At 36.5% G+C, this 72,089-nt stretch overlaps 1 protein-coding gene across 1 annotated transcript in view; it reads right to left on the bottom strand.

Annotated features, from left to right (window-relative positions):
* Positions 1-1,731, bottom strand: part of LOC121802610 (malate dehydrogenase, mitochondrial-like) — a 2,342-nt gene extending 611 nt beyond the window's left edge. The window contains exons 1-6 of the mRNA XM_042202291.1: positions 1,423-1,731; positions 954-1,127; positions 686-854; positions 530-591; positions 323-444; positions 2-119 (exon numbers count right to left, since the gene is read on the bottom strand). Coding sequence (XP_042058225.1) covers positions 2-119; positions 323-444; positions 530-591; positions 686-854; positions 954-1,127; positions 1,423-1,671 — 894 coding nt within the window. The 5' untranslated portion in view covers positions 1,672-1,731. The remainder of the gene's footprint in view (position 1; positions 120-322; positions 445-529; positions 592-685; positions 855-953; positions 1,128-1,422) is intronic.
* Between the last annotated feature and the right edge of the window lie 70,358 nt (positions 1,732-72,089).

Here is a 72,089-nt window from a genome sequence, read left to right as displayed (position 1 = left end):
CCTTTGACGCAAAGAAAGGTAGCTCTGTCACAGTTGATTGCACAAATGAACATTCCACCACATCAGGGACTCCATTAAGTCCTTTTAAGCAAGCATCGGCAAATATAGCGCCAGCATACCTGCATCATTCATTGGGTAGTGAGACCAACAGAATCCAATCAGCATAGTACCGTAAAAAGAGTATGACCAAGTTGCATTCAACAGAATACAATCAGCATATTCATGTAAAACCTCTCCATCCCAACGTAATATCATACGAATAAAATCCAGTCTTCCAATATATAAGAAGAATAATGCAAAGCAAGTAGATTCTATCACTTACGCCATTGAAAGTGTAGCTGATCCCTTTCCAGCCTTGGCTTCAACAACTTCGGTCCCACCATCTTGTGTTCTTTTAGTAAGAGCTGTAATTTCTTCAGCTGAAAGATTTGCTGATGGTGTGGCCTATACAAAAACAGTAAGTTTTAGTCTCAAATAAGCGACTACTGCAAGATTGAAATGGGAAAATAGATTCGTGTGGATGTAGTACTTGTGAAAACAAGGGGAGAATAGTAATTCCAGCATGACCACCAATAACAGGTACATTAACATCTGCAAATAAGGTGTGATTTAGGCATTGCAAAAATAGAAAAACAGATCAAATAACAATGAAGAAGCATTTTACAGGATAAAGAAACAATCATACCAGCAACATTGGCATTGGCCTTTCCAGCATAGAACGTTTTGGCTCTAACGACATCAAGAGTTGTTACACCAAAGAGTCTCCTCTCATCATATACGCCCTTCTTCTTGAAGACTTCAGCAGCAATTGGAACCGTTGAATTCACAGGGTTGCTTATCATATTCACAAGAGCCTGAATTTAAAATAAAACACCACACAGACCATTTTACAATCATAACAAGCTAAATTCAGTAGCAACGAATGATTATGAAACAAAAGTTAGGGATGTTACATGGGGGCAATATTTGGAAATTGCCTCACAAAGTGATTTGACAATGCCGGCATTGATCTTGAAGAGGTCATCACGGGTCATGCCGGGCTTTCTCGGCACACCAGCTGGAATAATGACCAGATCTGAACCTTCCAAAGCTTGCCCTAGCTGATCATCTCCAGCATATCCTCTCACCTATGCAAAAGACAAGCAAAGAAGAAAGCAACACATGTTTAATGCAGATGTAAGCAATCCTTATCATTCAATCATAGTTGAGAAATCAACAAAAAGGTAAGTAAAAAGTTGGAAGCAATGGATACACAGTTCAAGGTCATAGAGGTGATTTTCAATTTCAAATGATTTAATATCTAATTAGTAAAAAAAGATTAAATAAAAACAGCAGAAAAGATACAATCGACTACAGTCTAAACCCTACAAAACAGAATAAGCGCAAAATTGAGCAATTAAGTGAAGAGGAGAAGGTAAGAACCTCAGATCTGGTGTTAATGTGGCTAACGTCAGCGGCGACGCCAGGTGTTCCGGCGATATCGTAGAGAGAGAGGTGGGAGACCAGCGGATTCAGCTTCATCAGAAGCGATAACGGCTGTCCGATACCACCGGCAGCGCCCAAAATCGCGACCTTCCGCTGTTGGCCAGGCGATGAAGCGAAGCCACGGCTCGAGGAGTAGGACGCCGCCGCGCTCCTCCTCAGAGCAGATCTCAAAATCGCGGCCGTCATTGCTTAGAGAGAGAGAGTGAAAGAGAAACAGTAATTTACAACTTCGAAGTATACGCCCACTTTCCCAATTTCTTCTTTATATTTCGAATATTCACGATAACTTTCGTACGGATATGGATCCTCTGCTGTACAATTTTGCACAGCAGGAGCTGCTGTTTCTAATACACAAATAAAATAATATATATTTATTTTATTTTATTTATTTAATTTATTTGATTTTTTTATTCCTCTGTGAGAAACAGCAGCTCCTGCTGTGCAAAATTGCACAGCAGAGGATCCATATCCTGTACGTACTTCCTCCAGCCATCCACAGTAGCAATAGCCCATCAATAGCCTAGCCATAGCCTAGCCACAAACTCCTCCTGCCACATCATCAACACTAAAAATCCTCCTGCCACATCATAAAAAACCCAGCCATAGCTCAGCCACATCATAAATAGCTCAGCCACATCAATAGCCACATCACTCAAAATTATATAAAACAAATAATTAACAATAACACAAAATACGCAATTTAATTTACGATACATATACGAGAAAATTCAATAATATTATTAAAATTTAAAAAGTACATTAATTTAAAAAATTACATAATTAACAAAAAGAACTACTGCCGTGCAGTCCTCCGTGCCCATAACTCTTCAATTAAATCCTTTTAGAGTCGAATATGAGCTTCCGTTTGGCGCATGTCGGGCAAGTCGCGTATATATAGTGTTTCGGAAACAAAAAAAAAATTAAAAATTCGCGCTAGGCGGTGCGCTAGGCGATCCGGACGCTGCAATAGCGCCTAGCGGATCGCCTAGCGCCACGGAACCGCCGAGCGCTAGGCGGTTTTTTTTCGCGAAAATCGTTGGGCGGCTGCAATAGACCGCCTAGCGCCGGCGCTCGGCTAGGCGGTGCGCTAGGCGCTATTGTGGATGCTCTCATATCCTTTTTTTATGTATTTCGAATATTCTGAAATAATGAGAGCATTCACAATGGCAGACGTTCCGACAGACGTCCGACCGGTGAGTGGTTCGTCCGTCAGTGACGTCCACTATTGGAGCGGACGAGCGGGCGACGGACGTCTCAGACGGATGAGAGGTCGTCCGCGGTCATGCGCGACGTCCGTCGGGTTGTCCGTTCTCTCGTTCGCTATTGTGGGGAGTCGACGGACGTCCAGGTGGACGAGAACAATTTTTTATTTTTTTTTTCAAAACTCTATATATATGGCTCGTTTCACTTCATTTCATTTGCACAATTTATATTAACGAGTTTCTCTTCTTTCTCTCTACATTTCTCATTTGATTCGTGGTCCAAAAATGGCTAATGGTAGTGGTGCGGGTGGTAGTGGTGGAGATACTGACACAAGACGGCGAATTAACAAAGAGTTGCAGGCCTATTGATCCACTTTTTATTAGCACTATAAATATCTGCAAGTATACAGAGTAGGAATAGTATAGCTAAAGGTAAGTACCGGATACCGATCTCGGGGAAAACAATCACAGACTGTTTACCTTCTACTAAGCTTCGTTCACTATTTGAAAAATCGAAAGTTTTGAGAATTTTGAAAACTAAAAACAATTTGAAAGCGATAAAACAACTAATTGCAAATAATTGAAGAGGTAAAATATGAGAGATAAGAGAATTCCAAGGATGTGGATGTGCGTTCACAGTTTATACTTCGATAGAACGAGGCACATAGGTTTTGCCCATGCGGCGCAAGCTTAGATTACTAACACTAGGGTTGTCAACCTTTCTTTGCCCAATTGAGCACCTAATGATGAACTGGCCAAGATCCCTTTGCTTTATGGCCTTCTCCCTTTGAATGATTTCGCTGCAGTGATGAGGCAACTTAAGGTCGGCTTTTGTAGGCTTCTTCTTCTTCAACACGGTCTCCCTTAGTAGCTTTGCATATCTAGGTATTTCCTGCAACGCATCAATAAGAGGGATATTAGTATGAACCTTACAAAACATGTTTAAAAAGTGCTTAAACTGCTATTTAAGCTTAAACTTCCCCTTTGGCTGGAAATGGAGTATAATCTCATTGTGCCGCACGAGTCCATCTTTCGTGGGTGCTACTGACACTTCGTTAGCGGCCCGCTGCGGAGCTTGCAACGGTCCGCTGGGCGTAGGGGCAGACCCCAAAATTCGTCCCGGAGGTGCTGACTTCGCCCGTTTTCTGCTTTACAATCCACTTTTTGTTGAGGTCAGCCACTCGTGCTGCTGCGTCCTCCTCTATCTTTTGTTGGACTTGATCCATTTGATTCTTAATATTAGAAACGGCGGTGGCAATAGTGTTGATTCCGGCCTCGAGGTTGTTTAACCTTACTTCAACAACCCCAATCTTGGTGTCACTTTCAAAATCTTCATAAGTCCTTGGTTATACTTCTCCTCCTTCTTTACGGGCTCAACTACCCCACCTTTGCTCACATTAAATTCTGCAGGGGGTTGCAAGAAATTATTGTTAGAATAAGAAAGGTTGGGATAAGGATGGTTCCATTTACAATTATTGAAATTACCGCCCCCTGGCCAAGGCGATAATTGTTGTTATTGTAAGGTCTATTGGGACCGCCTCCTTGTTGCACATAGTTGACATCCTCGGCGGGAGCGGGAGAAGTGTCGGGTTTAGTGACCGCTATGATGGAGGTCGGTGGGACCGAATCCTCTCTTCTTGACGTGTGTATTTGATCAACCTGCACTCTAAGCTCAGCCAATTCCTTAGCTAAAGACTATCCTCGGCTTCGTTGATGGCTGCTACTCTTCGCGAGCTATGTCTCTCCTTTGACCACCCTCTGCTGTTGGTGGCAAACTCCTCAATCACCGTCATGGCTTCCGTTCCACTCTTCCGCAGAAATCCTCTGTTAGCCCCTGAATCCAACATAACACAGATTTGTTCATTGAAACCATTGTAAAGTATGCCTACCTGATGGTCCACGGTGAAACCGTGGTTGGGGAACTTGCGGAGGAGGCCTTTGAAACGAGCAACGGACTCGTAAAGAGGTTCGTCGGGGCCTTGAATAAACTGGAAGATCTTGCTCTTCAATTTCAGAATGGTGCCCGGCGGATAGTACTTATCGAGGAATGCTGCCACTATATCCTTCCATGTAGAGACTTGCTCTGTAGATAGACACTCAAACCACTCTTTAGCAGAATCAATTAACGAGAAGGGAAAGAGTCTTACCCTAATGGTGTCGTCGTCGACACCATTCAATTTCAGAGTGTTTGCAATCTCCACGAACTTTGAGAGGTGGCGGTTTGCATCTTCTGTAGCCTGCAAAAGGATGCTGCTCAACCCTTTGTATAATGGGTATTCGCAGCTCAAAATTATTAGCATCTACACGAGGGGCTTCGGGAAAAGTAATCATGTTCCCGTGATTAAACATATGCATAACAGGATTTATCTCCCTGTTTTTCTTTTCTTGTTCCTCTCGGGCAGTTTCATCTATCAACTGCTTTACTAAAGCCTGCAGCTTTTCCAACTCAACTCAAGTCTCGTCCTCCATTATGTTTCGATCACTTCTTATTCTACTACGTGTCCTTTCAAGTTCGAGATCGAGCGGCTCTAAGATGTTCTTCCCAGAACGCGTTCGCATACACTACCAAATTAGACAGAAACAAAATAAAAATTAAAAACAGAAAGCAATTAAAATCCATATTAGCAAACTTGTCCGTTTGAAGATATCAATCACAAAAGTGAATGTATTCCCCGACAACGGCGCCAAAAACTTGATGCACTTTTTATTAGCACTATAAATACCTGCAAGTATACAGAGTAGGAATAGTATAGCTAAAGGTCAGTACCTTCTACTAAGCTTCGTTCACTATTTCAAAAATCGAAAGTTTTGAAAATTTTGAAAACTAAAAACAATTTGAAAGCGATAAAACAACTAATTGGATGTGGATGTGTGTTCACAGTTACGGTTATAAGAGGTAATAATATAAGAGGTAAAATATGAGAGATAAGAGAATTCCAGGGATGTGGATGTGTGTTCACAGTTATGGTTATACAAATTCCAACTACAATACTCTAGCACAATTTATACTTCGATAAAACGAGTCACATAAGTTTTGCCCATGCGGCGCAAGCGTAGATTATTAACACTAAGGTTGTCAATCCTAGATCCGTAACTCCTAAAAGCTTCTAAGACCATTGGAAATTACTCACTCTCAATTAACACTCTCAATTAACAGTGCTGTTTTAAAGGAAGCTAATTGTAGTGTCTACTAAGTGGATCTATCTCGCCAACCTCCTCTCACGATTATGTAGCAAGTTATATTTAATCATCACTGAATGTGTCACTCAAACGTGAAGTATTATGGAACAACTTAGGGAATAAACGAAGTAAAAACAAAATGGATATTAAAAAGAAAACAAAATTGTATAACCAAAGTCGTTACTAACACATCCCTAGAATCCTATGAATTTAGTTACACATAATTGAATAATCTAAAAACATAGAATGAAAGGAAAACAAAAAGAACATAAGAACTAAAGCAATAAAACCCAAAGGTTGAATCCTTGTAGCCTTGATCTTCTCTTGATTCCTTCTTCAACCTCCTGCACAATGAAGAACTCTCTCAAATTTATGCTCTAAAATTATAAGGTAAAAAGAGGATCCTTAATGAAGAGGTTGAGGGGATATATATAGAGGAAATTTCGAGCAGCATGAAATAAGGTAAAAAGTGGCTATGTTTTTTAGTACTTTTTAGTTTAATTTTCTTTTTTGTGTTGATGAAAATTTTCGCAGGTTTCTAGACTCTCGCCAGCGACCGCTGCAGTGTCCGCAACGGCCCGTTGGCCACCTTCTGGAATGATTCTGACGCTTCGCAGCGACCGCTGGTGGACACCCAGCGACCGCTGCCCAAATGCAGTTTCCAGTGCGATTTTTCAAATTTTTCGAATTTTCGCCCCGTCCAGCCACTACGCGAAAAATTTTCAAGGTACTTTTTCTTTTTAGTAGTTTAATCACGTCCCTACCGACTCTACAAACTTATTCACTTTATTGTAAATAAGTTTTGGAGGATGAAGTGGTGGACCATGAGTTTAGGTTTTTGTTTTTAGGGTTTTCGTTCTAGTTTTTATTTTAAAAAAAATCCCGAAGGTGAATCCATATCATGAACTTAACATGAAGAACTTAGAAACACGCATGCTTAGGGATACATTAGACCGAGTTGCCAATGATATGAAGTTCTTTTCATCTTTGATTAAGTATGGCTTGACGTCTTGATTTGTTGGTTTGGTGAAAAGGTGCATAATTAGTGAATTGTTTGTTCGCCTTGAATCATGTTTATACCTTGTGAGATTTGAGCCTAATTTCTTTATTGTGTGATTTATCTGCATTCATGTATATATTTCTAGAACTTGCTCCTAGTCTGCCTAAGTTTACATATTGTTTAAATTGATTTAGGAGGATGTTAGGCCATCTTTTCTTAGCTACTTTTATACTACAAATTTTCGACCCTCTCAATTTTTCCCTTTGGAACCAACTTTTGAGCCTTTAAGCCTATTCTTTGGAAGCCAAATAAATGGGGACAATTCCTTAGGTTAGTATAGTTTTTATTTATCTTTTGTAAAGGAATTGGAGATATAAGGAGGAAAGTAAAAAAGTAGTGTGCTTAATATAGAAAAGTGCAAGTTATGAAATAGAAAAATTCAAAATGTGTGCTTGATCTAGAAAGGATGCTTATAAAAAAGAGAAAAGAAAAAAAAAGTTGTGAAAGGTAGTAAAAAGAAAAAAGAAAAATAAAAGGGTTGGAAGTGAGCTGAAAGAGAAAAATTAGTGTTAAAAGTGTCTTGGGTTTTATAAAAGTGGAGTCATTTTAACTCTACTTGGGATATTTTTATTTTTGAAGTCATTTTTTAGCCAAATACTCTTCACCTACCAAAGAGCCTACATTACAACAAAAAATAAAGACCTTTCGGACTTTTGATGCTTAATCACATCAAGTAGAGGAGGGAATTGACTTGGAGCAAGCATATGGCAAACTTTGCATGATGCATGATTTGAGTGCTTATACAATTTACCTTTATACACTTTGAGAGTGAGAGAAAGAATCACTTCCCATCTTTGGAAGTTTGCCACATGTGGGTGCATGAATTCAAGGTGTTCCACGAGTTAGTAATGAAAGTGCACTAATAAGTTTTGCTTGATTTGATTGCGTTAATACATGTTTGATCCTTTTATTCCGTACTTTGAGGCAATTACGACGTCTAGTCCTTGTGCATTCCGTGCGTCTAGTTTGTGTCTTTATTGTTTTGTTCGAGGACAAACAAAAATGTAAATTTGGGGAAGTTGATACGCTCGAATTTTGCACTGTTTTAAGGCCTTTATTTGGTCCGTTTTTAATGTCAAAATCACAATTCCTGTCCATATTTTGCATATTTTCTCTATTTTTGTATTTTAACGTGTTTTATGAGATTTGTGCATATTTGAGCCTAAAAAGACAGCATAAAGTCGAAGTTGGAAATCTGGAGTTTTCGAGATGCCAAGCGGTCTGCTGCAACACGCACAACAACCGCTGGGGCCCAACGACCGAAGAGCCAGTACCGGTCCACTCTGGAGAAGGATGTGCTGAAACGCAGAACACACCTAGCGACCGCTGGGGAGTGCGCAACGACCGCTCCAAGAGTTTCCGATGCTACAGGATTATTCACAGCGACCGCTGCAACACAGTGTAGCGACCGCTATCCAAGAGGCAGAGGCTATGGATCAACATGCAGCGACCACTGGCCAAGGTGCAGCGGCCCACTGTGAAAACGCGGCGCACGAATTTGACCTACTTTCTCCCCAAGATTTACCAAACTTAGCCACTATTTACCTTATTTCATGCTGCTCAAAATTTCCTCTATATATATCCCCTCAAACCTCTTCATTAGCATCTTCTTTTTGCCTTATAATTCTAGAGCATAAAATTGATAGAGTTCTTCATTGCGCAAGAGGTTGAAGAAGGAATCAAGAGAAGATCAAGGCTACAAGGATTAAACCTTTGGGTTTTATTGCTTTAGTTCTTATGTTCTTTTTGTTTTCCCTTCATTCTATGTTTTTAGATTATTCAATTATGTGTAACTAAATTCATAGGTTTATAGGGATGTGTTAGTAACGACTTTGGTTATACAATTCCGTTTTCTATTTAATATCCGTTTTGTTTTTACTTCGTTTCTTCCCTAAGTTGTTCCATAATACTTCACGTTTGAGTGACACATTCAGTGATGATTAAATAAAACTTGCTACATAATCGTGAGAGGAGGTTGGCGAGTTAGATCCACTTAGTAGACACTACAATTAGCTTCCCTTAAAACGACACTGTTAATTGAGAGTGAGGACTTTCCAAGGGTCTTAGGAGCTTTTAGGAGTTACGGATCTAGGATTGACAACCCTAGTGTTAATAATATACGCTTGCGCCGCATGGGAAAAACTTATGTGACTCGTTCTATCGAAGTATAAACTGTGCTAAAGTATTGTAGTTGAAATTTGTATAACCATAATTGTGAACGCACATCCCTGGAATTCTGTTATCTCTCATATTTTATCTCTTTAATTATTTGCAATTAGTTGTTTTATTGCTTTCAAACTGTTTTAGTTTTCAAAATCTCCAAAACTTTCGGTTTTCCAAATAATGAACGAAGCTTAGTAGAAGGTAGTTAATCTGTGATTGTTTTCCCTATGTTCGATATCAGGTACTGACCTCTAGCTATACTATATATACTCTGTATACTTGCATGTTTATTTAGTGCTAATAAAAAGTGCATCACTGGGTCGAACAACGACATCAACGTCCTCCAGTCGTCGCTCCTTTTCAACAAGCAATGTATGGGCGTTGGTCCGACCATTAGTTTCGTCGATGACGGCAACCAGCACGATATGGGCCACTATTTGGTGGATGGGATATACCTTAGGTGGCCCGTCTTTGTGAAGACGATCAGATTCCCAACAGATCCAAAGAAGATCTACTTTGCGCAACGATAGGAGGCGGCGCGCAAGGATGTGGAACGGACATTTGGTGTGCCCCAGACTCGATGGGTGGCGGTGAATGGTCCAACACGTTTGTGGTATGAGGACTGTATTGCTGATGTCATGTATGCATGTATTATCATGCACAACATGATTGTCGAAAATTGAGGTCCAGAACTGACTAATTGGGCTAATGAAGATGCTAATGCTGCCAGTCCAAGCCGCGACATGGCCACCGCCAATGTACGAATGGGGATACCTCATGGGGACGCCGATCAGGTCCGTGGATGTGCCAATCTTCGACAACAAGAAACCCATATTCGACTCCAGAAAGATATAATTGAAGGGTTATGGATGCGAAGGAGTACACGTTGATATTTATAATGTAATTTGTTTAAATTGTTGTATTTTTTTGTTAGATTGTACTAATTTAATTTTTTTTATTTAATAAAATTATTATTGCACTTTCTCCATCCGTATTCGTGTCGAAATTTTAATTCCGTAATTGAGTATTTGTGAATTTGTAAATTTTTATCATTGTGCTTGTCCGCGGGGATGTCCTAGTGTTTGTTCGCTATTGTGCAGTGGGATGTCCTAGTGACGTGGCAGGAGGTGTTTTTGGAATATCCTAGTGCTTGTCCGCCGGGATGTCCACACTATTGTGGATGCTCTAAAGGATTGTTTTATGGAATTGGTTGTTTAGAGAATTGTTCTATTCCTTTGTCCCATAGAAATATGTAATTTAAGATTAACACGATTTTAATGCATATTTGATAAAGTAAGACAGAATGAGAAAAGGTAGTTGAAATTGTGTAGTGGATAGTGGGACCCATAAATAAAAAATCAAAGAAAAATAGAAAAATTTTCATAAATGGATATGGACTATTTCTACGAGACGTACAAAAAAGAAAATATGACTTATTTCTATGGAACGGAGGAGGTATATGCAATGAAATATTCTCAAAATAAAAGACTTAAATTATGTAATACTGATAATGCTACTTATCTTTAGCCCTGTAAATTCGGTCATGTCAATAAAATAAATAACAAGATTGAAAAAGTTAGACCATCTAAATTTATTTGCTTTTTAAATCATATAGTGCTTGTGAGTTTTGTCGTAAAAGAAAAGTTACCAATAAGCCATTTGATGTGTTACAGTTGATCTACACTGATGTGTGCGAACTGTTTCCAACTTAAGCAAACAGTGGTTGTTCGTACTTCATTACTTTTACTAATGATTTAACAAAGTATAGATATATGTATATCAAACAAAAATGATATGATCATGAAAGTCGTGCATCAAAGTTTACTACAACAGCTGGTTTCAATCAGTGCTCAACTTATTGAGATGATGTCTAAACACTCTGAAAAGGGTACCAATGTCTTTGTCTTCAAATGAGTTTCGCATGGGTATCTTACACACCTCAATCGGAGTCCGAAGGGGAGAGTAATGGTCGTTCTGCTAAAGCCGCGCAAGAGAAAGAGTTGTCCAGACTTCAAACCTGGCATACTCCATATTGTACACGATGATGTGCAGACTACTCTAGGTTTGCCAAATGGTGGTTTGAGGATAGTGAGGAATGGACATCAAAAGTCCAACAAGTTCATCAATGAGATTGCAGAATCGTGGCCGAGATAGGACAAACATGGGTCCAAAGTTCCTTATTCAGAAGATGATAAGAGATATTGAAGGAGGGGAGAAGTTCAGGAAGATTTTCTTAATTTTAATGGATAGCATCTTGATCAACCGTTCTGGAGATGGATACTTACACACACAAATTGAAGAGGTCATCCATGACATTGGTCAAGTCAAAGAATACAATTGGTGTGGGTATGTCATTGACACTCTCCTTATGGCTTATAGGAAATGAGCTCAAAACAAGAACAAACCATTCACTGGGTCACTTTCAATTCTGGTGGTAAGTTAATAATTTATTTAGCCTTGAATAAATCTGTTTTAAATATGAAGTATTATGTAGAAATGATGAACTTTACTAATGCTAACTTTTATTTTGTAGCCATGCTATGTGGATAGGATTGTCCTTCAATCGCGACTTGTTACTCGAACATTCCGACCATCAAGGGATGGACGAGCACGCTGTTAAACAAACGCCAGAAGATGGAGCTTGAGCCAAGGCCGTTTGGTAGAGGCATTAAGAAGAATATCTTCAACCCACTAAGAAGCAGCTTGTTTGAAGAGAGTGCCAAGGTGAATATTGGCTGCTCATCTGGGATAAAGGACAAGGATATTTCTACAGCTGCCAAAGGTAGAAATACCTTCATCAAAGTTATGAAAAATGTTGCGGATGCACTTGGTGAATTGATGAAGAACATGGAAGAATGAGCATATGATGTGAAGAATGATGACTGCTCCAAAGTTGCAGCCAAATGCTCGTTGAAAATGATTGGGGTGCAAGAGATGGAGCCGGAAGAAGATGGCAATGAAGTCCAAGCCATGCAAGAAGATGACCTAGACAATCCAGAGTTTCTGGCTGAAGTTGAAAAAGTGATGAAGGTGGCTGAACAACGAAAAAATGGGAAACAAAAGGGCCTTCATTTGATCTTGGATTTGAGGTCGGTGGCAGAAACGTAAGTGGATGTTTGGCTGGCTTGTTGAAAACTGTGATGTTGTGTGGGGAGTTTGATGTAATTTATAAAAACAATGGCATGTAATTAACTGACATGTTTTAATTTGTATTTGGATAAGGTAAAAACACTATCTTGCCCGTAGATGATTCGGATAAGGTAAAAACACTATCTTGCCCGTAGATGATTTGGATAAGGTAAAACACTATCTTGCCTCTTATTTATTCTGGATGAAGTAATATTTAAGTATGTTGAAGTAAATATCTTACTGAATGAACTATTTTGTTATGTAATACTACTGACAGGATATTAATATACAAATGACAGATGTTATTCAACCATCAAACTTCAGTCTTGATGCTGGACTTATGGGAAACTTAAAAGTTAATTAATGGAAAAGGTAATATGACAAGATTTAGAAGTATACATCCTATATAATGAAGTAACTTGTCCTTAAAATGAATCATTTTTTGAAAAACTACTAGAATTTCAATAAGTCGTGTGTTGTTCAATATGGACCCAATATGAGATCACATAAAGATAATGAGCCAAAGAATGATGGAGCCAAGGTATAAATCTAAATAACACGATTAAAAATCTTGATCCCCCCTGCTACACACACCATACAACCATGTGAAATGATCCCTTTTCTTTTTTTTATCCATGTTTATGAATGTCAAACCTAACAAGCCGTGCATACTTATTACTTCATTATATATACAATTTAGTTCATTATGTATATATATATATATATATATATATATATATATATATATAGGGGCGCACTATGGTCAATAAGTGGAATTCTGTCAAAAATCAAAGGAAATCTCGGCCCTTGGATCCTTAGATTGGATGGTTGTGATAAACTACATTATTAGACTAAGATGTTACATTATTAGCCATGCTACGTTATTAGACAAAAATGCTACTTTATTTTACTAAAATAGTACATTATTAGCTAAGTTACATTATTAGACTGAGATTATTAATCTAATGATTACATCACAAGATCCAATGACTGAGATTTCCTTTGATTTTTGATAGAATTTCACTTATTGATCTGATTACGTCCCTATATACATACATATATATGTATAGGGGTGCATTATAATGATAACCCCAATTTCTGTAATAACCCTATAACTAAATCTGGACCACACATTTTTAAAATCACGTGGTCTAGATTCAAACTTGGCTTTCCTTCATAAAAAAGGTGCAGAGGGTAAATATGTCATTTCGCTCATTTAATTTCTGAATTTCGCTCATGATAAAATTTACGTATCCAAATTTCGCTCATTTAAATACGTAAAATCTTATTTCCCATGATATACAGATGTATGAGGTTCTGTTACACGTATGTATGTATGTATATGGTGTCCTAGTCTTTTATATTGATGTGGATTGGTTGTGGACTAGATTGAACATGGATAGAGTAAATTGAATTGAGTTTTGACAGTCTGCATAATCGTGTGGATGCATAATAAATTCTTGTCAGTTATCATTTTATCATTTTATCAGTCAAAAGTATCATTTTATCAACTCAGAGTATCATTCTATCCGACAAAACTCTCATTCTATGCAATAAACCTAACATATAACATTTTATCATTTTATCAGTCAAAAGTATCATTTTATCAGTCAAGAGTATCATTCTATCCGGCAAAACTACCATTCTATGCAATAAACCTAACATATATCATTTTATCAATCAAAAGTATCATTTTATCAACTCAGAGTATCATTCTATGCGACAAAACTATCATTCTATGCAATAAACCTAACATATATCATTTTATCAGTCAAAAGTATCATTTTATCAACTCAGAGTATCATTCTATCCGACAAAACTATCATTCTATGCAATAAGCCTAACATATATCATTTTATCATTTTATTAGTCAAAAGTATCATTTTATCAACTCAGAGTATCATTCTATCCGGCAAAACTATCATTCTATGTAATAAACCCAATATATATAATTTTATCATTTTACGTGATATTTGGTGAAATTCAGAAATTAAATGAGGGAAATGACATATTTACCCCCTCGCTTTTTTTTATGAAGATGTAACATCCCAAAATTTTGTGACTCTTCTTATATGTTATTCGAATTTTGGATTCTTGGAATTATGAAACTTTCGTTTCTATGTGATTAAGTGTTTTGCGTGAAATAAATTTTCGTGGTTAATGTGGAATGATGAGCTTGATGTTTTATATTTTCCAATGTGGGGAAATAATTAATAGGATCATGCATTTATTTTTTTCGAGCCAATTCATTGGAATTTTCGGCCCTTCCTAATTATTGAAATAATATTTCATTTCTTGGATTTAATTAATTGTCTTGGGATACTTATCCAAATTAAATCCAAACCAAATGACCCTAAATGGTACTACATGGAATTCGAACTCCATTTTTATTTTCCTTGGGAGTTTTCGAAAATCTCCTATAGGAGAAAGAATTATTTTCATTTGATTTAATTGGTGCTTTATTGACTCTCTTCCTTTGAATTTAATCCAATTAAATCATGCTATAATTTATTTCTTCACCTAAAATAAATAGAGAGTTGGGACATTCCTTGGTTAGCAATTTTCGGCCCCTCCACTAAATTTTGGAGGATATTTTATTTATTTCCTAATTTGTGGAATCCCTTTTTATTCAAATAAATTCCTATGTCTAATTAATTGGGGATGTGAATATTTTTTTCTCCTACTTTTCTCCCATATCACACGCCCCCTATGCAATATTTTCCTTGTGGGAATTTAATTAATTGTTGCCTATTTTATGGGAGCCTTTTTCCTATAAATAAATTGCCTAATTTAAATCCCATTCTTTTAATTGGGGATTTAAATAATTTCCTTGTGCAAATTCCTTATGGAAATTTTCGGCCCCCACCATTATTTTCATACTTGGAGATTTAATTTATTTTGTTCCCTTGTTTATGAAATATTCACTTTTATTTCCTAAGTTGTGAATATATTCTCTCCAAGTAAATACCAAATAAATTCCTTGCTATTCCTACATGGAATTTTCGAAAATTTCCTCCCCTTCCCACATGCTTATTTTATTCTTTTAATTGTGAGATTTATTTAATTGTATTTTTCCCCATAATTAATTAATTAATTGATTTTAAACCTAACCCTAATCCTATAAAAACACCTAAACTAAACCCTAGCCCCCATTCTCCCTCAATTTTCGTGCCTCCCTCCTCCCTCTCCACATTCTCTCCAAAAAAACTTCTTCCACCATTGTTTCTTGCATCCATTGAAGTTTATTTTCAAGAATCTCCGACGAATCACCTCGTTTCTTGGTTCTACCGATTCGTTTTGTCAAAGAAGGTATATTGGCTTCACTTTTCCTCATTCTTTTCATTTGAACCATGTTCTTGAATTCTACATGCATGTAGTGGGTGTAGGAATCGTAGATCGCAAGTTTAATCGGGGGGAAAAGTGAGTTTGCTTGAAAACTTTGATAAATATGCGTTTTCAATTGATTTGTGTGAAGTTTGATTTGAATCTTTGGTGAATGATGTAAGTTTATGTGCAAACATGTTTAAGAGAGTCTTATCAAGCATGATTGTGTGTTATAAGCATGAGAATTGGTGTTTGGATGATTGAGAAGGAAACCCTAATTTAGAAATTGTGTATCTGTTATCTGTGATGTTTGACCAGTAGCTTCTGATGAGTAATTGACCTATCAAACAGCCGAATTTTGATATGAATATTTTACTGAGTAAACTTCAAGGTGTTACCTGTGTCTCGTGTGAATTTCAGCCCTTTTTATCTAAAAATGAATTTTTAATAAAATTTTGAAGTTGACTGCGCAAATCTGCCAGAAACTCGTGTTCTCGCCAAGAATGTTTCGTTTTCTATTTGACTGACCAAATGACCTCCGATTGATGTGATTCTTGAACTAGATGAAAATTTGAAGTGTCTTCTGAGTCGTTTTAAATTTTCAGCCTTTTTGGCATTGGATGAATTTATGGTAAAATTTTCAAATGAACTGCGCAGTGCTGTCAGAGATTGTATGTTCCGACCAGAGAGTTTAATATGTAATATGACTGACTAAATGACGTGATTTCAGTGTGACAATTTTCATGGATGAACTTGAATGTGTCCTCTGTATTGTGATCCAAAATTTAGCTTCATATGAGGTCGGGTGAATTTATAGTGATTTTTACAAAACGGTCGCGCAGTTCTGCCAGTTTTCTGCCTTGTTAAAATGACACCTAGTTTCAAGTTTAAAAGTATTATATGATGCATGTATGTCCAAGGAACGTGTTTAAATGTTGAAATCACTTGTGATAAGTTGGAATGTGTTACGTGTGTCTTTACACCTTTGTGACGTATGTTGGGTTGGGGAATGTGAGAAAAACGATGAGAGAGAAAACGATAGGACATGCATAGTAAAATGTTGTTGTGGAAGGCTGACTTGTGTTGTCATTGACAAGGGTGTTGTGTACTCGTGAACTCGAGGATCGTGAGTTGCTATAAGTTGGGTTGTGATTTTGCTAAGCGATCGAGTTGCTATAAGTTGGGTTGTGATGTTGAGCTGGCTAAAGACCCTAGGATACGTTGTGTCGTCATACATAGGCGTGATCATTGACTCTCCCTGAACCTTATTTATCCGCTGCTATGTTTTAAATTATGTCTTAAGACCTTAATCTTTTCGTGTTGTGTTTGAACATGTATGGCGGTGTTAGGTTTAAACGAGTGTTTACGTTGTCTTTCTAAAATGGTGTTTTCCGAGATTTAAGTTAAATGTTCGTTTTACCTTAGTTTTTTTTATATATATATAGTTGTATTTCTTAAGTCAAATTTTTCCGGTGCCCTTTATAAAAGTATGTTTCTTTACGTCTTTAAAAAAAATGACCTTAAACTTCTTTAAACTAAGTTGTTTTTCTTCTTTAAGTCTTAAGTTGTTCTTTTAAACTGTTGTCCATGCATGTCGGTCACGATCGCCGCGTTTGTGATACCCCTGGTATGGGCGGTCGTGACAGAAGTAAATCTAAGTTTGAATCTCAACCACAAGATTAGAAAATATGTGTGGTTCAGATTTGGTTATAGGGTTATTACGATATTTAGGGGTTATCATATGATCACAACTCTCTTTCTCTATATATATATATATTATATATATATATGGATGTATTCATTTCCTTTTTGTATCTTTTGTTATATTGTTCTTTTTAATTTCAGCCTCACGATTTTGTCATCCGACGGTTAGATTGATGCCACACGTCATTTAATAATGCAGATTTTTAGTTGAATAATGCACACCGACTAATAATGCACCATTATAGTGTAATAGTGCAGATTTTTAGTTGAATAATGCACACCGACTAATAATGCACCATTATAGTGTAATAATGCAGATTTTCAGTTGAATAATGCACATCGACTAATAATACACCATTATAGTGTAATAATGCAGATCATCACAACCATCCAATTCAAGGATCCAAGGGTTGTGATTAAAAAGAAGCTTGGACTGAAAAGCTACGAAGTACCTTAACACACCCCTATATATATTTATATATAGGGATGTATTCAGATTCATAAGCTAAATAGTGTTCAAAATCAAAACACTTATAGTCCATTGGATCTTGTGATCTAACGGTTAGATTAATGTCACATGTCATCTAATAGTGTAGATTATTAGTCTATAATGTAACTTAGCTAATAATGTACTATTTTAGTAAAATAATGTATCATTTTAGTCTAATAATGTACCATCTTAGGCTAATAATGTAGTTTATCACAACCATCTGAAACTCGCTTCTTCCTAGTCTTCATTTTCATTTGTCGTTGTGGCTTGCTCAAGTTAAATCATCAAGCTGATCCAGTTGGCCTATATGTGCCTGCTACCTGCAAAATGCAAGCGAGTGGATCCAGTGGAAGATCAGACTGATCAACTTGACTTAGATTCTACTTGAGTGAGATGAACCGAAGAGCTAAGAAAATGTGCTCTCAAAACATTAACCCACAATACTATTAACTAGCATAGGGAAGGAAGGATCGATCCCACAGAGATGATGTGCTTAACATTTATTTGCTTGACACGACTTGGGGATGGCTGCTGCCACGCTTTCTAGGGGGTGGGTTAAGTTAAACTACTTGACTTGAGAAACTAAACTAACTAAACTGATCAACTCATAAAAGCTTAACTAATCTACTTGATCAACTTAACTAAACTTTCCATAAATGGACAAACAACATAAACGGGGGACTGTCAGTCCCCTGCAAAGTGTACGATAAAGTAAAAACTTTTAACAACTTCATCTTCTTCATCAAATCAACATGGAAAAGAGAACAAAGAACAGATCTGAAAATCTACGAAAGATGAAACATCATAACAACACAAATTGAATCTACTCCTAAGATCTAAGCTACGACTACGTAAACAAGAAACTAACCCATAATCATGCAGAAATGAAACATAAACTACTAGATCTAAACATCCTAAGAACTCTCAAACATAAAACACTAGATCTGGCCAAATCAAAACAAACAAGACATTTTTGAGCTAAGACATGCAACATAGAAAGGAAACCAAAAGCAAATAAGAAACGTCATGCATGAAACATAACACATCTGCTGGAAACGAAAACATAGCTTCAAATTCACTAAATCAAAAACATCAAAGCGTCAACAACACCAAAAGTAAACTGAAAATAAACTACGAAAGCAGTAAATTGTTTCATCACCCCTTCTCGGAGTGGAATAACAGAACCAAAAACTAAAGTGCAGGGAACTACCACCAAACACCAACTAAAACTAAACTAGACTAGGACCAAGTGTGTGTGTGTGCAACATGAATGAAGTAAAAGAGCTCCGATTTCAACTCTAGAAGATAGCTGAATTCCTAAAGATATTCTAATAAATCCTATGAGACCCCTCCCCCTTTCACAACTGGCTGGGACTCTCCTTTCTTCTTGTGTTGGGCTTCCTATAAATAGAGAGGCGTAGGGCTCTGATCCCTAGGTACCATCCTCTGCAAAATGTCATTCTTGCCCTTCACAATTTGTGGTGGGGTCTACAGCTCTATCTCCTATGCGGAACTCTTGCTGGTCCATCTGATTTCTGACTTGATCAACTCAACGCCGCAGTTTTTGCCTTCTTTTCTTGATCCGTTTGTCCGCCCAACTGATTTGCTCCTTTTCTGAATATGGTGATTTTTCACACACACCTGGCTCAAAATTGGATGTTAGTTGCAGAATTTGATGTAGTTTAACCACAGAACACATGCATGAAACGAGCCTCATCACCATCCAATCCAAGGATCCAAGGGTTGAGATTTGCTTTGATTTTTGACAGAATTTCACTTATTGACCATTGTGCACCCCTATATATATATATATATATATATATATATATATATATATATAAGGGCACACTATGGTGCCACCTTAATTAAAGTGACAACATAACACTATTTATAGCCATCCGATCTCCTAATTAGATGGTTGAGATTGATTTGTAGAATTAGAGCACGGATTGGTTGGTTAGTAACATATTATTGCTTATAAGGATAATTCTGTCTTTTTGCTGAAATTGAAACTGATACGGGAATGGAAAATCTCGGTAAATTTGGGCGCTAATTCATGATATTTTTCTCCCACTCCGCAATAACTCTCTCCCACTAACTTGAAAACCGAATCACCATTCTCTCTCCCCAATCGACCTTTCTCTCTTTCCCTCTTTTATTCAATTACCGATTTTCATTCCTAATTCACAATAAACCCACTCGGCATCTCGCGCCGAAGCTCTGAAGTTCGCCACATTGGGCAAGTCATCGCTAGTTGTTCGTCGTCCGACGCTTCGGCCTCTTGCTCGTGAGCTTTGGGTCCGATTTCTGATTAATTATTGCTTAGTCTGACTGTTTAGTGGTTGTTTAGATTCTATTGCTTATTGATAATTGCTCTATTGCTTATTTTTGAATTGCTTATTGCTTGTTGCTACATCACGTTGCCCTAAGCAATCCTAAATTTCCAATTCACCACCATGAGTCGAAAATTCTGATTGCTTATTGCTTCTAATTATTTGTTGTTGCTTATATTGCGTCGTTAATTGCAAATTGCCTACACGGGCTATTGTTGCTTTCCACAATAATGTAGATTTTTGATTGATTATTGCTTAGTCCGATTGCGTAGTGCTTATTTAGGTTTTATTGCTTATTGATTATTGTTCTATTGCTTATTTTCGGACTGCTTATTGCTTATTGTATATGTTGATGGGTTATTGCTTGTATTATGTTGTTAGTTGCTAATTGCCAGAACGGGTTGTTGTTGCTTTGCATATAATAATGTGTTTGTAATTGCTTATTTGTACGTAATATTTACTTTGTTTGTGGTGGCTCCATTTAGGATCTATAATTGATGACTTCCTGGAATGCGTTGTATGACTTGGTGCTTGCTTGTTATGTCTTTGAAAGTGCTTGATAAAAGGGATTGGTATTTATTATGGTTGCTACATTTAAAACTTATTCTTCTTGGCTTGGATTCCTATGCTGCGAATCTGGTTAGGTGTGGTTTGCTATCGGATATATGTCAATTTTTTAAATAAAGGATGACGTTGGGTGTCGTTCCTAGAAACCAATGACGCTTGATTGAGCCTTAGGAATTGCTTGGTTCTATTATATTGTTGGCTTGGTTGGAAACTGGTTTTATTGCTTATTGATTATTGTTCTATTGCTTATTTTCGGACTGCTTATTGCTTATTGTATATGTTGATTGGTTATTGCTTGTATTATGTTGTTAGTTGCTAATTGCCAGAATGGGTTGTTGTTGCTTTGCATATAATAATGTGTTTGTAATTGCTTATTTGTACCTATTATTTGCTTTGTTTGTGGTGGCTCCATTTAGGATCTATAATTGATGACTTCCTGGAATGCGTTGTATGACTTGGTGCTTGCTTGTTATGTCTTTGAAAGTGCTTGATAAAAGGGATTGGTATTTATTATGGTTGCTACATTTAAAACTTATTCTTCTTGGCTTGGATTCCTATGCTGCGAATCTGGTTAGGTGTGGTTTGCTATCGGATATATGTCAATTTTTTAAATACAGGATGATGTTGGGTGTCGTTCCTAGAAACCAATGACGCTTGATTGAGCCTTAGGAATTGCTTGGTTCTATTATATTGTTGGCTTGGTTGGAAACTGATTTTTTTTTGCTTACTAATGACTGGAAATTTGCTTGTTCACAAGATATTATCTGTTTAAAATAATGACGTTTGTGTGCGTAATAATGGATGGGTCATTGTTTGTTTCTGCCATATGAGTTGCTTGCTTAACAATTAGTTTTGTAAATGCTCAAAAGAAGTCTTAGTTTTATTTGTATATATTTTGGTCGTGCAACGCAGGACGTAATTATACAATGCTGAGAAAGAGGAAGACAACCGAAGAGCCTGAGATAGAAAAGGAATGCGAAAGACAATTTGCAGAAGCTCGAAGTCAGTCAGAAAATGAGGGTTGATTAGGGAAAAATTCTGATAAAGACAAATAACTTTGAATGGTGAATGATATTGTTTGAATGTTGAAAAGATGGCGGCAGAGTACCCAAACCTTGAATGGTGAATGCTATTGTTTTAGAAAAAATGACAATAACTTTGTTTTGTTTTGTTAGGAATATTGGTTTGTTTTGGTGCAGTCACTGATGGTTTTAGAATTTCTTTTGTTGTTGTACTTTTTGCATAATGACATGCATAGAAAAATACGTTAGAACATTGTAATATAGGCAAGCAAAATAAACTAATGATTTGCAAACCAAGCAAATTCTAAAACATTGACAATAAAAAATAAACTTATAAAATCAAGCAAGTTGCGATACAAATTCAATGTTGATTATGAAAGTACATCAAGGACTAGTCGAATTCAATAATTATAAACTGACATGTTATATAATATAATATTTGGAAAGAATAACCAGGAATTAAAATAAATGTTACCAAGCAAGATGATATGTAACAACTTCTTCTAATAAAAGTTATCTCACGAACAAATTTCCTTAATCACAAAGTGAGATGAAGCAAAGCCGTATTAAACCAAATTAATGGCTAGTCGATTTGTATTGACATGGTGCAAAAGAACATTAGTAAAAAGCAATACAGTATATACTGACATGCAATATGTGATCAATCATTTTGAACATTATTGACGAATCTGGAATACATGCCACTGATAAGCAATTTTAAACTAGGAATCAAGCAATAATAAACATCTAACCAAACACGCTGATATTCTACATCCGAAGTCAAATAAGAAAGCAAAAAACTAATGCAATAATCAATCTATCACAATGATATGCAACTGCGGATTCAGTGGCCAGCAATAAAAATAAAGTATAGAAGATTTGGTTCCACGTTTCCGTGTGTCGAAACCAGCTTCTCGAGCATAAGCGTCGTAGAAAGCAATTCCTTCGTCCAAGCTGTTGAATTTCTTGCCAATGAATGGTTTTACTTTGTTAGGGCAGTCGGGCATCCACGTAACTGCATATGATATAGAATAAGCAATTTCTATAAAAGAGGAAAGCAATACAAAATACTAAATCAAGCAAACATAACTGCATATGATACAAAATAAGCAATTTCTATAAAAGAGGAGAGCAATACAAGGTACTAAATCAAGCAAACATGTGATTCAAAATCAGTGTTAAATAAAAGCACAAGAAGCTCTTCCATGCAAACACAGACAATATTTAAAGCGATAGAATTGGTTGTCGATTATTAATTTGAGACATCAACCAGAGATATTTTAACAACTAACATATGCAATTTTAGCCCAATACGTAAGCAACAGAACATATTTATCCAAGCAATCTGACTTACGAATTCTGTATGGTGTAATAGAACAACTCATTTACGAATTCAACTAGGAAGATACAAATATGAACTCCGTGAGATTTAATCACAAATTCAAAAACTTCATTTATGAATTCAACTACAAAGATACAAATTCAGTAGTTCACATATCAAATTCGTGAAATTGATTTAACATATCAAAATTTACAATGCGATTACATAAAATTGAATCACATATCAAAAACCAACAAACTGTAACCACACAATTACACGATCAGAATTGCTTCTTACCGTCTACAAAATCAGTGAAATGGATGTCATCGGGAACATCATTCTCCATGGATTGACTACTGACTGTAGATTGAAGGAAAGATTACAGAGAACAAAATGAAAATAGCGTTGGAGATTAAAAGATTTGCAGAGATTGAAAATACCGATTGCAGTTTTTTGCTAAAGATTTGATAGATTAATGTCAAAAATAGAAGAAAGAGAGAAGGAGGAAAGACTGTGATTTACGTTAAGAGAGAAACGACATGAATTGAGATTTCCAGTTATACCCTTTTGCAGTTTTTTAATTCAGATTTTTTAAAAAATCAAAAACTGCAAGTGGCATGTTAAAATTGCATCTCCACCAAAATCTAACGGCTCAGATTGGTGGCACAGTGTCACCCAAAATAGCATTGTCATTTTAGCATTCCTATATATATATATATATATATATATATATATATATATATATATATATATATAGGGGAGCGTTATTCTCCTATTCATCCCTTAGATCCTTTATTCTTCTTAATATGGGTCATTAGATCTCATTCATCAACGGTCCAGATGATCTGCATTATTACACTATAATGGTGCATTATTAATCGGTGTGCATTATTAAACTGAAAATCTGCATTATTAAATGACACGTGGCACCAATCTAACCGTCGGATGACAAAATCGTGGGGCTGTGATTAAAAAGAACAAAGAAAAAATATACAAAAAGGAAATGAATACATCCCTATATATATATATATATATATATATATGGATGTATTCATTTTCTTTTCCTATATTTCCTCCTTTTTCCTTCTTAATATCAGCCATTAGATTAGAGAAATGGACGGTCAAGATCAACATTGGGTAATTAATCCCGTATTGCATTATTTGTCCTATTTTGTGCATTATGAGGGTACAATAGTAATCTAATAATGGCTGGAAATCGCTACGAATAATGCACCACATGGTCACGAGTAATGCATATAATTGCCTATATAATGCACAATATGTGAACTGCAATGCATACGAACAAGATGTGTTGTGTTATGATGTTTGACACACGTTTCTTGTTTCCCCTAAGGGTTTAATAAGCTTAGGGGCTAGGGTATAGTACGTAGGCATGTATGTAATCTTCACATGGTAACGAGTAATGGATATATTTGACTATATAATGCACAATTTGTGAACTGCAATGCATATGAACAAGATGTGTTGTGTTATGATGTTTGACACACGTTTCTTGTTTCCCCTAAGGGTTTAATAAGCTTAGGGGCTAGGGTATAGTACGTACGCATTAATAACAAATTATAAAACGATATGAATAATTCACCAAATTGTCACGAGTAATGGATGTTATTAACTATATAATGCACAATATGTGAACTGCAATGCATATGAATAAGATGTACCATGTTATGATGTTTGACACACGTTTCTTGTTTCCCCTAAGGGTTTAATAAGCTTAGGGGCTAGGGTATAGTACGTAGACATTACTAAATGCACGTATGTAATTTTCAATCCGTTGATTAACCCATATACACAATACCTATAATAATGCATAATATACTGAGATAATGACAAGTAACAGCTACATAATGCACTACCTAAACCAAATAATGCACATACGTATATTCCAATAACAACAATTTGTTAGTAATGTCTACGTACTATACCCTAGCCCCTAAGCTTATTAAACCCTTAGGGGAAACAAGAAACGTGTGTCAAACATCATAACATGGTTCATCTTATTCGTATGCATTGCAGTTCACATATTGTGCATTATATAGTTAATAACATCCATTACTCGTGACAATTTGGTGAATTATTCGTATCGTTTTATAATTTGATATTAATGCGTACGTTTTATACCCTAGCCCCTAAGCTTATTAAACCCTTAGGGGAAACAAGAAACGTGTGTCAAACATCATAACACAGCACATCTTGTTCGTATGCATTGCAGTTCACAAATTGTGCATTATATAGTCAATTATATCCATTACTCGTTACCATGTGAAGATTACATACGTGTCTACGTACTATACCCTAGCCCCTAAGCTTATTAGACCCTTAGGGGAAACAAGAAACGTGTGTCCAAACATCATAACATGGTACATCTTATTCGTATGCATTGCAGTTCACATATTGTGCATTATATAGTCAATTATATGCATTACTCATGACCATGTGGTGCATTATTCGCAGATACCAAAATGTGGCAGTTACTTTTCCGTCAAATGTCAATAATAACCCTGTAATGCATACAACCACCTTCTGTAATACAACACAGAACCAGTTTTATAGAATCAATCTGATCCGTTGATGCCTTAGATCTAACGCGTAATATTAAGAAGGAAAAAGGATCTTAGATGTGAAAATGAGAATAACGCTCCCCTATATATATATATATATATGTATGTATATATATGGATGTATTCAGATTCATGTATAAAAAACTATTAAAAAGGAAAACTAATTTCATCCATTGTTTAGGTATGATCTGATGGTTGATATGGAAGCCACTTGGAATTTAAAAATTAATAAAATAATCGAAAAGGGTAAAAATGATAAAGCACAATTGTACATAATTTCGCTACATGATGTAGTTATATTTGTACATCATGTTCTATTAGTACATGATGTTAATGTATGAAATTGTATTTTAATGTACAAGTCTCACGCATTAATGTATGATATACCCATGATGTAGGAACGTATGAATTCGTGGATGGAATCTACACCATATAGCATACAAAAATTCATACACTGACAAAGTAATGTACGAAATACACATGATAATGTACGATATACCCATAATAATGTAGCAGCGTATGAATTTGTGGATGGAAGCTATACTATATAGCATCCACAAATTCACAAATTCATACACTGACGGAAAGTAATGTACGAAATACCCATGATAATGTACGATATACCCATGATAATGTACATTCGTATGAATTGGTGGATGGAAGCTATAGCACCATGGAAGCTATACTATATAGCATCCACAAATTCACACACTGACGGAAAGTAATGTACGAAATACCCATGATAATGTAGCATCGTATTACCCATTGGGCCGAAAGTTAACATCATTCACCAAGGGTTTAGTAGTACATGAGGCTAGGGTGTAGTACCATCATATTAACATAACGTTTACTAACCGTATGAAGTTAGATCCAGTCCCCTAGGGTTAACTTATCCATAGGGCTAGGGTGTAGTATCCACAAGATTACCCTAGTGAACGTTGTGTTACTGAGTCGGTACTACACCCTTGCCTCATGGATTGCTAAACCATTGGGGAATGAATATAACTTTCGTCACTTAGTAAAAATTATAATCTACATTACGTAGACGTGGCATATACATTAAAACCCTCGGTGACGTAGAAGGGGTATATACATTCAAACCCTTGGTGAATGTGTTTTCATGTATATGCCCATTCTACGTAATGTAGATCATAATTTTTTTACTAAGTGACAAAAGTTATATCTGTTCCCCAAGGGTTTAGCAATCCATGAGGCTAGGGTGTAGTACCGACTCAGTAACACAACGTTCTCTAGGGTAATCTTGTGGATACTACACCCTAGCCCTATGGATAAGTTAACCCTAGGGGACTGGATCTAACTTCCTCCGGTTAGTGAACGTTATGTTAATATGATGGTACTAACCCTAGCCTCATGGACTACTAAACCATTGGTGAATGATGTTAACTTTCGGCCCAATAGGTAATACGATGCTACATTATCATGGGTATTTCGTAGATTACTTTCCGTCAGTGTATGAATTTTTGAATTTGTGGATGCTATATATAGTATAACTTCCATCCACAAATTCATACGATAGTACATTACCATGGGTATATTGTACATTATCATGGGTATTTTGTATATTACTTTCCGTCAGTGTATGAATTTGTGAATGCTATATAGTATAGCTTTCATTCACCAATTCATACACCGGTACATTATCATGGGTATATCGTACATTATCATGAATATATCGTACATTACTTTCTGTCAGTGTATGAATTTGTGAATTTGTGGATGCTATATAGTGTAGCTTCTATCCACGAATTCATACGTTGCTACATTATCATGGGTATATCGTATATTAATGAATGAGACTTGTACATTAAAATATAATTTTCATACATTAACATCATGTACTAATAGAACATGATGTACAAATATAACTACATCATGTAGCGAAATCATGTACAATTGTGCTTTACCATTTTCATTTATTTTATTAATTTTTAAATTCCAAGTGGCTTCCATATCAACCATACCTAATTAATGGATGAAATCAGTTTTCCTTTTTAACAATTTTTTACACATTAATCTGAATATATATATATATATATATATATATATATATATATATATATAGGGATGTATTCATTTCCTTTTCCTATATTTCCTCCTTTTTCCTTCTTAATATCAGCCATTAGATTAGAGAAATGGACGGTAATGATCAACATTGGGTAATTAATCCCGTGTTGCATTATTTGTCCTATTTTGTGCATTATGAGGGTACAATAGTAATCTAATAATGGCTGGAAACCGCTACGAATAATGCACCACATGGTCAAGAGTAATGCATATAAAACTGCAATGCATACGAACAAGATGTGTTGTGTTATGATGTTTGACACACGTTTCTTGTTTCCCCTAAGGGTTTAATAAGCTTAGGGGCTAGGGTATAGTACGTAGACATGTATGTAATCTTCACATGGTAACGAGTAATGGATATATTTGACTATATAATGCACAATTTGTGAACTGCAATGCATACGAACAAGATGTGCTGTGTTATGATGTTTAACACACGTTTCTTGTTTCCCCTAAGGGTTTAATAAGCTTAGGGGCTAGGGAAATTTGTGGATGCTATATATAGTATAACTTCCATCCACAAATTCATACGATAGTACATTACCATGGGTATATTGTACATTATCATGGGTATTTTGTATATTACTTTCCGTCAGTGTATGAATTTGTGAATGCTATATAGTATAGCTTTCATTCACCAATTCATACACCGGTACATTATCATGGGTATATCGTACATTATCATGAATATATCGTACATTACTTTCTGTCAGTGTATGAATTTGTGAATTTGTGGATGCTATATAGTGTAGCTTCTATCCACGAATTCATACGTTGCTACATTATCATGGGTATATCGTATATTAATGCATGAGACTTGTACATTAAAATATAATTTTCATACATTAACATCATGTACTAATAGAACATGATGTACAAATATAACTACATCATGTAGCGAAATCATGTACAATTGTGCTTTACCATTTTCATTTATTTTATTAATTTTTAAATTCCAAGTGGCTTCCATATCAACCATACCTAATTAATGGATGAAATCAGTTTTCCTTTTTAACAATTTTTTACACATTAATCTGAATATATATATATATATATATATATATATATAGGGATGTATTCATTTCCTTTTCCTATATTTCCTCCTTTTTCCTTCTTAATATCAGCCATTAGATTAGAGAAATGGACGATAATGATCAACATTGGGTAATTAATCCCGTGTTGCATTATTTGTCCTATTTTGTGCATTATGAGGGTACAATAGTAATCTAATAATGGCTGGAAACCGCTACGAATAATGCACCACATGGTCAAGAGTAATGCATATAAAACTGCAATGCATACGAACAAGATGTGTTGTGTTATGATGTTTGACACACGTTTCTTGTTTCCCCTAAGGGTTTAATAAGCTTAGGGGCTAGGGTATAGTACGTAGACATGTATGTAATCTTCACATGGTAACGAGTAATGGATATATTTGACTATATAATGCACAATTTGTGAACTGCAATGCATACGAACAAGATGTGCTGTGTTATGATGTTTAACACACGTTTCTTGTTTCCCCTAAGGGTTTAATAAGCTTAGGGGCTAGGGTATCGTACGTACGCATTAATAACAAATTATAAAACGATACGAATAATTCACCAAATTGTCACGAGTAATGGATGTTATTAACTATATAATGCACAATATGTGAACTGCAATGCATACGAATAAGATGTACCATGTTATGATGTTTGACACACGTTTCTTGTTTCCCCTAAGGGTTTAATAAGCTTAGGGGTTAGGGTTTAATAAGATGTACCATGTTATGATGTACCATGTCTACGTACTATACCCTAGCCCCTAAGCTTATTAAACCCTTAGGGGAAACAAGAAACGTGTGTCAAACATCATAACATGGTACATCTTATTCATATGCATTGCAGTTCACATATTGTGCATTATATAGTTAATAACATCCATTACTCGTGACAATTTGGTGAATTATTCGTATCGTTTTATAATTTGTTATTAATGCGTACGTACTATACCCTAGCCCCTAAGCTTATTAAACCCTTAGGGAAAACAAGAAACGTGTGTCAAACATCATAACACAGCACATCTTGTTCGTATGCATTGCAGTTCACAAATTGTGCATTATATAGTCAATTATATCCATTACTCGTTACCATGTGAAGATTACATACGTGTCTACGTACTATACCCTAGACCCTAAGCTTATTAAACCCTTAGGGGAAACAAGAAACGTGTGTCCAAACATCATAACATGGTACATCTTATTCGTATGCATTGCAGTTCACATATTATGCATTATATAGTCAATTATATGCATTACTCGTGACAATGTGGTGCATTATTCGCAGATACCAAAATGTGGGAGTTACTTTTCCGTCAAATGTCAATAATAACCCTGTAATGCATACAACCACCTTCTATAATGCAACACGGAACCAGTTTTATAGAATCAATCTGATCCGTTGATGCCTTAGATCTAACGCGTAATATTAAGAAGGAAAAAGGATCTAAGATGTGAAAAGGAGAATAACGCTCCCCTATATATATATATATATGATTGTATTCAAATCCTTTTCTCCCCTTAGATTTAAGTTCCTTCTTAAATTGGACCGTTAGATTTGGAGGATGGACGATCCGGATTACATTCCTAGCTAATCATCCCGTAGTTCATTATTTAGTGTATTTCGTGCATTATGAGGGTGAATTAGTAATTTCGTGCATTATGAGGGCGAATTAGTTCATTATTTGGCATAATCTATTCATTATTAGCCGATGTGCTTACATTATTTGTCTATGTGCATGCATTATGTTCATCTCTTTTTTTAATTGTCGAATAACAAATGGAATAATTGTTTATTCAGAAGTAAACATAATTCATGGAGGTAGGAAAATAATGCAATAACATATGAACGTAATGCAGAGATTATATGAGGTAATGAATAAACAATTATTCCATTTGTTATTCGATAATTAAAAACAGAGATGAACATAATGCATGCACGTAGGCAAATAATGTAAGCACATCGGCTAATAATGAATAGATTATACCAAATAATGAACTAATTTACCCTCATAATGCACGAAATTACTAATTCACCCTCGTAATGCACGAAATACACTAAATAATGAACTACGAGATGATTATTTGGAATGTGATCCGGATCGTCCATCCTCCAAATCCAACGGTCCAATTTAAGAAGGAACTTAAATCTAAGGGGAGAAAAGGAGTTTAACACTACCATATATATATATATATATATATATATATATATATATATATATATATATATATAGGAAAATGATCAATACAAAACTTGATCTCAATACAAAATCCAGACCAAATCCTGACCATGAGATTTGACAATCCAATGGTCAATAATTAAACAAAAACACGGAGGGTCATTGTAAAGCAGTTTTAGGTCATATTATAAACTTTGGGTTTGAGGTCATGTTAAGATCATTTCATGTCATCCTTACTATAATGACGTAAAAATAAGCTTACAATGACCTAAAAATGACTTTTGTATGCTTGGTTCTGCATTTTTGTATTAAGAATGGTTTTACATGGATCAAAACCCTATATATATATATATATATATATATATATATATATATATAAATGCAAACTCTAAAGATTGTACAAACTCCAAACTATGATCTGGACCGTTAAAAAATGTCAACAAATGACAAAATAGTAGCAACAGAAAATATCAACACAATATCAACGGTTGATGTTGTGTTGATATTGTGATGACACTGTGTTGACATTTTCTGTTGCTACTATTTTGTCATCTGTTGACATTTTTTAACGGTTCAGATCATAGTTTGGAGTTTGTACTATGTAGGAGTTTGTATTTTATCACTACCTTATATATATAATATATATATATATACATCCCTATATATATATATATATATAGCATTATTACACTATAATGGTGCATTATTAGTCGGTGTGCATTATTCAACTGAAAATCTGCATTATTACACAATAATAGTGCATTATTAGTCGGTGTGCATTATTCAACTGAAAATCTGCATTATTAAATGACACGTGGCACCAATCTAACCGTCGGATGACAAAATCGTGGGGCTGAGATTGAAAAGAACAAAGAACAAAATATACAAAAAGAAAATGAATACATCTCTCTCTATATATATAGTAGTGATATAGGGCAAGTACTCATTAAGTATATAACTAGAGATTAAATTTTAACCACAAGATTGGGAAATCAAGGGTTGAAAAAAATCAGCTTAGGATTTCAAAACTGATCCAGAAAATTACTACACAATATAAGTAGGCGGGGGTAAAATAGTCATTTAACAAACAAAGCTGGGTAAAACATGAATCTCTCTCATTTAGAGAATTTTTCTTCAGCCCTCCTCTTCACCGCCGCCTCTGAGTGGATCGGGGCTTCGCTGCCTCCACCAGAGCCGCTCGCGGCAGACGTCGTCGGCCTGTCCTCTGGCCCCAACTGGACGGACCCATGACAGAGATTGCGGCGGTACTCATCGGATTTGGACTCTGATCAATTTGGTCCAAAATAAATGCTAGTAATTAAACAAACAAGCATGAATTCTGATTTTTTGTGGGTGTGACGTGTTTGCATCAACAACCCAACTTCACATTGCATATCTATTCTAATGGGTCCTGCCACTGAATTAAAACTAGCCTCTAATCGCCAGAATTCGTAGAATTTGTGCCTTTGTTGCTTTTGGATTGCGGCGGAAACGGGCGATTGAGATTTGAGCAGGATCTGGACGGAAAGATTTTTGACAAACTAATGGAAACTAATGGAAACGGGTGATGTTTCTGTGATATTTTGTTATAGTGATCTATTTTGTTAACATCAGTGAAGTAAAAACATGGCTAGAGTAATGTGTTCCAAGGTTAGAGTGAGGTTTCATTGATTTTTTGTTATAGTGATCTATTTTATTAACATCAGTGAAGTAAAAACATGGTTATAGTGAGTGTTCCAGGGTTATAGTGATGTTTCTTTGATTTTTTGTTATAGTGATCTATTTTGTTAAAATCAGTGAAGTAAAAACATGGTTATAGTGATGTGTTCCACGGTTAGAGTGAGGTTTCTTATAGTGATCTACTTTGTTAACATGAGTGAAGTAAAAACATGGTGATAGTGATGTGTTCCAGGGTTAGAGTGATGTTTCTTTGATTTTTTTCTATAGTGATCTATTTTGTTAACATCAGTGAAGTAAAAACATGGTTATAGTGATGCGTTCCACAGTTAGAGTGATGTATCTTTGATTTTTTATTATAGTGATATATTTTATTAACATCAGATTTTGGCGGGAGTTGTTGTTCGTCGACCCTAACCACCCACTTCAATGGCTTCACCTGATCGGCGACGCTTCTCAACGGAGCTAAGGCTAAGCTATTGGATTTGTGCTTCCCAGTTGCGCGGCAGAAGGTCGGTGGCGGAGGAAAATTGGTTGCGCACCCCAACCGCTGCGTTGAGATGCCCATTTCCGACAGTTTTTGGTCGTTGATTCATTGTTATTGCTTTTGTTTATTGAATTCTGCGGCTGTGGTTCTATCAAGTTGCAACTTATCTTATGTTGAAATAATTCATCTTCAAAACTTAGTTAACTTAATTACAACATATTTTCCTCCTCACCGAAAATGACTGTACCTTAATTATTTGGGAAACAAGTAGATATTCCACTATTTTTTCTCTCTTATTTTCTTTTTATATTTTAAAATAATTCAAAATTTAATCCTCTTGATTACACAGTAACTACGAATTTTAGAATTAGTCAAAAACACAAATTTGATCAAAGTTTATAATTTTAGAAATGAATATCCATTATTCTATTTAGAGACGAATATCCATAACAAATATATATAATAAATAACATATTAAAATCACTATAAGGCATGCAGAATATAATTCACTATATGAACAATATACTTCTCTAAAATGAAAAACAATTCACTGTAATGCACAATATACATCACTATATGCTCAATATAGTCCATGTCAAGGCATGCTCAATATAGTCCATGTCAAGGAATGCTCAATACACCTCACTGTAAGCATGTTTTAGTTCACTAATTGCTCAATATACTTCCCTAAAATGAAAAATAATTCACTATTAGCATGCAGAAATATACATCAGTGTAATGCACAATATACATCAATATATACTCAATATAGTCCATGTCAAGGCATGCTCAATACATTTCACTGTAAGCATATTGTAGTTCACTAATTACTCAATATACTTCTCTAAAATGAAGAACAATTCACTATAAGCATGCAGAAATATACATCACTATAATGCACAATATACATCACTATATGCTCAATATACTCCATTTCAAGGCATGCTCAATACACTTCACCGTAAGCATATTGTATTTCACTAATTACTCAATATACTTCCCTAAAATGAAAAACAATACACTATAAGCATGCAGAAATATACATCACTGTAATGCACAATATACATCACTGTAATGCACAATATACTCCATGTCAAGGCATGTTCAATACACTTCACTGTAAGCATATTGTAGTTCACTAATTGCTCAATATACTTCCCTAAAATGAAAAACAATTCACTATAAACATGCAGAAATATACATCACTGTAATGCTTAATATACATCACTATGCTCAATATACTTCATATCAAGGCATGCTCAATACACTTCACTGTAAGCAGATTTTAGTTCACTAATTGCTCAATATACTTCCCTAGAATGAAAAAATAATTCACTATAAGCATGCAAAAATATACATCACTTTAATGCACAATATACATCACTATATGCTCAATATACTCCATGTCAAGGCATGCTTGATACACTTCACCGTAAGCATATTGTAGTTCACTAATTGCTCAATATACTTCCCTAAAATGAAAAATAATACACTATAAGCATGCAGAAATATACATCACTGTAATGCACAATATACATCATTGTAATGCACAATATACTTCACTGAAACCTGTGGGCTGCTTAACATTCCCATTGACCCGAAACACCTGCGGGCTGCACTCGGGCTCTCCATCGAACAAGAAGACAAATCTGGGGTGGGTGCAACAACATCATTGATTAGAATTTCATAATTATCCCATAAATCTCGTCCCCACCGCCATTTCCGACTGAATTTCTGATCTTGTTTTCGCCGCCAGAAACGCCGCTCTCGCAGTCGGAGGGGCAAGAATTGCCGTTGAATACATCACTATTTGAATTTACAGCGTCTGAATCCTGAAGAAGATCTTCAAAGAGAGTCAATTTTTGGCCCTTCTTTTCAGCTGAAACGTGATTCGATCCAGAAATCAAATTGCCGTCATTTTTTTCGCTGCACATCGCGACAAGAGTTTGTTTGCTTGATCGACACTCATAGAAAATTCGAAGAAGGTAGGAAAACTAGAATTTGCTAATCGATTTGAAAAAGTCCAATCTTCAAAAAAAGTCAGCAAATTAATAAATTAAAATTAGCTGGAATAAGGCCATAGCACAACTCTGAAAACGACACCTAAAAAATCGTTACGAAGAAGAAACGAAGCAAACAATTGACGAGGAAAGGAGGTGCAAGCTGCTCCGCCACCTCCTTCGTGGGAGAAGGAGAGAGTGTGTGTTTGTGTGTGAGCGTGAATGGTGTGTGTATGTGAAAATATGAGAACAAGGTTGATTTCCTAAAATACCCCTTTGCAATTTTTATTAACTAAAAATGTTTACTTATTTTAGTCATTGGATTAAGATAATGAGTGGTTGAAATTTGTTCTCTAGTTATACACTTAAAATTAGTTATACCTTGATCACTAACATATATGTTAGTGATCAAGGTATAACTAATTTTAAGTGTATAACTAGAGAACAAATCTCAGCCACTCATTATCTTAATCCTATGTTAGTGATCAAGGTATAACTAATTTTAAGTGTATAACTAGAGAACAAATCTCAACCACTCATTATCTTAATCCAATGACTAAATTAAGTATTCATTTTCTATTAATAAAAATAGCATGGAGGTATTTTTGGGGAAAAAAACTCACGTCTTGTGTTTGAGATTCTAGCCAACCGACTAACAAAATTGCTACCAAATCTGGGTGGGGAATCACAATCGCCATTCGTCAAGAACCGAGAGATTTTAGATGGTGTTCTCGTAGTCAACGAAGCATTTTGGTGGCTTAAGAAGACTAGACAAAAGGCGAATATTCTTAAGATTGATTTACAGAAAGCATATAAAACAATCCAATGGAATTTCATGCAAGAGATTGTCATTGCATGAGGTTTGGAGATAAATAGACGAATTGGATTATAGAGGGTGTCAACATGGCCTCCATGTCAATTCTTCTCAATGGATCACCCGCATCTTTTTTTCAGCTTCAGAGGGGACTAAGGCAAGGGTTGAAATCTTCAACCAACTTGGGGTTAGAGTAGTTGATTTGAGAATTGTGGAAGGAATTAAGATTGGAAAGGATGAGGTCTCAATTATACATCGCCAGCTTGCAGATGACATGATTATCTTCGCCACAACTGATAAGAATATATTGGATAATTACAAAACACATCACTATTAGCATGATCTTACTTCACTGTTGTTAACAAAACACATCACTATTAGAATGATTTTACTTCACTGTTGTTTACAAAACACATCACTCTCATGATTATATTACTTCATTGTTGTTTACAAAACACATCACTCTTAGCATTATCTTACTTCACTGTTGTTTACAAAGCACATCACTCTTAGCATTATCTTACTTCACCGTTGTTTACAAAACACATCACTCGTGGCATGATTTTACTTCACTGTTTACAAAACACATCACTCTAAGCATGATCTTACTTCACTATTGTTTACAAATCACATCACTTTTAGCATGATCTTACTTCACTGTTGTTTACAAAACACATAACTCTTACAAAACACCTCACTCTTAGCATGATTTTACTTCACTGTGGTTTACAAAACACATCACTATTAGCGTGATCTTACTTCACTGTTTTTAACAAAACATATCACTATTAGCATGATTTTATTTAACTGTTGTTAACAAAACACATCACTATTAACATGATTTTACTTCACATCATTTAAGTTATCTAAGTTTCCTCTTAGTTTCTTGGTGACTATGAAATTAAATTTGAATTATGTCAGAGAAATTCATTATCTTCATTTTGTATATATATTTATGTTGAGTTCATGCACGTCCCAGTCCGGTTATTATTGTTTAAAGGTCGACAGCTGCTGATGTATCCATCTATTTCGTTGTGTAGTTTTGGTCTGTGTTACATTTGTTAAAGGTCGACAGCTGCATTGGCTATCGTGATGCTGTTATGGCCTACAATCACAGAGCAGCTTCACCACACAAACAATGTTCATCACAATTTGGAAACCGCGTGCCCTACGGCCAAGACCGGACTTCTCGGCGGAGGTGCTTTTCTATCTCTTGATGCGTGCCTCTTCTGGCTGAATTCACCAGTTTTGGAACTAGAGCTGGAGGTTTTGATGGAGTAGATTTGAGTAGAAGCTTTTGGAATTTTGGATTGGGTGAAATCAGAGTGCGACGAATAGGAAGAAGAGGAAGAAGAATTGTTGATTCTAGTTTGGTAGGGCTGTGGACTTCTGTTCGCCTGCAATGATAATTATACCCCCTCCTTGTTATCGTGGAGTAAATTTGTGGTTGAGGGAACTAATTTCTCCTTAAATTTGAAAATTACATGTATTAATACTAGCACTTGATGTTCTTGATCTTGTGGCTGTAATTTGTTCTTTAGTTATTTAGTTAATGGCCATTTTCCCTAGATTACTACTATATATATATATTATATAAGTCTCATTATATGTAAATCCACTCCTTATTGCAGAACCGCTGAACTATATCAAATTAAGGTTTTTAGATTTAGTTTTTTTATGGATGAGATGCACAAATTTATAAATTATTTTTGCCTTCATCACGAGCCTATTTTACTTCAGCCCAGGGCAAATAAGTCATACTAACATATTCGGAGCATTTAACTTCATTCCAGAATATACTACTTCATTCCAATAATATTATTACTTCATTCCAGTACATAAAAGCAATTTTTCTGTCGTGTACCATTCTTTCTCTCTACAATGTCTATCACTGTCACCACGACACTGACAACAAAATGGAATGATAGCCTAATTGAATGCTATAATAAGCACATGGAATGTAATAAACTATTTAAATTATGTATAGAAGCATTTGATGTCCTACTGGAATGAAGTAAAAACATTGTCCAATGAGGTAATAACGTTTTTGAATGAAGTAATAAACCAATTGGAATAATAACATTTTTTAAAGTGAATAAAAAAACATAAAAGTAATTGATCTAAAACTTATTCGATACCTCTAGGCAAGATAAATCCTCAAGGGACTTCAACTGTAGATCATCAAACTCACCACCAACCCTATGTCCTCATTGAATGATAGAAGATTGCTGAATAAAAATGATATCATCTTTTATCCTAAACAAAACAACAAAATTTTTTAATAATTAATTAAAAAAAGTCCAATAAAGAACAAATCACTGGCTACCTCATCCTAAAATCTTTAACTTCATCAACATTAGCATTGATCACAAGTTTGGAAGCTTGAAATTGTGTAGAATTCTAATTTCACCTAATACATAAAAAACTAAAAAATTAACATAGACAATGACAATTAGAAAATTTAAACATGAATAGAACATTAAAGATAAATAACCTCTATAGAGACTCAACTTGCAAAACTAAAGAGTCACAATTGGAATTATTCCTTCACTTTTTTCAATTCATCCAGATATAAGTCAACATTTATATCCCATATTGTACAAAATAGTTTATTATGGTTGTTAGGAAAGATAAACAGTTAGTTTAACATGAGATTGAAATCTCCAATGAAAAGTAAGTTCATTAATATCATTTGAATCACATTTATATATTACCCAACAACCATAATAAATTATTTTGTACAATATGGAATACAAATGTTGACTTACACCTGGATGAATTGAAAAAGAGTGAAAGAACAATTCCAATTGTGATTCTTCAGTTTTGCAAGTTTAGTTTCTTTAGGGGTTATTTATCTTTAATGTTCTATTCCTATATAAATTTTAATTGTCATTATCTATGTTAATTTTTTAGTTTTTATGTATTAGGTGAAATTTGAATTTCTACACATTTTCAAGCTTCCAAGATTTTTGTGTTGATTAAGTTAAAGATTTAACGATGGGATAGCCATTTCTGATTACTGATTTGTTCTTTATTAGACTTTTTTATTATATATTAAAATTTTTTGTTGTTTTGTTTAGGATAAAAGATGATGACATTTTTGTTCGGCAATCTTCTTCTGTAATTTAAAGAGGACATAGGGTTGGCGGTGAGTTTGATAATCTACAGAAGTTCCTTGAGGAGTTGTCTTGCTTAGAGGTATTGAATAAGTTTTAGATCGGCTTCTTTTATGTTTTTTATCATGAATTTTTAGGTGTAATATTTTAATAGTTTATTTCTTTTTGTGATTCACCGGATGTTTCATGTTGGTGTTTGGAAAATTGAGTCAATTGAGTGCCATTTTGGTGAATGGTATTACTTGGCTTATAAGACTGTGTGAAGGAAGTCAGAGAAGTTGATAATAAGTGTAACTGTACAAGATGTTGTAAAACCTAATCTAATGCAAATAAAAGGTTTGACACTTTATCTATGAATTTATATATATAGGGGTGTTTTATATTGCTAATTTTTTAAGTTGCTAACTCTGCTAACTCATCAACGCAGTGTATTAAAAATGTCAACACGGTAACATTAAAATGTCAACACATAATGTCAACACAGTATATTGAAATGCCATCAAAATCATGTGTTGACATTTTTAATACAAACAAAAATGCATCTAAATCCAGAAATGAAGTTCAAATCTTGGTTTGATGTCATTTTTAATTTTAGGTCATTTTATAAAATTAAGGTCTGATGTCATTTTTAGATCAAATCTAACAATTACCTAAAAATTACTTTCGTATGCTTGGTTCTGCATTATTGATTAAGAATGGTTTTTACATAGGTATATATATTTATATTAAACCAGTAAAATAAAAGGTTTGACACTCTATTAATTTGTCTTATTCAGTTCAGATTTGTGGTCAATGTTGTTGATCACACCAACAATGCTTCTTTGTTATTGTAGAATAGGGAAGGTAGCCAATTGTGGGCAGAAATGTGACTGATTTATTAGGAAATAGTGGTTAGGTTTGTAGTTTTAAATACTGAAATTCAACTATTTTTTTCATGCTGAGCTCTAATTTCATTTTTGTTTTAGCAGGTTTATCCTATGAATTCCATTCCTAAACTAATTGAAGACTGTCTTGTGGATCAGAATGTGTTGTTTAAACTTCAGCCGAAAAATCATATTGAGCATTACAGAAGTTACCCATTTACTGTTAACAAAGCGTGCAATCTCCCTGAAATAGTTGACAAGTATATTCATAAAGACTTGTGTGAAGAGATATTTAAATCTGATGTGAGGTTATTTGATCTACTTTTTGGAGCTGATATAGTTGAGGTAGTTTTATTTTCTTATTAAATTTTAGCACATGTTTCTTATTTTATAACTTCTGTAGTAGTTTTTTTATCTTGTTTATTTTTAACTATAGGTTTCTCATAAAGCCTATGTTACGCCTGATTTGTCCATTGTTTCTAATGAAAAATTTAATCAATGGATTGCTGAAGGATCTGAACTAATTTTTAGAGCTGATGTCACTGAGGTATTTTTATTTTGTAGTTATATTTTAGCTATATTTATTATTTAGTAATTGTTCTAACTATTTTATAACTGATTTTCATTATAATTATAGGTTTCTCATAAAGTATTTGTCACACCTGATTTGTCCATTGTTACTAATGAGAAAATTCATGAATTGAGTGTTGAAGGCTCCGTGAAGTGATGCTTAGATTTAGAATTTGAAGGATATGATGATGTTGTTGGAGTTGAGCTGAAGAATAAAGAGAAAATTGCTATGCTTAGTTAGAAGGAAAATCAAAGTTGGTGTTTATCTGTTTTGCAGTTTTAGTTTTTTTTTTTCTTTCTGGATCTTAAGAGAACTCTAATCTTGTGTTTTTTTCTCATCTTATGTTTTTTTGAGTTGGTTTTTTATTTTGTCAGTGAACTTGGCACTTTTTTTATGCTTTTCTGGCATGTCCATATTTTTCATGTAGTCAAGTTAGTAAGATGAGAAGAATGCAAGAATTTGTAATGTTCAGATATCCCTTCATTTTTTAATGAAGTTTTTAAGTTATTGTTCAATGGTTTACCCTTATATTATATATTTTAATGTTTGACACTATTTAAAATTTAAATTATATGATGAAGGTCAGTAGAGGAGTATTAAACATTAAATCCTAAACATAGAAGCAATTCAAAAGGTTTTTTAGTAATGTAACTTATAAGCATTCATATTCATAAGTATCTATAAATTACTCCCTTCGTCCCAAGATAAGCGAAGCACTTCTTTTGGGCACGAGATTTAAGGAATTGATATTTAAAGAGTTAAAATAGAGAGAGTAAAGTATGAGAGAAAAGTAGAGAAGCAAAGAGATAATAAAGTAGGTGGAGAATAAAGTAGAGAGATGATTGTTTGCTAAAAAGGAAATAACTCACTTATAGTGGGACATCCCAAAGAAGAATATGACTCGCTTATCTTGGGACGGAGGGAGTGTGATTTAAGCAGATTAATCATGCAAAATACACTAACGGCATTCAGAATCTTAAGTATAGCACTCCATGTAACAGAATAGTAAAGAGTAATTTGGGTCATCAGTTTAATGAATACCTTAGTTTAAGTTTTTTCTGCTTTGTCTGTAGTTGTGTGTGAGATCTTTTTGCAGCGTTCTGTTTGCTCCGGTTGACCGTTAACTAAGCAGAACCTACAACATTCACAAAACTACTCTAATATATCAGAAAAAACACAGTGATGATTAATGTGATAAAATCATGCAAATATTATGTCGATAAAAGTTTAGGAATCATTATATCCTTGCAATATGCAAGGCTTGAACATGGCATAGGTGGAGTCATATTTTTTACAAGTTATTGGAGAATATCAAATCTTCTCTTTTAAACTGTTTGTTGGCAAATAATCTATTTATTTCTTTGCTTAGTTATTGTTTATAATTATTTGAGGCATTGTAGTCAACATTATGTCTATAAAACTTAAAAGATTATTCTTGATATGTGTCCGATCACAGTCTGGATTCAATGGAAGCAACATACACTTGGAACAAGTTGAGTCCTAATTATTGGCATTTTATAGAGAATTTGTCATTAAAAGTTGTCTATTAAAGTCTTAGTTTGGACCTAATCTTCTACTAGATGTTTTTTTCTTGAAGTCCTAATATTTAGCATGTTCGAGAAATTAATAGGAAATTTTTTTCTATTATGCTAAGTTCAGTATTAAACTCAACCTGAGAATCATGTTAGTGAAAATTCTTTGGGGTATTCATTCTTTTAATTTTTGATAGTTTCTGAAAGGTCTTCTTGGTATTTGAGAAGTTCTAAAGCTTTAAATATGCAGTTCTGCTGAGATTGGTATGTCATATCACTATATTATGAAGTTTTTTTTCTTTTTAAGGCACAGATAAGTTGTTTTTACTCAAGTTGTGATTCTTAATCAATGAAGAAGTTAAAAAGACTTGCCATACTTAAGAGTTCTGCTCATCAACAGTTAACACATACAACATCAGGTAAAGTATCTACCTAGATTTAGTTATACAATCTATTTCACTTATCTTTTTAGCTCATGAACTTTATTCCTTGGTTTCTCCTCTTCATTTTTTAAAGAAGATGTATGCTGCAAATCACAATCTCATAGATTAGTACAGACTTCATTCCTATTATTGTAAAGTGATGATGTGGCGAATTTTTGATGGGAGTAAATGCAAGTAATAAATGATCACAACACTGAAAATTACGTGGTTCGATTTACTGAGGTAAATCTACGTCCACGGGAAGAAAAGAGGGCAAATTTGTATTGCTTGGTCTCGCTTACAGATTACAATACTGATTTGCTATAAGATTCAGGATCTAGAGAGCTTAACCTTGATCTATCTGATCTAAGTTCTATTTATACATTCGAACTAAGATCGTGGTTTGCAGCCCTGGTAGTGGGGTTGATAACTGCTTAATACCACTAAATAGATCGTGGGTGTAATGGAGGTCGTGGAGATCCTGCATGGGTCCACTATCTCCTTGTTCGGTCGAACACTGAGACCGAACTGCTGAACTTTGCCGATTAGCTTTTGCCGATCTGAGAGTAGAGCTTGATTGGTTCTTTTGCCGATCTGAGAGTAGAGCTTGATTGGTTGGCTTTTACCGAGCTGTAGGCTGCGACCGAACTCTTTGGTTGTGCCGAACCGAACTCTTTGGTCATGCCGAACTGATACTCTTTCTTGGTACATTTTTTAGAGTAGAGCTTGATTGGTTGGCTTTTACCGAGCTGTAGGCTGCGACCGAACTCTTTGGTTGTGCCGAACCGAACTCTTTGGGCATGCCGAACTGATACTCTTTCTTGGGTTTTGGGCTGATGGGCCGTCACTGTTATTGGGCTCGCAACTAGGGTTTAGTTGTTTAGTTCGTACCCCATCACCATCCCCCCCGAAAAGCGAAGTGAATCACTTCGGCATTTTGGATAAATGTAAGGGGGAGGCTGACGTCAGGGGACGTGCCATGCGCGTGTCTGCATTAAATGTGACAGTAAATCCGGCCGTTGAATCCAGAAAAAGTGGGATTTGAAACGGCGCGACGGATTTGAAATGCCTTTGCGAATCCGATAAATATTTCCTTTCTTCATCATTGGAAACACTTTTGCGATTATTTCTTCTGTATTCTCTCCCTTTTTCGAAAAATTTTCTTCCGCTTCTTCAAGACTTTCTTCAGACTTTCGACCATCAGAGAGTAAGAATCATGTCTTCTTCTTCTGAATCTGTTTCTGAATCAGGTAGCGGTAGGAAGGGGGGTAAGGGGTCTTCTGGCCGGAAGAAGTCCGGGGAGAAGACGGTAGAATATTTTCCGAGCATTTTGAGTAAGGATACTGTGATATCCTTACACGGAAAAATATTTTCTACCTGGGGGTTTAGTGGTAACTCCCTACGACCTTCATAGGGCTGATTCGCCGCCGGAGGGTTACGCCACCGTTTACGAAGCCTGCTTGGAATGCGGGCTTCGTTTCCCTCTTCCCCCTGCCTTTGTAGAGCTTCTTGATTTTTTTCAACTCCCTTTAGGTCAAGTGACTCCGAATTCTTGGAGGCACTTATCGGCCTTTGCTGCCGAACTGCGTAGATTAGGAAAGGATCTGTCTCTGAGGGCAATCCTTAATTTCTTTCAGTTTAAGAGGAAGGGATCCTGGTTTTACTTGATCCCTTTACAGCCCTTTAGAGCCTTTTGTAAAACCAAATGGCCGAAATGGCAAAATCGTTTCTTTTTTTACAATAGGACAGCGGCTCCGGACTTTCCCTGGAGAGGGCCGAAGTCCGTAATTCCTCATCCTCGGGTAGAACCGTTGGACGAGCTCGAGGGCGAGCTCAATAAGATTCCCATGATTAGGAAACAGTATTCGGAATCTGAGCTCGTCAAGGGCGACTTCGTGTTCGATTCCTCGTCTTCGGACGAAGAGACTGAGGGTGAGGATTTCTTTTTTATGCTTTACTGCTTTAACGACGAAGACTAACCTTGTTTTCTTGCTTTTTGGCAGTGAACATGCTAAACAAGCTCGGTCGCAAATCCTCCGAATCTAATGAGCCGGAGAGACAGAAAGCCACCGGCTCGGCGTCTGATGCCGAGAAGAATCCGAAAAGGCAGAAGACCTCTTCTTCGGATCCAAAAAAGCCGGGGTCGACTTCGGCAAAGGGGAAGGGGAAGATTCAGAAACCCCCAAGAGCGCCGGAGAAAGACATTGTCTTGGCGGCCCCTTCGGAACATGTCTGTGAGCCTTTTGCATGGCCAACGGACTTTGTAGAGGTGAATTCTCTTCTTGATTTTCTGGCCTTGCTTTTTTCCTATATTTTTTGTGGCCCCTCTGTTGACTTTTTCCTTTTTTCATTTTCAGAGGAACAATATGCTCTCCAAGCTCGTCGCCGTTGAACTCTCCAAAGCGTCCAACGATTATGCTGAGATGCAGAGGAAGTTGAATGCTGCTCGTCACCAGGCCGAACAGGCTCGGGCAGACTTTGAGAAGGCAAGGGCCGCTAGGATCTCGGCTCAGGATGAAGCTCAGCGTGCCAAAAACCAGCTCATCATCCAGAGAGAGCAATCTAAACAGAGGGGGGCTGCCGCCGTGGTTGCTCAGGGGGAGGCTCTCCGTGTTTTCGCGGAGAAACTCTTTTTGAGCAATCAATTTTCGGCCTTTATCGGTGATCTGCTGAAATTGATGACCGATAACGCTGAGCAGGGACCCGAAGTCGTCCTGCCGCTGTATGGCCGAGAGATTGCAGCTCGTCTCCAGAGTCTGCCGCTCCTTGAGGAGCTTGCTTCTTCCTCGGTCCTGCTATCTGCTGAAAGAGTCCGTAACTGCCGCGCTGACCGGGACGAGAACATGGAGGCCATCTTTGCCTCCTTGGGACCTGTTTCACCCGCTTCAATCTTTAACGAAGAGGGTGGGCAGGAAAACGAGGCCGGCAAGGAGACCGAGCAGACGGATCAGCAGGCCGGCGACGGGCATGCCGAGCAGGAGGTGCAGCAGATCGGCGATGTGGGCACCGAGCAGGCTGGAGGGAGTAGGGAGGCCGAGGCTGAAGCCGAAGTAGACAAGGAGAAGGAGGCTGAAACCCACAGAGGAGCCGGAGACGAAACTGGCGGAGTATGATTTCGTCTCCCTTCTCTTAGTTAAGTTTCTTTCTCTCCTTGTAAAATGGCCTTGAAGCCCTCCTTGTGTAAAAATTTTTTCTTGTGAATGAAAAGATTCTTCTTTCTACACTCGTGTCTTCTTTATAGCTTTTCGTAATCTCTTTTACTCCTGTTGTGGTTTACTGCCTGCTCGGTAAACTGAAATGCCGAACTGACATAGCTGCTTTGTATTCTTAACTCTAAGGAGCTGGAGGTACTTCACTGGAAGCGGCTATACTCTTCGGCTTTAAACGAAGCTGAGAAAAAAGCCATAGATGACCAGGTGAAGTATGACGAACTCTTGGCTCGGTTAGTGGAGCTGGAGTCCAACAATAAGGACTTAAAGTCCATAAAGAAAGATCTGGAGGCCGAGCTGAACACTGTCATCACTGAGAGGACTGCATATGAGGATTTCATCTGCGGGCGCGGGGGAATGACCATATCTGAAGTTCAGAATCAAGTTGATGAACTGTGGGAGGAGCTTCATGTACTCCGGAAGAACAATGCGCTGGAGAGCTCGGCTTGCCAACAAGTTGTGAAGTCATTGCGGCGCTTGGCTTCTCGGTACGACATCATTCTTTCCCGGCGTCCCTCAATCGAGAGATTCCTTAGGCGTTTCCCGCCAACAGATGCTCACACTCCAACTCAAACCTCTAATCCACTTGCTCAAGATTCTACTCCAAACCAACAACGGACTCAGGATGAACCGGAAACGTCAAGACGAGAACGTACTCCAAGTCAGCAACGGACTCCGGAGCAACCGGAAATGTCAAGACGAGAACGCCCTGAAGTTCGTAGAGGAGTTGTGATTATGAGTGAGCAAGATCAGCGGATGCTTCGTGAAGAGACTCTTCGCCGCCGAGGTGCTAGAACTTCCCGGACTCAGGGAAGTAGCGGTAGGTCGATCAGAGCATCTCGTCGACCTACTTATTCTTCAACTGTTCGGAACACCCGAACTCAGCATCATGAGGATTTTTTGGATAGGTGGCTCAACTTTAGCAACCGTGGACAGTAGAATAGTCCTTTGTAATGGTGTAACGCCTTCTCGTAGGGCAGCGAAATTGTATGCCGAACAAGACTTAATAAATGAAATTTTTTCATTTCGCTTCTATCACTGCGTATTTACAGTTCAGTGATTTTTTATTTCATTTATTGTACTCGTCCGCGGTCTTATGAAGAAAACTCTTCTTTGGCCGGACTCGTCCTCAGTCTTATGAAGAAAACTCTTCTTTGACCGGACTCGTCTTCGGTCTTATGAAGAAAACTCTTCTTTGACCGGACTTAGTTTGTGTCCTTATTTGGCGAGTTTTATCGCTTGGATTGGACTTTCCCTTTGTGTCCTAATTTGGCGAGTTTTATCGCTTGGATTGGATTTTCCTTTTGTGTCCTAATTTGGCGAGTTTTATCGCTTGGATTGGACTTTCCCTTTGTGTCCTAATTTGGCGAGTTTTATCGCGTGGATTGGACTTTCCTTTTGTGTCCTAATTTGGCGAGTTTTATCGCTTGGATTGGACTTTCCCTGGTTGACCGAAGTGGTTTTCGGCTTATTGCAGTCCGTTTCAGACGAACTGCTTGTTTCTTAAGCTGAATTGTGGTCTTGTATCTTCCTTAGAAGCTTGGACTCACAATTGTCTTTAATACATGATCTAAAAAGGGGATCAGCCTTTAAAGATCAATATACCTCAGTAATATTTATAAGAGACAAAACGCACATAGAGACTAAACGCACATAAAGACAAATAAAAAAGACGAAAAAGATTTTAAACTTTTATAAAACGACCAGCATAAAGGACAAATAGAAACATGAAAGCACATATCCCTAGGACCGAACTAGATACAAGACTGACCGGACCTTGTCTCTTACAAATGGAACTTCTTGAGGTTGGAAATATGCCATGTTCGGGGTACTTGTTCTCCTGACATGTGAGTCAATTTATAAGACCCTTTTCCCAGGACTTCTGACACCCGATACGGACCTTCCCATGTGGGTTCAAGTTTGCCCAGCTTTTCTGCTCGGCTTACTTCATTGTTTCTCAATACGAGATCTCCCACTTGAAACTGCAGCTTTTTCACCCTTTGGTTATAATACCGGGTTACTTGCTCCTTGTACTTGGCTGCTTTTATGCAGGCCAGTTCTCTTCTTTCTTCGGCAAGATCTAGTTCGGCTCTCAGTCCGTCATCATTCAGTTCTGTTGAGAAATTGAGTGTTCGGGGGCTGGGTATGCCGATCTCAACCGGAATTACGGCTTCAGTGCCGTACACTAGACTGTACGGAGTTTCACCGTTGGAGGTTTTTGGTGTAGTTCGGTAAGACCATAGGACTTGAGGAAGATTTTCTACCCATTGTCCTTTGGCTTGTTCTAACCGAGCTTTTAATCCTTTCACCAAAATACGGTTTGTTACTTCCGTTTGTCCGTTTGCTTGTGGGTGAGAGACCGAAGTGAACCGCTGTTGAATATTCAACTCTTGGCACCAATTCTTGAATGTCTTGTCGGTGAACTGAGTCCCATTATCCGAAATGAGGATATGGGGTATGCCAAATCGGCAAACTATGTTCTTCCAAACAAAATCCAATGCCTTCGAGCTCGTTATCGTAGCTAATGGTTCAGCCTCCACCCACTTTGTGAAGTAGTCCACGGCAACGATCAAGAATTTCATTTGCCGAGGAGCTTGTGGTAGTGGTCCTACTATGTCTATGCCCCATTGCATAAAAGGCCAAGGGCTTTGCATAGCACATAGATCGGTCTGCGGCATCCTTGGGATATTTGCATGGATTTGGCACTTCGTACATTTCTTAACGAGCTGTACTGCTTCTTGTACCAAAGTTGGCCAATAATATCCCCATCTCAGAACTTTTTTAGCTAAAGCTCTAGCTCCGATGTGGCTGCCGCACGATCCTTCATGAACTTCTCTAAGGATGTAGTCCGTCTCTTCTGGTCCTACACATCGCAGTAACGGTTGAAGGTAGGACTTTCTATATAGGACTCCTTCATGAAGTTCATACCGAAGTGCTCGGCATGTGATTTTCCGAGCTTCTCTCTTATCCTCGGGCAGTTGTCCTTGATCTAGATACTTTGATATTGGCGTCATCCAGTTCGGCGAGCTGGTTACTGAAAGTACCTCAGCATCATCAATGCTTCTGTGCGGTAATTCCTCCACTTTTGAGCTCGGATATGAGGCTAACTTGCTTAAAATATCTGCTCGGCCATTTTCCGCTCTGGGAATGCGGATTATCCGAAAATAAGAGAAACTTCGGCTAATGCTTTGCGCTTTGTCCAAGTATTTTTTCATCCTTTCATCTCGGGCTTCACTTGTACCCAATATGTGATTCACTATGACTTGTGAATCACAATGGATTTTGAGAGATTTGATAAATAGACTTTGCGCTAACCGAAGTCCGGCAAGAAGGGCTTCGTATTCGGCTTCGTTATTAGTGGTTGGGAATAAGAACCGAAGTGAATAAGTTACCTCGTGTCCGTCGGGAGCGATAAGTAGAATACCAGCTCCACTTCCCGTCTTATTCGAAGCTCCATCTACGAATCCAATCCAACAGTCCGGCGGCTCTACTTCGGGTTCCTGGGGCTGTGTTGGTTCATCATTGGTAGGGCTTTTCTGTTCGGCAATAATAGGGATTGCTTGATCGAACTTTGCCTCTACCAGAAAATCTGCCAAGGCTTGTCCCTTGATGGCTTTCCGAGGTAGATATTCTATTGAATGTTCTCCCAACTCTATGGCCCACTTGGCAATTCTGCCTGATGCTTCAGGCTTAGTCAAAACTTGCCGAAGTGGAAGATCGGTTAAGACGCATACCTTGTGAGCATAGAAATATGGCCGCAGTCTCTTTGCTGCATTTACTAATGCCAGAGCAATTTTTTCCAGAGGTTGATACCTTGTTTCGGGACCTCTTAATGCTCGGCTTGTAAAGTAGATAGGACGCTGCTTTAGGCCTTCTTCTCGTACAAGTACCGCGCTAATGGTTTGATCTGATGCCGCTAAATATAAGAATATCACTTCGGCATCTGTTGGAGCAGAGAGAATAGGGAGTTCGGCTAAATAACTTTTGAGTTCGTCAAAAGCCTTTTTCTGTTCGGCTCCCCACTCAAACTTTGGTGCCTTCTTCAAAACATTGAAGAACGGCAGTTGCTTTTCGGCTGCTTGGGAAAGGAATCTATTCAGTGCGGCTAGACATCCAGTTAGCCTTTGCACATCATGTATGGACTTCGGCATTGCCATGTTCTGAACAACTTGAACCTTTAGGGGATTTGCCTTGAGTCCGTCCTTTGAAACCCAACAACCCAGAAACTTTCCCGAATCTACCAAAAAGGTACATTTTTGGGGATTGAGTTTGAGGTTGGCTTTTTTGAGCACGTCGAGAGTTGATTTGAGATTGTCTTCGTAATCCGAAGTGCTTCTACTTTTAACAACTATGTCGTCAACATAGACTTCAACCTCTTTTCCGATCAGGTGCCGAAATAGCTTGTCTACCATCCTTTGATATGTGGCTCCGGCATTCTTTAAACCGAATGGCATCTTTTTATAAGCAAAAATGCCGAAGTCAGTAATGAAAGCCGTTTTTGAAGCATCATTCTCATCCATTAAAACTTGGTGGTATCCTTTATACAAATCAAGAAAACAGAAAATTTCGAAGCCTATCAAAGCTTCTACTTTTTTATCTATGTTCGGAAGGGGGTAGCAATCTTTAGGACAGTGCTTATTTAGATCGGTAAAATCTATGCACATCCGCCATCCTTCTTTTTTCTTGATCATCACAGGATTGGCCACCCAAGAAGGATATTTTACTTCGAATAATACATCTGCTTTCAGTAATTGGCGGACTTCGTCATGGATGACTTGATTTCTTTCTGCCGCAAAGAGTCTTTGCTTCTGTTTTATAGGCCGGACTGAGGGATCAATATTTAACCGATGTGTAATTACCTCGGAAGGCACTCCGGTCATGTCCAACGGAGACCACGCAAAGACATCTTTGTACTCTTTGAGGAGCTGGATGGTCTTTTCCCGGAGCAGAGGTGTTCCCGCGAAACCGATCTTGACCGTTCTGGATGGATCATCTTCGTATAACTGAACTGTCATCGAGTTTGGCTCCGGTGTGACTTCGGTCATTTCTCCTGCCTCTGACTCCGGCTGCTGTGATTGCTATGCTTGATGGTGCCGATCTGATTGCTCGGCACTTTTAAGCGCAATCTGCAAACATTCTTTTGCTCTCTTTTGATCACCTCGGATGACTGCAATCCCTCCTTTAGTGGGGATCTTGATTGTGAGGTGATAAGTAGAGCAAATGGCCCGAACTGTGTTGAGCCAGTCTCTTCCCAGGATGATGTTATACGGGGACCGAGCTTTTACCACAAAAAACTCGATCATCGTACTGGAGCTAGTAGGCGCTCTTCCCACCGTAATCGGAAGGCTGATAGTACCTTCAGGGCGGGTGTCTTCCTGGGCGAAACTTTTCAGAGGAAGTGGGGCCGGACTGAGCCGAGCTGGATCCACTTCCAGTTTATCAAAACATTCTTTAAAAAGAATGCTAACCGATGCTCCTGTATCCACAAACACTCTGTGGATCAGTTTGTTTGCCACTCCGGCCTGAATGACAATCGCGTCTTGATGAGGAGAAATGGCCGGGACGGGATCTGCATCTGAAAACGTGATTACTTCCTCCTTCTTCAGCCTTTTATGCATAGGCTCCTCTCGATTGACGCCTCTGCGTTCTGCTTTTAGAGACGACTTAGTCTTCCCGGCTGGGAGAGCGTCAATAGTCTGGATTACTCCGTCATATTGCGGCTCGTCATCGTCTTCGGGATCCTGTTGCCTTTTAGGATCCTGAGGAGCGCAGTTCGCACCTCTCTGTTTCTTATTCTTCTTCGGCAGCTTGCTTTGGTATTTTTTTAACGTCCCTGCTTTCACAAGAACATCAATACCTGCTGCCAAATTTCGGCACTCCTCGGTATCGTGACCGTGGTCTTGATGGTAGGAGCAGTACGTATCCTGACTTCGGCGCGTGGCTGATTTCGTCATCCGCTTTGGTTTTTCGAACATATCAGAATGCAGTTCGAAAATTTCCGCTCTCGACTTGTTCAATGGTACGAACTGAGCGGGCGGTTTCTCAAGATCGAGACGTGGTCCCAATCTGCCTTGTACCGGTGCCCTTTGAATTCTTTCAAAAGGAGTTCGGCGAGGAAGCCCCTGATCGCTATGATCGGGCTTCTTTTTGTCTCCTCTGGATGAGCTGTCTAAAGACCGTTTTCGACGGTCTGCCTCATCGGCGCGAGAAAACTGGTCCGCAATGTCCCACATCTCTTGAGCTGTTTGCGGACTGCACTCAACGAGCTTTCTGTAGAGAGCTCCGGGCAGAATTCCATTTTGGAATGCCGAAATGACAAGTAGATCATTGAGATCATCTACTTGTAGGCATTCCTTGTGGAATCTCGTCATGAAGTTGCTAATTTTTTCATCGCGACCTTGACGTATAGAAAGCAGCTGAGCCGAAGTGATTCGGGCTTCCGCTTTCTGGAAGAATCTCCTGTGAAAAGCATCCATTAGATCTCTGTAAGATCTAATGCTCCCTTGAGGGAGGCTGTCAAACCACCTTCTTGCGTTCCCGATAAGCAGCTCGGGAAACAGCTTACACATGTGAACCTCATTGAGACCTTGGTTCGCCATATTATACTGATAGCGTCCCAGGAAATCATGAGGATCCACTAACCCGTCATAAGTCATTGACGGAGTTCGGTAATTCTGTGGCAATGGAGTTCTGGTGATATCATCCGAGAATGGAGTCTTCAGCGCTCCATACATAGCGAATCCGACATCTCTCCGGTATGGTGGAGATGGAGTTCTCCTGTGATTTCGGTAACAAGGAGGAGAAGGAACATGTCGGTGGTGAGGATTCTTTCTCCTGGAAGGTGCGACACTACTGCGGTAGTGACTTTCATGTCTGGAGGGGGAGGGAGAATCCGCCGTTTTCTTCTCCGGCTTCTGGCTCTTTTGCAGGAATGTTAAGAACTCATCCTGCTTCTCAGCCAAGAACGACTTGACAGCCTCATTCAAAGCGAGCTGCTGGGGAGGCTCGGTGCGATGACTTTTTGAGTGGTTTGTTCTTTCACCGTGAGAACTGGAGGCAGATTTCTCCCGAGGCTGTTTTCCAGACCTGCGGGCTAGACTAGCTTCCTCACCTTCATCACGGACGGAAGTACGGGTATTATGTGATCTGGTATGCATTTTTTTTTTTTTTTTGGTGGAAAAGGATCAAAAACTCGCTCTTATCACAGTTTTGGTTCTCTGTTTCCCACAGACGGCGCCAGTGATGATGTGGCGAATTTTTGATGGGAGTAAATGCAAGTAATAAATGATCACAACACTGAAAATTACGTGGTTCGATTTACTGAGGTAAATCTACGTCCACGGGAAGAAAAGAGGGAAAATTTGTATTGCTTGGTCTCGCTTACAGATTACAATACTGATTTGCTATAAGATTCAGGATCTAGAGAGCTTAACCTTGATCTATCTGATCTAAGTTCTATTTATACATTCGAACTAAGATCGTGGTTTGCAGCCCTGGTAGTGGGGTTGATAACTGCTTAATACCACTAAATAGATCGTGGGTGTAATGGAGGTCATGGAGATCCTGCATGGGTCCACTATCTCCTTGTTCGGTCGAACACTGAGACCGAACTGCTGAACTTTGCCGATTAGCTTTTGCCGATCTGAGAGTAGAGCTTGATTGGTTCTTTTGCCGATCTGAGAGTAGAGCTTGATTGGTTGGCTTTTACCGAGCTGTAGGCTGCGACCGAACTCTTTGGTTGTGCCGAACCGAACTCTTTGGTCATGCCGAACTGATACTCTTTCTTGGTACATTTTTTAGAGTAGAGCTTGATTGGTTGGCTTTTACCGAGCTGTAGGCTGCGACCGAACTCTTTGGTTGTGCCGAACCGAACTCTTTGGGCATGCCGAACTGATACTCTTTCTTGGGTTTTGGGCTGATGGGCCGTCACTGTTATTGGGCTCGCAACTAGGGTTTAGTTGTTTAGTTCGTACCCCATCATAAAGTTTTTGAAATTTACTTGAATTCGACAAAACATTACAGATTTAATTTACTGACAGCTTCCAAACATGCATTTCCTTGAAGCAACATACATTGATTGAGTAATTAAATATCTATAGGTTGTGAAATTTGTGTTACCTTTGAGAATTTGATTGCTCGGTTTTGGTTAAGAAACCGCGATGCTATCTTCGATTTGATTCTTCCCTTAGGGTTTTGAAGTATTTGAGTCTGGAGATTGATTGAGGGAGAGATTCTGTTAGCAAGGTGAGGCCGAGTGAGAAATAGACTGAGAGGGGAGTTTAGGCAGAGAACATACCGTTGGATTTAGCCGGATGCGTTTTGAGGGAGATAAAGTTGGGTTCTCCGATTGAGAATAATATATATTGCTGATAATTTTCAAGACTGTATGGTGAATCTATGGTCGGCCGACGAGGAACGAAGGTGGAGTGAGAGGAGGAAGGATTAGTCCGTAATAGGAAGCCCTAGTATGTTAATGATTGTTAATTATATCGAAATTTATAAAAATCTTTTAACTATATATTGGTGATGCTCTATCGATTAAATTTAAAGTAAAAACAACCGTAAGTGCAATAAAAATTACAATGAAAAAAAAAGTAAACTATAAGTCGAGTAAAGGAAAACCCTTTTTCCATAAGATAAATTATGTTGTGCTAGTATTCTCGGATTGACGTATTATCTCAAAAAATAAAATGACTTCCCCCTAGTATGTAGAAGCACCCTCAAACTCTCTAGGTACCAACAAAATTGATGAAGCTCCGAGAATCAAGCAATACAATGCTCTTAAAATACACAATAAAATATAAAGAGCTTGAGAGATGATCGAGAATACTTTTATTAGTGTGTAATCCATATACAATTCCAAGTCTTTTATAGGCACAAAATGAGAATATAGAAAGACATGAAATTAAAATACCATAAATAATAAAATTAAGATAATGAAGGTTATAAGAAGTGAAAAGCCAAAGGGCTCCATGATCATATTTCATTACTCATGCCATTTATGCACATGAGTCAGACAATTTATATTTCAAATTTTCAATTTGGGATCTTTTTTTATATCATGAAAAGCAGTTTGATGGAGTATTTATATTCAAACGTCTGTGCAAATAAATTATTTGCCCTTTCAAATAATAAATGTAGTATAATTTTAATTGTTAGATAAACTTTTAATCAAAATGACATTATTTTAAAATTTTCCAAAACTCACCTTATATATGTATAGATATAGATATAAATAACAAAACTACTAAATAAACGTATTTTACTAATAATTGTAATATCCCCATTTTTTATGATTATAAATAATAAATAACATTTACAGGGATTGAGTGAAATTAAAATACTCTGTATTGCTCATCAGGGAATATGTAGCGTTCCTGACTCTAATATGCAGTGTACCATGATTAAATGGAATTGAAGATTATGTTATCTATATATACTAATATAAAGGTGAGTTTTGGGCATAGTTTTGAATATTTATAAATTTTGGGTATCATTGCAATTACTTAAACTCTATAATTATATAATATAAGTGTAAATGATATGACTATCTAAATATTCTAACCGTTTTTCATTAAACGCTTGGCTAAGATATTGAGTTCATGCTAATTAGTTAATACTAATTAATTATGAGAATGAATACTCCTACACCATAGCTAATTAATTATGAATTAATTGTGAGAAATAATACTAATTATGTGAATTAATATTTGTGTATGACGACCGTTTCATTGCTGAGGCCATGATATGTCAATAACTATATACTCCTACGTTTCATATTATTGTAAACTAGGTTTAACCCACGTGCGATGCACGACAAAATATTTTTTTTATCATACGATTTTAAATTATTAATTAATTAATTAAAATGAAAAATAATGATGAAGAGACTATATCAAGTGTTGACATTTTAAAACATTAATTTTAGATTGCAAATCAGTTGAATGAAATTAGACACAATATCATCATATAAAAATTATAAAAAAAATGCATATGCTAACTATGAATTATACAACTAAAACATATTAAACTCAAAATAATTAATTGCAAACTATAAAAATTTGGAGTGCTCTGATTCACATATATACATGAATGAGGATCATCTAAAATAACATCATTTGATTAAATCCGAGAAGAAAAAACAAACCCTCCTACATCACCAGTAAAATAAGATTTCAATTATAGTAATTACAATATTAATTTAATGTAAGATATTATAAAATGTTTCCTTTTAGATTGTAAATTAACTAAACAAAACTAGATATAATATCATCATTTAAAGAATTGTATATACTAAACTATTGAGTTATATAACTAAACCATACAAAACTCAAAATAATTAATAGCAACAAAGTATACAAATTTGGAGCACTCTGATTCACAATAGATGAATGAGGATAATCTGAAACAACATCATTTGATTAAATTATGGGAAGAAAAATGAATACACAATTAATCATACTAATAAAAATATAATTACCTAACTAAATTCAAACATGCAAATTGGACAGGAGTATGCCAACGGTGATGCTACACAAAATTCTCACCACATCATTGGCCTTCATCCACAGCCCGCCCCTAAACCCTAAAAGTCCATAATTAATGATTTCATATAATTTCCATACAAACATAAAACGATACATAAACAACATATCACACAACAACATACTGCACGATCATGAAAAACAAATTCTAAACTGATGACATGAGTTTTGGCTCCATGAGCGGTAGCTTTATAAACATGAATGCAACAATTTTTGATAATCGCATAAATTGAGGGAACCAGATCATTAAGCAAGGTGTGTAATGATTCTATGATGTCAACCTTTCTTCCTAGTAAGAACAAAAATATCAAGTTTGAGGTTTATAAGTGGGTATGTGGTCATATTTATAGGCCAAAAAAGTAAACATGAAACATTATAAAAACCTTTCACATTTTCCATTTAGGTCGTTAAAATTAAAATTATGATTATCGGTTGCATATTAATTTGATAATTGGAATTAATTTGATCACAATAAGAATTCAGTAATTGCATTAGTTGCATGAATTCATTTACAATAGTATATATTAAACAATATGAGTAACAATTTTAGTTATATGAAAATAAAAAATCTATACAAATCAACATTGAAGCATAATAAATTTGAAACAAATCATATAATATAATGTTTAAACATTAAATCATGGAGTAGGAAGATAAAAATTTATCCCAGCAAAAAATATAATTAAGAAAATGTTAAGAAAAGAAAAATATAATTAATAAAATGGAAAAGAACGAAAACATAATTAAAAACAACAAAATTAGCCAACCAAAGAAACTGAGGAAGCCTCGAGCTCACTAAGCTTGGTGTGGAATGGTTCTATGGCGTCAAACTTTCCTCCTATAGTAAGAGCAAAAATGGTATGCTTGAGGTTTATAAGGTAAGTAGGTATGTGTGGATATCTAACCTTTAAATGACATATTTATAGGCTAAAATATTATGCACGTAACCCTTGTAAAACCCCCCACTCACTCCACTTAATTTAGAGGCTCCACTTAATGAAACATGGATGAAACGAAATCCAAATTACAAGCGGTGCATTCATAGATATTTTTGCCAGCAATATCTAAACTAAGAAAATATACTTTTATTTTTGTATAAAAATAAAGTTATGGAGATTCCCTATATTTTGATTGGAATTCCAATCAAACGATTAAATGGCATAGTAAACCCCCACTCACTCTACTTAATCACACATTTTTAGGCCTTTAATTACATATTTTTAATTTAATATAATTTTTTAAACTAAAATACTATTAAAAGTTTTCGAAAGATGTAACTTTGATGAAGTCAAATCAAATAAGTGTATGGTGTATTTCCCAAAGATAATTATAATTTATTGAAATAAATCACAAAAGTCCTAATTTCTTACTAATAAATTAAACCATATTTATTCAAAACTAATAAATTAAACCATATTTTCACTTTGTCACCAATGGTTAATTATCATATTAATAAAGTAATGTCATGTGCTGAAAGTTTTCGAAAGACGAAACTTTGATGAAGTCAAATCAAATAAGTGTATGATGTATTTCCCAAATATAATTATAATTTTCAAATTTAAATAAATCACCAAAGTTCTAATTACTTTCTAATAAATTTGTGTGCGATAAATTTATTCAAAACTAATAAATTAAACTATATTTTCACTTTGTCACCAATGGTTAATTATCATATTAATAAAGTAATGTCATGTGTTGATTTATTTGCCAATTTTTTCTGAATTTGTTAATATCTCATTGTTTACATATATAATTATTTTTGTTTTATGTAATGTAGATATTGGATTATTATAAATTAAGATCGGTGTTTTACTATATGATTTAATTATCCACAAATCAAGATAATTTAATTGATTTAAAATGGAATGTAATCTAATTATTTCCCCATATCACCAAATTTAAATGACACAGTAAAACCTCTCACTCACTCCACTTAATCAAACATATTTTTAGGCCTTCAATTATACATTTTTAATTTAATATAATTTTTTAAAATTAAATGGCAACCTGTAAATTTCTCCAAAACTCCCCTTTTATATGTCATACAATTTAAAATTTAAATATATTAGTTCTAACTAATTCCGTGTTTGTTTTTGTTGGGGTTTGAAGCCCCTTGCACAGCGGAAGACTTGTACAAAACAAATAAATCAGACGTGGGATCTATTTGACCGATTACGAGATTAATCTATTCATATGTTAACACAGAATTGCATGCTAGAACGCAAATAATTCATGCTCATAGAATATAAATCCTAAACATGAATTCTACGGTTTAGAGTTACCAATTTGATTCTCCAAAGAATAGTCGATTGCTCGCGCCTTCTCCACGATGATCTTCAATACTAGACCATGGATCTTCTGACTGGTGTCCCGAACTGTATTCCGACATCAGGGTGGGCTGATCTTATCGAAACACTAGGACTCGAATAAAGAAGACACAAATTCCTCATGGAGGAGGAGCTGAAAAACTCACGGAAGAGATTTTTCTAAGGAAAAATTGTCCCTCTCTTTAAAATAAGAGTGGGCGAAATTTTCCACTTCAAAATTCTTATTTTCTGTCTCCTTTATTCTCCTATTTATAATAGTTACATATTGGGCCCAGTCAGGGATATATGGAAGGCTTTGGATATGGGCTCCCCCAATTAGCTTTTTACTAATTAAATTGAACCCATAATTTAATACAAGCTTATATTGGAATATTACGAGCAGCCACTACAGACGTAATATTGACCTCCCTCTCCAAATCCGAAATTACAAGTAATCCGTGTTTCCATTTTTATTTATTATTTATTTCTCGCGCTTAAGATATAAATGTCCATTAATTAATTAAAGTTTGCTATGGACTTAATTAATTAACATCTTATTAATTCCAAGAGTGGACTTAGCAAGAAACACTTATTTATTATTCATAGAGTAATAAAACTCCAATTGGCCAGTTTCCGAATAATAAAACCTTGTTCAAGCTCCTCTTGAGGACATTATCAAACGAGACTCACCTCGCGCACGATTCAACATCTAGCACCGCTAGATAATGATCACCACTACCCAATATACCTGGATCGTTGGGTGACGAAAAACCCGCACCTTTGGTCAAAGTAGTAGATACTCAATATCGTATGCTCAATGCTAACGTACATTGATTAAGAAATAGATATTTATCAAGACCTCGCCTTTCAGTAGATAGCATAAAGACTCGTCTTGCTGTTAGATCCATTCAGTGCTATACCACACCAACATTATCTTATTTCAATAATGCTTAGAAATAATCGGACTGACATTGCAACCTTTCACGATAGGTAGCCAAAGCCTATCTAGGTTGTGAAATTCTTCTTTTTCTTTTGCAAAGCATTGCATAGAATCGACTGTAGTTACCTTAAAGTGGACGACGCCCACAACCAGTCTACTAAGCAAAAGACTTAGGCTTTGTTTACTTCTTATGCATTTAAATGTTTATAAAACATCTTATAAACGCACAAGCAAACACAATGTAATAATATACTGATTCTATTCGTGCGAAATGCTCGAATAATACCGAATCAAGTCAAAAGTGGATTGTAGAGTTTTTCCGTACACAAGCAAGATTGTATTCGTGCGAACTCGCTCGAAACATGCTTTCCAGTATACTAAACCTAAAAATCTCCCACTTATACTCAAAACATGCTTTCGAGTATACCCACTGTCAAAAACTCTCCCACTTATACACAAAGCAGGTCTTGGAGCTAGATATATCGAACTACCATTCATTTCACATCATGTTTGAAACATGTTGCCACAAAGGCATTTTCTGTGAAAAATCTGCTTGGTTGTTCTCTGATCATATCTTTTCCATCACTATGTCTTTGATGCGTACTTGATCTTTAATTAATTTCATCTCTCTATGTGAATTCTTAGCTTATGATCTCGTGTGTCCCTTGAGTTAGCCTTTGCTAGAGTAAAAATACTCATAGGCATACTCAAACTTACGATCAAAGCTACTAGGAGTATACTCCTAATGTAAACACATATAATAAGGATGACTTAATCGATCACTAATTAGTCATAAGACTTAGTCAGTGTAACCCCAAGGACATTACATGAATGACTGGTAAACTAGAATATAACGATTAGTCTTTCTCAAGTACTATGGTATATCCATTACCTCAATCAAAGTCCTTCGGCATGGTTAATATGATATATACTTGCTATGCAAAAGCACAACTAATATCAAACTTAGTACACATCATAGCATACATGAGACATCTATCTGCAGAACTAGTCTCATTCTTCTTGTTCTCACTAAGTGTCAAACGACACTTGACCAGAGACAAGACAATTCCATCTTGAATGGTAAAAACCTTTTCATGGAATCTCCAATGCTAAAATGTTTCAAGCAATGTATGGATATAGGATTCCTAAGAGAATCTCAACATTCTTTCTAGCAATCTTGAAACACTTAGATGCTCAGAATGTAATTAGTTTCTCTTCAATCCTTTATCGTAAACTGGGTAGACAACCAGTTTCCTACGCCAGATGCCTATCTTAGTTGTTTCCAACTTTTGTAGATTTCATCATCGTAGAGTACCAATAATACCATATTTAATGCACTTTCAACTTCCTTGTGCTTACAAACACACTTAAAGGGCACATGTCAAATACCAAACATTTGACAATCTCGCTAAAACACATACTCTGATTTAGATGCATGCCTAAGACCACAAAGGTCTTTATAAGCTTCCAATCATGTGTTTCTTGCCCTTTATTACATACCCATTAGGATGTTTCATGTTGATGATTTCCTCAAGACTTCTATTAATAGAAAGCTGTCTTGACAATCATCATACATACATTCTAATTTATGTAAGTTCCGATAGACAGTAGGATCGAACAAATCTTGGCACAAAAACAGCGAGAAGAATGTTCTCGTTGGGTAGAACCCATTGTCATTGTCTAGCCATTTGAGATCCATATTTACACTTGCAAATATACTAGTTCCCACTGACTGACACAACCTGTAGGTAGTATTGCAAGTCTTGTAAAACATGTTGTCTATCTTAGAATGTAGTTGGGAATCTATCACCTTTCCAAGGATGAATATCCAAATGAACCAATTCTACATTGTAGTTAAAGGGATTATGTTCAAGTTAGTCTAAGACTGCATCTTACGACACTCTCAGACCCATGAACTTGTTATGTTCCTTAGGAACGCTCCCACTACGACATGGTTCTTACAATCTTAGGTTCTAAAGTTGATATTACTAGTGCAAAATTTATAATGGTATGAGTCCTTGGTAATGTGAAAAATTAGATATCTCTCTTTATCTTGAGAGTTATCACATTGTTAGGCTTATAGTTCATCTCCTGATCTTCATACAAGAATTCTATCTTTGAAGATTACAGAACTAATAATCTTACATCATTTGGGACAACCTTAAAACATACCCCAGTACTCAATTCCAATTACTTGGATACCTTTCCAACATGTGATGGAACAACATTACACCTTGATATGTGCCAGACTAAATTCGCTCTAGTCCATAACTCGTGTTTTGTAGAAGGTACTGATTTTGGTAATTTCTTTGAGGTGTATTTCATTGTATCGTTTATCCCATCAATGACAAGATTTTCATGAGTAAAACTCATCACTTAATCAAACTTGTCTTAGAAAGACTTCGATTCCTTCTTACATGACTATCCCATTCTTTAGAAGAATGCCTGGATTTGTCAATGGAGATTAGACTCCCACTACTGATCATAACCCATTGCTCGTCTTCTTATGGTGTAAACCATTAAGACTTGCTAGTCTTTCTATGTCGCACTTGTATAAGTATTCTGAATCACATAATTATAACTCATAGTGCATCAAACAGACATTCTCAACTTTCAATCTATTTAACAAACAAATTGTTAAAATCTTGATAGTCTAGATCAGTTTGAACTATAGCTAAGTATTTTCTTGGCCTTAAGACTAAGAGCCATAAATACTTTATCATTCATGGTTTAAGAAGTTGATGTGTTGTTTAATACTCAATCTTGTTGCATCTATATTATTTCAATACTATGGTGCCTCAAACATCAACCATAAAACAATAATTGAGCATTGATAGCTCCCACTACAACAAAAACCTAACTGGATTAAGATCTCTTACTTAGAAGTTGCATTGTTATGTAAGTCATTGTCCTTCTTTAAAAGATGTCAATCCAACTTACAAAGCATCTTCACTCGCTTTAAACAAACTTTGATGTCAATTCAGGCTATCTCATTTCCATTTATAGTCTTTTGTTCAAATGAACTAGGACTTAGGAAAAATGCAGCCTTTACGAATTCATCATCTATCATGTTACTTTCCTCTAACAGTAATATAACGACTAATATTCTGAAGGTTTTCTACTTTTCGGTTAAACCTTCTTTTAGTCATTTCTTATTACTTCAGGCGACGACTTGAGTCAGAAACTATTTGAGTGATCAAAAGATTCCTCAAAATATTCTGTCCCTTTAGGATATTCCAATCGAATCATCTTGACAAATTCTATTGATATCCATCTTCCATCGTCACTAACCAAGACTTGTCGTGCTACTTAAAAGAAAATAGCTTGACCTTATTCCTTAAAGAACTTTTCAAGTACGTGCAAAAAGCATTCTCGAACAATCTTCGTGGAATTATGTCGAGGAAATGGAGGACATGGATCATTGAGTATAAACTCCAAGTTTTAGAGATGAGAATCTTATCCATCTTCATTTCCAGTCTACATAATTTTGGCATTCGAGTTTATATCTTTAAGGATCGCAGACAAGATATTGAATGACATAATGAAGATTTGGCAAATAAACTTATTATCACATACTTGTGCTCAATACATAATCGCAAATAACCACAAAACAATTATGTATCTTGCAACTGTAAAATTAAAATTTTGTACCCTCCAGAGGAAGTCAATACGCATTAAAATCTTACAATTTTACTGGTCACAACACCTGACGAATAGTCCAGAGACCACAGAGTGGCATGGCCGCCTAATGTTGCCTAAACAAGACCACCGAATTTAGCATTACCGAGTCTCATTTCTACAACACACTCTCATAACAATGCTCATGTGCTGCTAACAAGATCAAGCTATCTCATAAATCCTGTGTGAACTTCTGAATCTCGTAGTTTCTTAGGATTATTGTCCCCACAGAGCACGTGGCGATAATATTGGAAACCACATTCTAGTTCATACTATTTATTTTTGAGAATTCAGCCCTCATGAACTCGCTATTTCTTAGGATTATTGTCCCCACAGAGCAGGTGGCGATAATATTAGAAAAAAGCTTCAAAAATTGCAGAGCAATTGATGGAGACCATATACAACGCACTTGTTGTAATTATTGCTTAGATATTTTATATGGTTTTTGCATAATTATCACATAAGCAGATAAGACAGATAATCCACTTAAAATAGATAAACACCAAATAAACAGATAATTCCATTTAATGCATGGCATTTAAACACGCTGGATAATTAACGGAAATTATTTAAGATTTATCTTGGATAATAATTATCCAAATTTATTTAGGATTTATCAAGATAGTGTTAACTATCTAAATCCATTTAGGATTATTCTAGATTTTATTCCGATAAAATCAAATCCTTCAATTCAAGATAACGTTGATATAGGATTATCATTATTTAAATCATTCTAGGATATTACTAGATAGAAACGATTCCATCATAATCCATAAGATAAATAAAATCCAATCAACCAAGATTTATACAAATCTTAATTCTTTTAAGAATAGACATCTAGAATATATCAAACATTACTTAGGATTTCTTAGATAAATAAGTTTATCTAAATCCAATTAAATAAGGATTTTCTTATATATCATCTTTATCCTAATCTATCTAGGATATAAATCCAAAAGATAAGGATAACTTGGATTAATGCTTATTTTAATCCATCTAAGATTTGTCTTAATAGAATTAATCTATTCAAATCCATAAGATAAAAAAAAATTAATATAAATATTAATCCTAATCCATCTAGGATTTATTCTTGGAGTAAATCCATAGAAATTTATAGAATTAGATAATATTATATTATAATTATTCAAATCTATCTAAGATTTATCTAGGAACAAATCCATATAAATTTATAAGATAAAAATAAAATATTATATTTATCACTATCCAAATCCATCTACAATTTATCTATGAATAAATTCATATAAATTAATAGGATAAGAATAGAATAATATTATCATTATCTAAATCCAGCTAGGATTCATCTAGCAATAAATCCATATAAATCCATAGGATATAGATAAAACAAAATTTAGATTATTATTTCCAAATATAACTAGGATTCATCTACGAATAAAATCCATATAAGAGCATCCACAACCGTGCTCTTGCCAGCGGCACGGTTGTGGGCCCGACCCCACTTTTTCTGCCTGCTCTCTGGCAAGAGCACAACACCCACAGCTGTGCTCTTCCGCAAGGACGAGCACAATTAATTTAAAATTCAATTACACAAAAACATGTCCATAATACTAAAATTCATTAAAAAACCACAATAATTATTACAAATTACAAATAAAATAAAAAAGACATAATTAAAATCCTAAGAATTAAAAATTACATAATTAAAATCTTAAAAATTAAATATTACATAATTAAACTCCTAAAAATAAAAAATTACATGATTATTGGCTAATATTACCCGAGGAAGACTACGCATCCGGCGGCACCAACCCCAATTGTTTTTTGAGACCCAATATCATGTCCTCGTGCGTTTGAAGTTGCGTGGGGGTCATAGTTGACCTATCGGCCATATTGAGTTGGGCCAAAAGGGCCCACAACGAGTTGTTCGGGGGTGGAGGTGGAACATAGGGTGCGGGTTCGGGGGCGGGGGCCGATGGAGTCGCGGAGCACCGGCGGTCGGCCGCTGCCTTCTTCCTTCCTTGCGGTCGGCGTTGGGAACCGCTTGGTCCGGCGTCGGGGCTACCCAAGTTAGCTCCGGCGTGTTGGCTAGCCACTTCTTCGGAGCCGGAGTCGGATAGGGATACCGACCTTGACCGTTTGGAGGAGCCGCTAGAGGAGGATGTTACGCCTCCCATATACCTCGGGTGGAACCGCGTTTCCTGCCAAACGTTGAGGTACTTAAACGACTTACCGTTCAAGGATTGGTAGGTGCTCAGCTCGGTAGTGATGATGTCGACCTCGCTCCGGCCGCTCCCGGCATTCTGCGACTCCTGGAGGAAATAGCCATTGAACTTGCCAATTTCTTCGTTGGCTCGGCCGATGCAGTTGCGCACCATACTCTCGTTGCGCTCGATCGTTTCCGGCGGCCGGTTTGCATTGTACCGGCGAGAGACGCGCCACCAAAAGTGATCGCCGGATTTGTTCGTGCCAACCGCCTCATCTTCGGAGATTTCGAAGTACGCCTTGAACAATTTATCCATCTCCGCCGGAGTGTACGGTGTGCGGACACCGGCGCAAGTAGGAGGAGTCGGAGTTTGGGAAGGGGCGGTCGACCTAGGCTCCGGTGTCCACCCGTATCGCCCTTCGGAGGCACCTTGGTCGTCGATTGGGTATGGCCGGTAGCCACCCGGAACGGTCGAATCTTGGGTGAGAGGAGGGGCCGAATATTCCGTTTCCGGACTAGGAAACGGTTGTCCCCCGAACCATTGGGGGTTACAACCGTGAGAGGGCGGGTTGTCATCGCCTTGGCCGGACATTGTTAGGGTATGAGAGAATGAAGATGAAAATGGATATGGGAGAATGAAGATGAGAATGGATATTGGAGAATGAAGATGAGAATTGGGTAGTTTGATGTGAATTTTTGGGTGTGAAAGTGGGGGTATTTATAGATGAAAGTATGTATTTTTGGGGGAAAAAAAAATTAAAAAAGTGTAAAAAACGGTAATAAATGGTTATAATTTTTTTGGGAAGTGAATTTTTTTTTTTTTTATCGGTTTTTTTAATTAAAAACCGATTTTAAATAAAAAATTTTTTTTTGAAGGCAACGGCTATGCCGTTGCCCAATCCCGTGCCGCCACGTCAGCTGCTCGCTGGCGCGGCGCGAGCGCAGCGGCGGCGGTGCTTCGCCTTGCCAGCGGCGCGGACGGCGGTGGCGACCGTCGCCACCGTTGCGGATGCTCTAAATCCATTAAATAAGGAAAGAATCTAATTGATCCATGATTTGATGACAAATCAAATCTTATATAATATATAAAATCCACAAAAGATATATTCAAATCTAATTTCATATTTATCTTGAATTATTTCCAAAATTAAATCCAAGGATTTGGAAATCCTAATCAAAATTTGGAAAGCGAAGTCACGGGACAAGGCGTCTCGACGTCACGCGTAGGGGAAACCCTAATCTTGAGTCGTCGTACTCCCACTGAACCACAGCCGCCGCTGGGCTCCCACTCGTCCCGCGAGTTCGACGAGCCTGACGCCTCCGACGCTGCTGCGTCGACGTCGCTCGCCGGCGCTGCTTGCTTCTGCACGCTGATCGCCTGCCCAGCGTCACAGCTTGTCTGTGCAGTCTCCATGGTGCCGCTGCTACTGCGTCATCGCTGCTGCGATGTCTCATTCTCAGCTGCTCCGACAACAGCTTCCTCCGAGCCCGGAAACTGCCCAAGAAGGGCTCCCACTCGAAAAACTGTCGCCGGCATTCTGCTCAGTCGCTGTTGCTGTCCGTCGACGACACAGCTGCTGTCCGGCGCAGTTGTCCGAAGACGAAGCAGTTGCTGCCGGATCTGCTGTCCGTCGCCAACTCTCTCGTCACCTTCACGGTGTTGTTGCGCCTCCGGCAGCCACAGGCGCTGCTCAAGGCAAACCGCCGTCCCTGGCCACCGGATTACCCATGCAATCATATAATAAAGCTACGTAATCACAACATATATTATTGCAAAGATTACATGCATTAGGAGAATCACCCAAAACAATTGTCACGAAATCAAGCAACAATAGGAGTTCAAACTTCTTCATTCTTACGTTATGATAATTTAATCGAAAATTAACAACCACGCAATGAAGAAAAATGCATTCAAGCAATTCACATAACATGAAATTAAGCCACATAATCAGAGCCAAAAATTGGCTCTGATACCAATTGTTGGGGTTTGAAGCCCCTTGCACAGCGGAAGACTTGTACAAAACAAATAAATCAGACGTGGGATCTATTTGACCGATTACGAGATTAATCTATTCACATGTTAACACAGAATTGCATGCTAGAACGCAAATAATTCATGCTCATAGAATATAAATCCTAAACATGAATTCTACGGTTTAGAGTTACCAATTTGATTCTCCAAAGAATCGTCGATTGATCGCGCCTTCTCCACGATGATCATCAATACTAGACCACGGATCTTCTAACTGGTGTCCCGAACTGTATTCCGACATCAGGGTGGACTGATCTTATCGAAACACTAGGACTCGAATAAAGAAGACACAAATTCCTCACGGAGGAGGAGCTGAAAAACTCACGAAGGAGATTTTTCTAAGGAAAAATCGTCCCTCTCTTTAAACTAAGAGTGGGCGAAATTTTCCACTTCAAAATTCTTATTTTCTGTCTCCTTTATTCTCCTATTTATAATAGTTACATATTGGGCCCAGTCAGGGATCTATGGAAGGCTTTGGATATGGGCTCCCCCAATTAGCTTTTTCTAATTAAATTGAACCCACAATTTAATACAAACTTATATTGGAATATTACGAGCAGCCACTACAGACGTAATATTGACCTCCCTCTCCAAATCCGAAATTACAAGTAATCCGGGTTTCCATTTTTGTTTGTTATTTATTTCCCGCGCTTAAGATATAAATGTCCATTAATTAATTAAAGTCTATTATGGACTTAATTAATTAACATCTTATTAATTCCAAGAGTGTACTTAGCAAGAAACACTTATTTATTATTCATAGAGTAATAAAACTCCAACTGGCCAGTTTCCGAATAATAAAACCTTGTTCAAGCTCCTCTTGAGGACATTATCAAACGAGACTCACCTCGCGCACGAATTATATTAATCCACGAATTTATGTTGAATGCATTGTACTATAGTACTAATTTGATAATATTTATTTTAAAATGTACATTTCAATTAATTTATTATTTGATGCATTATTATTTTACATGTATTTATTGAGTTAATTTATTTTATTTTGGAGTAGTACTTATGTACCCATTTAAAATAGTATAGCTTTTATCAATGATATTATACTAAAAAATCAAGTAATTTTGTTTTCCTCACGAATACAAAATTGTAACTTCATTATTTACATAATGTATTTGAAATAATCTTAGGTTTTAATGCACGAGATCAAGTTTTGATTCCGAACACAAATTGGTAGTATTGCAGGTTTTAAAATTGGACAATAGCTTTTCAAACCTCACAACGGTTTTAAAATTGTATTTTGAATTATAAACGCGTCAACGCAGAATAATATTGTCACAAAATTGTGTGTAATCTTTTTTTTATTATGTATCCATTTAAATTAGTACTATACTTTATCATAGTCGAGCTTCATTAGATTGCAATATAGTGACCCTAATACACTAAAAACCCAAACCTTGAAACTTAAATCCTAAACCCTTAATGTTAAAATATAATCATCATGACCAATAAATGAACCAAATATAAATAAAATTCGCCCTCCGTCCCTGTTCAATTTTACTTTGCTAATCACTTCAAAACAAACTTTAATAATAGAAAAAAAAAATAAAAAGAATATCATAACTTCATGTTAAACAATATGAAGAGTATTGGAAAATATGGAGGGAGTGAAAACGTGATGAAAAAAATATGTGAGTGGATAAATTACCAAATGTCATATATTTATAATCCAAAAAATAGAAGATAACTCCTCAAAACTTTTTCACTTTCTTCACCTATTATTAAAAATTTTAAAACCTTTTAATTTCCCAAAAATTAAAAACTAAGCGTTACGTAAATGTTATCAAATTTTGGAAAATGAATGACAATAATTTCCGCCATTGTATTTCTATGAAATGAGTAACGAATAAATGTATAATAAATTTTGGAAAATGAAATGGAAGGCCATTGAAGCAATAATCTCAGAATTTGCTTTACAACCTTTCGGTTAATCCGCATACTCATACAATAAAATGTCGTTATTCCTCATACTTATAAATACCAATCAATGGCAATATTAAATGTCTGTAAATATCATTATGGATTTTATATAATTGTATAAAATACTTCATCACCAATGTAGAGACTTTAATATCATGGGGATATTGAAACCTCAATCAAAATTCAGTATAAAATAATCACGGAATGTGTATTGCTTGTCTAACTGAGATACACAAACTAAGTAGTCACAGTTACATTGGAATTTATACATATTATGTAGCTTTAGATATTAATGACATTATACTTAAAAATCAAGTCATTCAAGTAATTATTCTATAATTATTTTTCAGATTATAACAGAATCCACGAATACAACGTTGTAATATGTAATCAAATTTTAAAGAATTATTTCATTTCTAAATTTGAAACCTAACAACAATTTGAATTCGATAATTATAGGGATGGTTCCATAATCATAAGAATAGATTGTAACTTATTTATATCTATCATCATCTACAACAAAATATACGAAATAGTATAGGCAAAATATGAAAATATCATGGCATTACAATTTTATACTATAGTATAAATTTATTTCTAAATTTATTAGCTATTTCAAAATTGTCTTGTGTGATGAAATGAAGAATGATGGCCATCGAAGGATGAAGATTGAAGCTAGAATAAAATAGCCGTTGAAGGCGGTTATGAAATTAGTTTTACCGTTGAAAGTTAGTTAGGATATTAGTTATACAGCTGTCATTTCCGGATGAAAATATCTTCTCTTAGCTAGCTCATTAGAGATCAGCTCAAGTAGAATAAATAGAGCTGATCTACTCCTTTCTCATTGTACACTTTACAAAATTCAGATCAATAAAAAGTTTCCCATTTTCTCATCTATTGTTTTTCTCTCAGTTTCGTCTGGTTTGGTTTGGTATATTGTGTGTGATGTTTAGATTCACAATTTCTACATGGTACTATGACTTAAATAACGAAGACAGAAACCTGCTCACGGAAGGAGAGCAATTTTCGATTATCTCTCTAGATGGAGAGGGACGAAAATTATAATTAGGAAAAAGTGTATTTTTGTCTCTTTTATTCTCCTATTTATATTAAGTCACATATTAGGCCCAGTCAGGAATCTAAGGAAGAATTTGGACATGGCCCCACCCAATTAGCTTTTTACTAATTAAATTGAACCCACAATTTAATACAAGCTTATACTGGAATATTACAAGCAGCCACTACAGAAGTAATATTGCACTGTCTTTCCAAATCCGAAATTACAAGTATTCTGAGTTTCCTTTTGTGTGTGTAATTCATTTCCCGTGCTTCAGATAGAAACATTCATTAATTAATCAATGCCTCCTATGGACTTAACAAGAAACTCTTATTTATTATTCATAGAGTAATCAAACTCCAACTAGCTAGGTTCCGAATAATAAAACATTGTTTCAAGCTCCTCTTGTGGATGTTATCAAACGAGACTCTCCTCGCGCACGATTCAACATAATAGCAATCCTAGCACCGCCAGATAATGATCACCACTACCCAATATACCTGGATCGTTGGGTGACGAAAAACACGCACCTTTGGTAAGTCAAAGTAGTAGATACTCAATATTGTATGCTCAATGCCAACGTACATTGATTAAGAAATTAATTATCAAGACCTCGTCTTTCAGTAGATAGCACAAAAACTCGTCTTGCTGCTAGATCCATTCAGTGCTATACCACACCAACGTCATCTTATTTGAATAAGGCTTAGAAATAATCGGACTGACATTGCAACCTTTCACGATAGGTAGTCTAGGCCTATCTAGGTTGTGAAATTATTATTTTTCTTTGTTCAGGACTGACCGCGTACTTTAAATTGAGCGCAGCCCACAACCGGCTACTAAACAAAGACTTAGACTTTGTTATGTTCGCTTATACATTTAAATATGCAATAAACATCCATTAAATGTAAATCATAACAACATCATGACAAAAATAATATGTTGCATTCATTGGAAAATAATAATTAGAGTTTTGCAGTATTCAATCACTCGAAAGGTGATTTCTAGTATACAAACCCTAACAATCTCCCACTTATACTCAAAACAGCTTTCGAGTATACAAAACAGTAGTGCACACGTCTAAATTTCTCCCACTTATACTGAAAGCGAGTTGAGGTCTTGAATGAGTCGAACTCCCATCCCTTCAACGTGGCCCTCGAACGGTTTCACCGCCAATGCCTTTTTAAAAGGATCTGCCAGGTTGTTCTCTGACTCAATCTTGACCACTTGTATGTCTCCTCTCTGCACTATATCCCTGATGATATGATACTTCCGCTCTATGTGTTTTCTCGCTATGTGAGCTTTCGGTTCCTTCGAATTTGCCACAGCACCAGAATTGTCACAATAAACGGTGATGCTCTTGGGCAGATTCGTAACCACACCTAAATCCATAAGGAAGTTCTTGAACCATACTGCTTCTTTTGCAGCCTCCGAAGCGGCCACATACTCGGCTTCCATGGTCGAGTCCGCGATGCATTTCTGCTTCACACTCTTCCAAATTACGGCTTCACCTCCTAAGGTGAACACATATTCTGAAGTAGATTTTCTCGAGTCCTGATTAGCTTGAAAGTCTGAGTCAGTATATCCCAAAGGACAGAGCTCAACTGCATTGTAAACCAGAGCATAGTCCTTAGTCCGTTTAAGGTACTTGAGTATGTTCTTTACGGCAGTCCAATGTCATTAGCACAGATTAGACTGATATCTTGCCACCATGCCAACATCAAAGCAAAATATCAGGTCTCGTACAAAGCATAGCATACATGAGACTTCCAACTACCGAAGCATATGGAATCTTTCTCATTGCTTGTATCTCAAATGGCGTTTTGGGGCACATCTCTTGAGATAGATGGATGCCATGTCT

This window comes from Salvia splendens, chromosome 5 (assembly GCF_004379255.2).
Source record: "Salvia splendens isolate huo1 chromosome 5, SspV2, whole genome shotgun sequence".
NCBI classification, from domain to species: Eukaryota; Viridiplantae; Streptophyta; class Magnoliopsida; order Lamiales; family Lamiaceae; genus Salvia; species Salvia splendens.
Note: the sequence above shows the minus strand (reverse complement) of the source record. Positions and strands in the feature narration are given on the sequence as shown.